Below are 72,089 nucleotides of genomic sequence, written 5' to 3'. Positions count from 1 at the left end.
TCTTGATGGAGAAGATTTAGATTGGGCAAGTATTAAGGAGCCATTAATCTTACTAAATGAGGAAGACGTTGATAATGTTGGTGTTGATGTTGATGATGGTGGTGATATTAATGAAAATATTTTTATTAACATGTCAAATCTTGATCCTTATTGTCTTTTTGATGAGGATGAGTGATTTTATTTTAATGGTTGGATTAAAAACTTATTTAGTTTGTAACTTAAAACTTAAGATTTGTATTGAGAAGTATTGAGTTTATGACTTATTTTGTTATTATTTTGGAATACAATAAATGCTTATATATATATATATATAGAATTTATTCAAGTATAAACTATTCTAAAATGGTACTAGTACCGAAATATTTTATTTAGTGCCTTGATCGGTACAGCATCCGGTACGGTATTCAAAACATTGATTGCTACTACCCGGTTCAATTTCCTATCATTTATCACAAAATCATGGTCATCAAACTCAAGAAAAAGTAGAGATTAAGTGGTTAAACAACTAACAGAAATATGGTCTTTCTTAATTTTTTGAACTACCAAAACATCATTCATATGTAGAGAACATTTTTTGGTTCCAAGAGTATCTTGCCCAATGTGTGTAATAGGCAACATGCATCCATTTCCAACATTATGCTCTTACTTCCAAATATGGTTGCAAAGAGTGAAGATGAGTTGGATTGCATATGATATGATCAGTAGCTCCTCTGAGGATCAACTAAGGTCATGGCTGCAAAGGCTTGTGGAATGTTATCAGCTATAAAGGAAAGTGACATAGCGAAGCTGATTATTTCAAAGGAAGAGCTATGTCTTCCTAGGATTAGAAAACTTGATAAAAGAAAAAAAAAGGATAATTCTCTTATTGATGATAGGTAGATGCCCTCTTCCCGTTACAATACCATCCCTTTGTATTAAAACTAAGTATTATAGGCTACGTAATAAACTCGTCTAAAATGGAGAGTCAATGACAAAAATAAGGAAACTCAATATTGCTAACTATGGAAGTTACGATGATCAAGGAAATCTTCAAAATCTTCTAGAGGAATCTCCCAATTGTCTTTCATCATTCTCCTTCACTTGAAACAAAAACCGTCCTTGAGTTATTGCCAAAGTAAAGTGGCTCATCTGGTGGATGATATTCGAATAAATTTGATACATTGAAAGTTGATGAAGTGGACATGTCTTGAAGGAGCTCCCGACTACATATGCGTTATCATTGACTTTCTTCATTATGCGAAATGGCCGTACTTCTTGTTCTTCAATATGTTTTAAGTTCCTGTTGGAAAGTGACCTTTGCACAGATGGGCCATCACTAAGTCACCTCTTGAAATTTTGTTGACCTTTGGTGCTTGTCTATAGTGTTATTATATTTATCATTGGCATGTTCCAAATTTTGGCAAACCTCCAAGTGTATTTGCTAAACTCTCTTAGCCATATTTTCTATTGTAACGCAACGCTTAGTCGAAGAATCTTTATGAGAGGAACTAAATCCAAGGCATGCTTGGGGGGCTTAGTATAGACAACTTCAAAGGGTGATTTTCTAGTAGAGGGATTACTTATGTTGTTAAATGCAAACTCTAGTTTCAAGAGGTTGATATCCCACTGCTTAGGCTTGTTGTTACGCCTAAACTTTGACTCAAATTAATGAACCAAAAATTTAGTGCAGTTTTACTTGGAAGTATACAGGTGTTGTAGTATCTTACAGGATCGAATCCACAGGGATTGACTTTTGTGATAAAGAAAATAAATTCAGATGATGAAACGAAATTACTAAAAGAAACGTGCAATCGAATATAAAGATGAAGATTGTAAAATAACTTAATCAAACTAAAATGATAAAATGAATTGATATGGAGAAAGACTAAGGTTTCGAGGATCCGTTTAATAATTTATGATATTATTTCCGATTGATTTACTTCAATTAAACTAGAATAATGATTCTATTTAATTGGAAGATTTAGCATTTAAGATCAAGAAAAATAGTCACTTATGATTGAGCATGAACGATTGATGATTAAAACATTTACAAATCTATTTGAATACCATAGGGATTCCTCAAGCATTCACTGTATTCAGAAATCACAATGAATCAAGATGAGTATATAGATAATCAAAATATCCAATAATAAAATCCTTCAATCGATCAAGCTCGCAGAATAAATTTTACGTGCATCCGAAAATAATATTTAAATCATTAAACTTCACCGCTAACCTTAGTATGAAAATTTAACCAAATAGATTTATTACAAATTCTATAGAAATCACATAAGTATTCTTCATTAGAAAACTAAAATAAAACATAAGAAATACTAAGAAATAACTATAGGCAATAACATCTAGAAAGCCGAAAACCAACTTCCCTAAACGTTTTATGTAAAAAAAAAGAACAAAAACAAAATGAAGTAACAATTTCCGTCTGGACGAAACTGCTTCAGGAAAATATTTCCAGACTTTTCTTCATTCTCAGCACTGACTCTCCTCTCTACTTCCCTCATTCCTTTCCACATACACTAATCCTAGCCAAGTAAATTCCTCCAGCTGATTCCCTTCAACCCCAGAAAATTCCAACCGACCTCTCTTAATTCTTTCTCTCACCGACTTCTCTCAATTCCAATACATACCTACTGCACCGACTTCTCTCAATTCCAGCTGACCGACCACACCTCAACTCTCCTACTCAACTCTAACGTCCCTGCCTCTCCATGTAACACCTTCCAGTCAATTCAAAGCAAACGTATTTAATGAAATCAGAACAACCCCCAACACCGACTTTCACCTATACCTCTGTCTAATCTCACTCCGTTTTCATCTCTTCACGTCTTCCCTCTGTTTCCTTCACTCTACTCGCCATTTATTTTATAGAAAAAAAAGAATATATCATTAAATAACTGAAGGGACCTCAAATGTGAAGACTCCATCGAAAATATCCTCCAATTTCGTCCACTTTAGCTGCACCAACCGACACCAAATATTTGATTGATCTGCTTACCACGTTTTCAGCATCGAAAGGAAAGCTGCTTTCAGTCTTCACCTCTTATCAATGTAAAAGTCAAGCTAAATAACAAATTGTTGCCACCTCTCACACTCCACCGAAAATTCAACAGCTTTTTTTTTTTTTCCCCTTTCACTTTTGCCGTATACATCCATACCACCCACTTCTATGTCAGCCTCTTTTTTAGACTTAAGACTTTGCATGTATTTGTCCACCGCAAACCATTTTCTTCATGCATGTGTTTATGAACAATCAAGGTAAGAAAGTCGCCACACCGAAAAGTCATCTTCATTTTGTGTCTTTTCTTTCAGCTGCCAAGTACTTCCTTCTTTCTCTTCATTCCTCTAAATTAATATACAATTTTGGTCAAAAGTTCCAACTGGATTCTATTTGAATTTTATTTAAGCTGAAAATAAGAAGAAAGAAATAACACTCAAAAATAAATTAAAAGAAAAATAGATTATAAAAAATAGACTATATATGTGAGGAAATATTGTCTCATTAAATCATAGTTATAAAATTAAGCATAAACATGATATTAATCAATTAAAAATCACAACTCGTATTTATGCTTATTAACTATTTTTCCATCTAAAACCAATAATAGTGTCACGAAGAATTTAAAATACATTGGTTTTAAATAGCTAAAACATGCAATATTTCAACTCAATCACTTGTCACTAGAAATACACTTTATCATATTGCCGAGTGTGTGATTTACTCCCTCCATTCGGCTGTCAGCTTGTGGGTGACATGTGCTTATGTACTTTAGTGAAGTGTGAAACTTCTTCCACAAAGTAATAGAAATGGCTAAGGAACCTAACATCGTGAACATAAGTTATTGATTTGGGTACACCATGTAAGGGGACAATTTCTTTGAAGAACAAATGAGCCATATTCAAAGCATCAGTTGTCTTCCTACATGGTATGAAATGTGCCATGTTTTAAAACCTATTGACAAGAACGAAAGCAGAATCCATACCTCACTAGGTTCATGGTAGCCCTTGCACGAAGTCCATGCTTAAGTCTTCCCATATATTTTCTAGTATGAGTTAAGGGGTATACAACCCAGTTTTTTGAGCTTGTCCTTTCCCTATTTGGAAAACAGGGCATTTCTGCAAAAATCTACCCACATCACATTTCAATTGAGGACAGTAATATCGTTCAGTTAGGAGTGACATGGTCTTGTCCCGACCCACGTAACCACCCAGCCCACCGTCATGTAAATTCCAAAGAAAATGCTCACAGAGGAAGGTGTGAGGGATACAAAGCTGATTTCCACAAAATAGGTACCCATCCTTAAAGTGAAAATCTGAGGCAGGTTATTTGGATAAATACTTGCTCCGTATTTCTTAAAAATCTTCATCTTTGGTGTACAAGTCTTTTAATTGTTCGAAGCCCACAATCTTGACCTATAGTCATAAGTAATGCCACCTGTTTGTTGAGCGCATTAGCCACCTTATTTTTCTACATATCTATGTTTAAGCACAAGAGTGAACTTTTGTAGGAATGTTGTCCACCTGGCATGCATCTGGTTGAGGGTGTTTTATGTGTTAATGAACTTTCATGCTTGGTGGTTGCTGTACAGCGTAGAATCCCAGCTCTTAGGTGGTCCACTTCCACCTTACTTTATTCAACTTTTCACTAAAAAATCCAACAAATTGTCCCTCTTGGGATAATATAGCACCAATGCCCAACAAAGAGGCATCACACTTTAGTCTCCAAACTAGGTAAAGCAAAACTGGTGCTGTAGTTAATTTTTTTTTAATCACTGCAAAGCTAATATCTTGCTTCTCTTCCCAATGGATTCACCCGTTCTTTATGCACTTAGTGATTGGCACGACAATGGTGATAAAAAATTTAAATAATTGTTGGTAGAAAATGGCTAACCCATGAAATCTCCAAACATGGTTAATGGTAGTTGGCGTGGGCTAATAACAAATCATACGAAACATTTCTTCATCTATGTGAATCCCTTTCAGCATTAAACCACAAAACTAAGGATTAATAATTTTTTGGTGCAGAAGGTGCATTTTTACAAAGTTGATGTACTAGTTATTCACCCGCAAAATTCATTAGGACCTCTCACAATTTTTCCATGTGCACATGTTCATCCTGGCTGTAAATTAGAATATTGTCAAAATGGACAACAACAAACGTCTTAATAAAGGTTTAAGAATCTAGTGCATAACACACATAAAAGTGTTGGGTGCATTGGAAAGGCCAAATGTTATCACTAGCCCTTCATTGGTTTTGAATGCAATCTTCCACTCATCTCTAGGTTTAATCCTAATTTGGTGGTATACACTACGAAAATCAGTTTTTTGTGAGGTCTTGGAGCTTGCAAGAATGTTTAGCATATCGTTTAATCTTGGAATGGGGAAACGATATTTTACCATTATTTGTTAATGGCATGACTGTGTACACACATCCTCCAGTTCCCATCTTTCTAAGGTGTCGGTAATGCAAGTATGGCACAAGGACTCATACCTTATCGAATTTGTCCTTTGCGGATCAAATCTTCCACTTGGCTCTGCAAAATTCTGCACTCATTTGGCCTCATGTGATAATGGGGAAGGTTTGGAAGGCTTTCTCCCGGAACCAAGTCAATGTGGTGTTGAATGTCTTGCATTGGTGGCAAACCATTTGGAAATTCTTGTGGCGTGAGATTTGGAAACTCGGTTAGCAACTATTGTACTAGAACTAGGTTCTCAAAAATTTGGTTGTTCTCTACCCCTTTGACTACTAGCATCATTAGCCCACCAGCCTCTTTCATGTCTCCTATGAAATGTACTTCAAGCCTTGTAAAAAAGGAACTCTTAAAGTCTATGATGGTGTCATGAGGTTCATCTTGACTAGTGGCATTAGTACCATCTTGCGGCCATGCCACCAAAACATATACACATTATCACATCCTTTGTACGTCGCGTCTACATCATACTGTCATGGTCTTCCTAGTAGAATGTGACAGGTATCTATCTCTACCACATTGCAGATTACTTCATCTTTATTAAACTTGCCAATGGAAAATGAGACAAGACAAAAAGTAGTGATCCGTGTTTTCGCTTCCTTCTTGATCCAACTAATCTTATAAGGATGCAAATGCTTCTCAAACTTTAATTGTAAAGTTGCCACGAGGGCCTTTGAAACAATATTCTCACAAGTTTCGCTTTCTATTATCAAGTTACACACCTTTCGATTAATGGTGAAACAAGTCTTGAATATGTTGTGCCCTTATGTCTTATCCTCTTGCTTTGGTGTTAGTAGTAGCTTTTGGATAACATAGTTGATGAGTTCTCCTTTGTCTCCTTCCACAAACTTACCCTCTTGCTCCTCATCAACTAAATCTTCACCCAAGGGCTCTACCCTTTTGTTTGCCATATCCACCATATTGACCGTTCTGCAGTTGGGGCATTCATTAGACTGGTGTCCTGGTTTTCACTTCCTTGTCATTGGTTTGGTGTTAGGATTGTATTACATCCCCTATTTTGATTTGTGGAGGGTGTTGATTGTGGTCCTTGGTTTCTGCCACTTGTTCTTGGCACTTGACTAGTGGAAGGTTTTTTATACTGGTTTGGTGGAGTTGGTTCATTAGTTGTTTTGGTTGCTTGTCAGATTGTCTGTGTTCATGATGGTGGACGTGATAACTGCATCTAAATATTTATATCCAAATTAATAGCTTCACCTAGAGTCTATTCAGTGTGCAACATAACTTGGTCTTGAATAGTAACTAACTCTAAGGCCCCCAATAAACCTTACAACCTGCTGCCCTTCTATCTTTGATAAGTTGTTCAATGAGTTCAAGCAATAAAATGCCTTCATGTAGTCTCCAACTGTCTAGGTTCCTTGTTGACAATTTTGATATTGTTGATAGAAGATTTGTTCATAGTCTAGTGGGAGGAACCTAACCCTCATCAATTGCTTCATTTTCAGCCATGTTCGAACTGGTTGTTTACCTTGTCATCTACGATTGTTTTGCATTTGTTCCCACCAAGCCAAGGCACACCCTTGTAGTTTATAAGTTACTAGCTTGACTTGTTGTGCCTCTGGTATTTGCATGTAGTCAATGAATGTCTCTACCTCTAGGAGCCAATCGAGGAAACTCTCAACGTGAAGATGACCATTAAAAGAAGACAAGTCAATTTTCATTTTGTAGTTGTTGGTGTTGTTTGGAGCCCTCCTATTGTCATTGTCATTCCTTATCGGCCCTTAAAATTCTTCATCACTAGATGAGTCATCTTGCATTCGATATCCTTGTCATGGGATAAACCCAAATTCTCAATATCCTCTATCCTCTTCATAGTTTCAGATGCCATTAACACTTATGCCCAAATTGTTTTGTTGTATTTCCTGCAACATGCTGTATACCTTTGACGATTTTGCTGGCTTTGCATTTGAACAACTATCCAAAGGGCTTGTACTCTCCACACATTCTTCACCATCAGAGTGGAACCTTCGTTCACATCTCTTGCCATTGTGCCGGGCGAAACCCTGCTCTGATGCCGACTAACTTAGTGAAAGCTGATTATTTCAAAGGGAAAGATGTGTCTTCTTGGGATTAGAAAACTTGATTAACAAAAATAATAATTCTCTTATTGATGATAGGTAGATGCTCCCTTCCCATTACAATACCATCCCTTTATATTACAACTAAGGATTATAGGGTATGTAATAAAATCATCTAAAATGGAAAGCCAATGACAAAAATATAATGCCCTAGTCATGGAGGTCTGAAGAGTTAGCTCATGTTGCCTAAAATCATCTCCAATAACACAACTATATATATTCCAAAGACTCTATAAAAATAAATTTATTTATTCAAACCAAATATATATGTTCTTCCACTAGGACACCATAAAATTAAATACCTCAATAAAATAAATTCAAATCTCCATAGACTCGGACATATCCATAACTCAAAACACCAAAATAACATAAAACAATAAATCTACTAACTAAGACTTTCCAATAAATACTTGTACCATTTGACACTTATTCCTCCATGATCATTAACCTTGTTAACACTTTCTACTCTTGACTTCTAGCTGAGACATCAAAATTATCTAAAAAATATTGTGGAGATAAGAGGTGAGTTATCAACAACTCAATAAGTAGAGAACATATATAAGTATATAAACATGAGCAATTACAGAACTCAGAATATAGAACAAAATTTTTTTTAATTAGAATGCATAATCAGAACATGTTATCAAAAATATCAAAGTGAAAGTTCAGAAATAAGGTTACCCAATATTTAGTGTCAAACATAAAATCTGGACTAGGAAGGTGCTATTTATGGAAGCTACAATGATCAAGAAAATCTTCAAAATCTTCTAGAGGAATGTCTCAGTCGTCTTGCATCAGAAAGGCTGAATCTATTAAGGCATTTCAAGTTCGTGTGGTTCCTCTTATTGTAGAATTGGCAAACAAGTTAGAGGAATTACTAGATTGAGGTTGAGAGGAAGAGCTCGAGTTTTTGGAATTTTGGGAACTAGTGGAGTACCTTTTATTGAAACCACAACCCTTTGAATTGAAGGTGTCTAGGTACCATTTTGTTTTTATTTTTATTAGTGCGATGTCTGGTGTGTAAATAGACCGCTTATTGCGTGATCAATTATAGTTATAAAATAAAATAAAAAACTAAAACTACTGCTATTGTAATTAGAAAACAAGTACCTTTAAACTTATATGCCCTTGGGTCATGATGGGTGGTGGAATGTAATTGCTACACCATTTAGGTACCACAATTCTTCATAATTCAAATAATTATTAGGATTGGTTGTAAAATTAAAATACAAGTTTTATACCCTTCACTTCTTGTCCACCACCTCAACATTTTTTATTTTTTGATAGGAAATAAACTTCATTAAATCAAACCAAAGACATTACAAAGAGTGTTTATCAAGTAAATAGCTTGAGAAATATGAGTAGGAACACCCTCTAACCACATCTCGATGTCTTCAACATTCCTAGCATCTCTAGCTAGTCTATAAGCAACCTCATTCCCAAGCCTGTCGACATGATGAGTTGTACAAGTCGGAAACATCTGCATTAGTCTTCTAGTCTCCTGAATTGGAACACGTTGAGAAACAAAAGCAGTAGAACAGTGTTGCACCTCAAATACCATATGCAAACAGTCATTTTCCAGAATAATGTTTTGTATTCCCATATTTGCACATAGTTGTAGCCCTCTAAACATGGTAAGGATTTCAAAAGTTGGTGGATCTACTACGTCATCTTCCATCTTGCTAGCTGCCAGCACCACATCTCCGTCAAAATCTCCAAGAATAATCTCAACTGCAGCCTTCTTTTGATCATAGAACATGGCCCCATCAACATTTAGTTAATAGAAGCATGCAGGTCGTGGAATCCATCTATAGCTTGGTTGTTGCATAGGGGAAATGATGTCTTCTACCATAACCTTAAGTGAAAATACATAATGAATAACCTGTCTAGGATCCATGCATTGTTTTTCATGGAGCATGTTGTTTCTTCTAAACCAAAAGCCCCATGACATTAGAGAGTCCCTCTTTTTCTCTCTGAAAAAGGAGTGGAGTATGAGTAGTGCTTGAGGCATGTGAGGTGGTTATAACAGAAGGAAGGGAATCTGGAAATGGTTTTGGCCAATTTAGGAAGCTTTCTGGTAGCAACCTGCTGTCAAGTGGCAGAGAGGTACCTTAGGCCACTGTGGAAAGTGTGGAATCATTCTACAAACATCAGTGAATCTGACAGAGTGATGGAAGATTTAGAGGAAAAGTGAAAGGAATTGTGGTTGCTAGAGGAGGGAAGAATGGCAATTGAGATTGATGACAATGTACCAGGAGAATTGATGATGAAAGAATAGAGGTCTCTACTTGGGAAATTCTGCTTAAAGAGGTTGATCAGTTAGAAGGTGGTGGAAAACACATTGGCAAAAATATGGAGGATCAGTAATAAAGCATAGTTCACTAAGGTGAGTTCGAACATTTTTGTCATTGTCTTTGATAACATTGCTAATAAACAGAGGGTTTGATCAGGTCAACCATGGTTGTTTGACAATCAGTTACTGGTTTTGAAGGAATTCGATGGTTTTATGCCATTGAAACAAGTTGAATTTGATTCGGAGAGTTTTTGGGTGATGTTTCACAACTTTCCATTATTCTGTATGAAGGAAATACGAGGAGAACATATTGGGTGTAGAGTGGGAAGAGTGAAGAAGGTGGATGAGCAGGAAGATGGGAGTGGATGGGGGAAATATTTGAGAGTACAGATCCATATGGATTTAACTCAATCTCTGGCAAGAGGTTGAACTTTGATGGTCAAAGGAAAGGATATCTGGATTCCTTTTAGTTATGAAAAAATGCCTAGAATTTGTTTCTCGTTTGGATGTATTGATCATGGGAACAATGAGTGTAAAGAAGGGGGAAGTCATGTAGGAGAAGAGAATCAGTATGGGCAATGATTGAGGGCTATTTAGTCTCCCACAAATAATTTCTTTAGTAATGTTTCAGAAAGAAATGTGGAGGGTAACTGGTGGTGGAAGGAAAAGGAGAACATGTTTCAATCTGGAGGAAGCAGAGGTGGTAATGAAGAGGAGGTCAGTAGATATAGGGAAGAAAACGAAGAAGGAAATGGGGAGATTGAAAAAAGATAGGAAAGTGTAAATGAGGTTAATGAAAAAAATAAATGAAGTTGGGGAAGATAGGGTCATGGATACAAGAAGTGTGGTTGAGGGAGAAGAGGAAAGAGGTGCAGCAGCTTTGGTGATTTCACAAGCTAGTCCAATTGAAAAGGTGGATTACCTACTGCAAGAAGCTACAGTTCAATTTGACATCACGGGAAAGGATGAGTGTAGTGTGCCCTTAAGTGAGGAAGAAGGCAGGAAAAAAAGGTGTATGGAAGAGGAGGACTCGTGCAAACCACAAAATAGAAGGAATAGCTATAAAGGAAAAAACACAAAAGAAGATGGGTGTGGTTGAGGTGGAAGTTGCTGGTGTAAACAAGAGAGGGAAATGGAGTGGTACTTTTGAGGTCCCTATTGTAGTGGCAGAGGATGAGATTCGCCAATCATAATGAAACTATTAAGTTGGAACTGCATGGGTTGGGGAATCCTTGGACAATTCAAGATCTCTGCTCTATGGCAGAGAAGAATAAACCCAACATACTTTTCATCATAGAAACTAAGCTTAGAAATAAAAAAATCTGAGAGAATAAAAAGAAGATTGGGGTGTGAAGGATGTTTTGTAGTTGAGGCAGTGAGAAAAGGGGGTGGTTTGGTCTTACTTTGGGACTCAAGGATGCAATTGGAAATTGTCAACTTCTCACAAAGACACCTTAATGCCTAGGTGATAGAGGAAAGGGAAAGTAGATGGCTGCTTACATGTTTTTATGGGCCACCTGAAACAACTAAAAGAAAAGATACATGGTTTATGCTTAAAAGTATGAAACCAAGGGGTGATGAGGGATGGTTGATAGTGCGGCATGTCAATGAAATCCTAACAAATGATGAGAAGTGGGGAGGGAAGGCTAGACCCAAGGGCCAAATGGAGTTTTTTAGGAAGGTGATGAGTGATGGGAATTTGCATGACTTGGGTTGGAGGGGAGATAAGTACACATGGTGTAACTCACATGCTGATACAACCTTTACTAAACAAAGGTTGGATAGAGCAGTGGAAAACCCCAAATGGATGGATATCTACACCGAGGCTTGGGTGGAAGTGATGGTGGCTAGAATTTATGATCATAAGCCATTGTTAGTCCACTTAATTAGGCAATGTGAAGAGGCAAATGCACAGCTCAGTCAGAAGAGAAGAGGCTTTAAATATGAGGCAAGCTGGGCCTTAGAGGAGGATTGTGAAGTGGTATTAAGAGAAGCTTGGGGAAGGAATGGATCTCAGGATCATAATATCATTGGCTTGTTGAATAATAGTAGAAAGGCTTTTAAGAAATGGAGTAAGAATAAGAGATAGAGGAATGGGAAGGAAGTAGAAGAGAAAACACAGCTCCTACAAAGACTACACGTCGAGAAATGCAGTAATATCATGGTGACTTAGGCATTGCTACGCTCAATTAGACATGTCTAAGGCTTATGATCGACTGGAATGGGAGTTTTTGGAGGCTGTCTTGTATAAACTTGGGTTTTGTACTCGATGGGTGGATTTAGTGATGAAATGTGTTAAAACAACTTCCTATTATGTGTTAATCAATGGGACTCAATGGGTGGATTTAGTGATGAAATGTGTTAAAACAGCTTCCTATTCTGTGTGAATCAATGGGGTTCCTAACTCTAAATTTTGGCCTTCAAGAGAGTTGCGACAAGTGGACCCTTTGTCACCCTATTTATTCATTGTATGTGCTAAGGGTTTAAACAGTTTGTTAGACTATTATGAGAAGAGACAGTTCATAAAAGGGGTGCAAGTGGCTCGAGGGGGGACTAGCATCAATCATCTGCTCTTTGTAGATGATTGTATCTTATTTGGTAGAGCAAAAATTGAGGAGTGGAGGAGGATTCAAGAAGTGTTGCAAGTATATGAAAAGACCTCGGGCCAATTCCTTAACAAGGAAAAAATTGTTGTTTTCTTTAGTAGTAACACTCAACCTACTGTCAAACAGGCTATAAAGGAAGCTGACCAATCTTTTGTTTGTAGTACATATGAAAATATCTTGGTCTCCCCACTATGGTAGGGAGATCTAAGTTCAATACATTTAGAAGTCTTAAAGAGAGGATTTGGAAGAAAATGGTCAATTGGGAAAATAAATTTATGTCCCAAGCTGGGAAATAAGTCTTAATCAAGGCTGTTTTGCAGTCTATTCCAACATATACCATGGGTGTGTTTAAACTTCCTAACAGATTGTGCAAGGAGATTAATGGGTTGTTTTCTAAATTTTGGTGGGGGAAACAACAGAAAGGAAGAGGGATGATATGGAGAAAGTCGGAGAGGATGAGTGTGCATAAAGGAAAATGGGGAATGGACTTTAGAGATTTGGAGAGTTTTAACACTACCCTTCTTGCAAAACAAGGGTGGAGACTTCTCAAATATCCCTTTAAATTGGCAGTAGTGATTTTTAGAGAAAAGTATTTTAGAAAGGAGAGCTTTATGGAGGCAAAGCTGAGATCACAACCGTCTCTAATATGGAGAAGCATATGGTCTGCTAGGGATTTACTAAAATAAGGATTAAGGTGGAGAGTAGGAGATGGGAAGGAGATTAAAATCTAGTGCTCGAAATGGCTACAAGCCCCATCTCTTATGCTGTCTAATCCCCACTGAACCTGCTGCAGGAATATTCCAAAGTTGAGGATTTAATTGACACACAAAGAGGTGAGTGGGATGAAACAAAGATCAGAGCAATTTTTATAAATGAAGAAGCTGAAAAAATACTCAGCCTGCCCTTGAGTAGAAGAGGAACAAAAGACAAGTTGATTTGGGGACCATCTTAGAAAGGCCTATTCTCAGTTCGAAGTGCTTACTTCCTACATTTGGAGTTAAGGGAGAGAAGCAAAGGTGAAAGCTCATCAGAGAGGAAGGTAGATGATAGATGGAATAGAATATGGGACCTTGAGGTACCAGGATTGGCAAAATTGTTCATCTGGAAAGCTGCAAATAACTTGTTGCCCACTAAGGAAAATCTCTTTAAGAGGAAGGTGATAGAGGAAAAAAGTTGTCCTATGTGTGATGCGGAGGAAGAATCACTTGTGCATGTGCTGTGGGAATACCTAGCAGCAATGATGCAAGTTGTGTCAACAAATGGGCCAGATCAGAGATGACTTTTATGACTTTATGGGAGAAGTTTATGAACAGACTTACCAAGAGCCAGTTGGAGGAGATGACAGTGTTGCTTAGGAAGGTGTAGCTTAGGAGAAACGATTGGGTTTTTGAAAAGAGAATGGTCTATCCTAAGAACTCTTTCTTGCTACAAAGGCAGCCTTACATGAGTTTCAAGAAGTTTAGTTGGCTCTTACTCAGAATGGTGGAGTACAGAATTGCAATACAGAGAGCTTGAAGTGGGATAAACCTGAGAGGGGATTTGTCAAGGTTAATTGTGATGCATCTATGGACTTAAAGAGGAAGAGAATATGAGTAGGGATTATGATAAGAGATGAACAAGGAGAGGCTATGGTAATGGTGTGTGATCAAAAGCCTAATGTGGTGGATGCAGCAGTAGCAGAAAGCTTTGCTTTAAGGAAAGCAGTGGAGGTGTGTTCTAATCTTAATATTAAAAGGGCCATATTTGAGAGGGATGCAAAGGTAGTGATTCTTGCTGTGCATAGTGACAATGAAGCTTCATTTTCTTTCAATCCTGTTGTGGAAGCTATCAGATTTTACTTTAGCAACAAACCAAATTATTCTTTACAGTTAGTAGCTAGAAAAAGGAATATAGTAGCACATACTTTAGCAAAAAAAGCTTTAGCTATGGAGGAAGAGCAAGTATAGATAGAGGAGATCCTAGCTTTTATTGTGGGATATTCTATTAGTGATAAAGTTGTATTACATGAAGATTAATGAAATGAAATTGAGGTTATATTAAAAAAAGCAAATAAAAAAAAACAATCACATTAGAACAAAATTATTAAGCTCCTCAATTGTTCCATTATTCTTTATAATCAGTGCTACATCTCTTAAAGACAGATTGATACACCTTCTGAAGCATAGGCAAGTGTCTCGACCAGTGAGGTTAATGTTAGTACAATGAATCAAAGCATGTTGTAGGTCCTCCATATGATCTTGACAAAAACTGCAATTTACCTCAAGCTCAGCTTTCTCTTCTTCAAATTCTCCTTAGTTGGCAAACCATCTCTGCATGCTCTCCATACAAACACTTTTACCTTGTTTGGGATCTTTAGCTTCCATAAAGCAGACCATAATGAATTGTAGTAATTGGCATTCGATGGTCCTCCAAGACTTTCCACATCTTTGGTCTTAAAAAATCTATATGCACTCTTAACACTAAATCTGCCACTCTTCTCTTTGTCCCAAATCCATCTATCTTCTTCACCCCTCTAACTAGGAACCAATTTTAAAATTGCAGTTGCTAGATTTGGATTGAATAAAGCTCTTATTTTTGTCAAATCCCACCATTTTTTATTTTTATCAATAAGTTCCACCAACTTTGCATCAATATGATCAGCCATTGTAGAAACAATATCCCTTTGTAAAACTTGGTATCCTGTGACCTACCAATCCTTCCAAGTTCTTACAAACTCTCTATTACCAATACTCCATTTTCCACCTTTAAAGAAGTCGCTTTGCCTCCCAAATCCCTCTCCAAGCATAAGAGGGATCAGTACCCAGAGTGGCATAAAAAACCTCTACTTTCGGGAATTATTTGGGCTTATAAATCTTGTGCAATAAGCTGTCTTTTTCTTGGAAAATTCTTCACCCTTGCTTTGCAAGTAAAGCCACGTTAAAAACTCGTAGATCTTAAAATTCTATGCCACCTCTATACTTAGACTCACATATATTTGACCAACTAATCCAATGTATCTTTTTTTTCTTCTTTTCTCTGCCCCCACTAGAAGCTTGCCATCATGGATTCTAGTTGAGCACATTAGCTTGCAAGTAGTTTAAAATAGCTCATGGCATAAATTAGTATGGACAAAGCCACTGCTTTAAGCAAAACCTCCCTCCCTCCTTGAGAAAGAGCTTTTCTTTCCAACCTTGTAGCTTCAACCATACCATATGCTTAATATTTGAAAAGGCAACAGACTTTGATTTCCCAATTATTGGAGGTAGACCAAGTTACTTTTTATACTATTGTGCTTGATTTACACCCTACAAGAACAGGGTCTTGCTTATTAGCCTAAGATACATTATTGTTGAAAACCATAGCCATTTTATCCTTTTTAATCTATTGGCCAAACCTTTCATATTGTTGCAACAAATCCTGTAATCTTCTATTTGTAGCAAAGTCAGCTTTATAGAAAATAATGCTATCATCTGCAAATAGCAAGTGGTTCAATCTTGGGGCCCCACTACAGACTTGAATCCCTGGAATGGATCTGGTTCTATCAGTTGTCTTCAACAAACCAATAAGGCATCAATGCAAAGCAAGAACAAATAAGGTGATAAGGGGTCACCTTGCCTCAACCCACAAGTTGGATCAATATGGCCCTTTGGTTCTCCATTTATTAGAATTGAGAAGGATGCAGACTTGAGGCACATCATGATCAACTGAATCCATCTTGTTTCAAAACCCAATTTGTCCGTAATAGCCTCAATGAAATCTCATTTCACCCTGTCATATGTCTTACTCATGTCTAATTTTAATGACATAAATTATTTCCCTTCCTCTTATTTCTTAGGTAATGAATTAACTCATAAGAGATCAAAACATTATCAGTGATTAGCCTACCAGGTACAAAAGCACATTGTGATTCAAACATAACATGTGGTAAAACCTGTAACGCCCCGTTCCTGGAGGTTCGAAGAGTTAGCTCTTATTACTTAATATCAACTTCAATATCACAACTATAAAATCCAGATAACTCCATAAAATATTAATTTATTCACTCAACCTAAATATCCATGTTCCTTCCTAGAAACAACAAAGAAATTCTCAATAACATAAACTAAAAACTCCCCAAAAACTCAAAAATATCCTTAACTCTTCGAATCAAAATATCCAAAAAATAAATCAATTTACTAACTATGACTCTTAAATAAGCACTTGAACCCTTAGACACTTATTCCACTTCAATCATCACACCTTACTAAAACACCCTACGCTTGTTCTCCAGTTGAACCATCAAAATTATTTGAAAATAAGGGGTGAGTTATCAACAACTTAATGAGTAGAGAACATATACTAGTATGCAAACATGAGCATTTACAGAGTTCAGAATGTAGAGCAAAAATACTTTTACTTTTAGAATGCAGAATCAGAACATGTTATCAAAAATATCAGAGCGAAAGTTTTAGAAAATATTCTTATTCAAAGTTCATTTGGCACAGCATAACTGAAATATCACATCAAAATAGAATTCCATGTTTAAGCCCCATGGTAGGGTTGTGCAAACCCCGGCGGCCAACCGAGCAGAAATAGAAAGTGAATCTTCTACTTATTATTTTTGGAGTCCCGAGTGTGCACACATAAAAGACCATACAGAAAACCACTTTGCTTCCAAAGTGAGTGTATTGGAAATAGAAAAATTGATACCAACCCAAACAGAGGCCACAGTTTACACCCGCGGTAAAATCAGAACAGAATAGAAATAGAATGTGCTGGTAGAGGTTTCTAGAAATCACATCATATCATATCAGAGTACAAAATGTTTTCATAACATAACAGAATCAGATAACGAAAATATGATTTATGCACAAAGTTTCATATTTGCTCTCTTTTGCATATTACAGAAACAAAATGCCAAAATATCTCATGTTTACACTAGTCATGCCAAAAACTACTTTATTCTTATACAAAATTTCATAAGTAATACAAAACAAATAACTGAGGCATTTTAAAATTATTTTCATAACAAAACATTCATACTTTTCCGAAATCAACCTCAGTTCATTTCATTTATGCAAAGTCTAGCATAAGAACCCCGTTTATCTGAATTTCTTAACTTTTCAAAAATTTTCTCAACAATGCCGAACAAATATTAATCGTCAACTATAAAATAGTCACGTAATTCTCGTAAATTTACAAACAATCACTTATCTCAATATTTAAGCCTAAGATGCCCTAAATAACCTATTTTAATTCCTCAAGAACCTAAATTCTTAAATACTATCATTTTTCAAAATGATTAGTTATACACTTAATATACTTAATCTAATTCCAACTCAAACATCAGTCTATTTAAGAAATCAAAACCCAACCCATTTAAAAAAAAAGGTTGCTGAAATAAAAATATTACCGAATCCAAAATAATTTAGAATCCAAACTCAACCCGAAAACATTTTACTTTAAAATAACTTAACATAACATACCAAAAAAAATATAAAAGAAACCAAGTAGAAATAAGCCTTCTGAAATAAATCTAATGATTTTCTACCAAAAAGACTTAGGCTCAATGTAAAAATCAATCCAATGAAATATAACTTTAAAAATTTAATACTAAATAATATATTTATAACAAAAATTTATTAAAGTAACCAACAACTTTTATTTAATATATATATATATAAATACTTAACTAGTTTCTTTTTAAAGGGGTTTAGGAAAAAAAGAATTTTGTACATACCATTCCGTTCCAAAATTTATACTTTAGCAAAATATATATTATTACTAATATTATAGTTCAATTCTTTGTCTATTTTCTTTATAACTTAAAAATATAAAAAGAAATCCTCGCACAACAAAAGTAGATTTAACACTCATCTAAAGGCAAAGTGTTTTAAAAACAACATAAAGTGCAATGGACTATGGGAAGACACGAGAACAACAAAAACTTAACACAATTTAAGCTTCCCAATCTAACCACACAGTAGGGACATGCTCACCATGCGGAAAGGAGTTGTGCAAAGAGCTATGAAGTGGAAGGTGGATACGTCAGCAAGCTGGGTAGCTGAGCACAGAGAGAGAGATGAGAAAGAGACCAACTGATGAAAGGTAGAGAGATTACGGAAGGAAACAAAAAATGCAAAGCGACTATGCTTGGGGAGGATCGGCGTGAGCTTACTGGGAGGCAGTCACGGCGAACCTGGGGCGGCACGACCTGCTTTTTCTGGGGATCCACTAATCGATGCTGCTATATCTCCTTGCCGTGATTGGTGGCACCAAAAAGGGGTTGAGGACAAGGCTGTCGTTGCTCTATTTCAAGAGGCTAAAACAAAGGCTTCCACGACAGCAACTTGTGGTAGTGTTGCGGTGCGTGTGGCTAGTTGCGATTGATGAAAGGGACAAGGTGGTTGTTAGATTTCACATGGGATTGGGCAGCTACGTGGAGGAGGTGCTTCACTGAAGCATTACGGCTTGGAGTGGTGCATGAAGAGGGAGCAACAAGCATGGAAGGGAAGGCTTCAAAGGAGGTTTGCGGCTTGGAGTTTTCTTTTCATACAAGAGGGATAAACGTAACTATATATATAGAGAGAGAGAGGATTGGAAACAAAACCCTAGAAATGAGAGAAAGAGGCATGCATGCGGTGGGAACGAAAGTGATGGAGTCGTGCATGCAGTGAGTAAACGGATGTGAACGTGCAGAACGTGGAGTCTTAAATTATTTTCATGGGCTAGGGGTCTAAAACCTGAAAGAGAAATAATATTTGCAATCGTGGTTATGCAAGCGGCGTGCAGTCGCTTTGAAAAAAATGAATTAATATGGGACCCACATGAAAAAAAAACTAACTTTTTAATCCTGGACTCCACTCTTTTTCAAAGCGATTACGCGGCGTTTGCAATTCCACGACTGTATGTAGCATTGCTCAACCTGAAAATATTTGGGCCACGTCTTGGATCTTATATGGGGTTGATGCATGGGCTTTTTGGCTCAGTTTTGGACCTTCACTCAACCTAAAAACAATTATACTCTCCCATAAATTTTTCGTGTGAAGATTCACTTGGTCTATTAAAAGATTTTAAACCTAATTATCAAATTTATTGAAAAATTATATTCTGCCAAAAAAAATATCTTAAGCCTGTACTCTTTTCCAAAAATTTTACTAACGCAAATGGGATTTTCATACCTATAAATCCAAAAATATTTAGAAAGCGGGTCTAGTGCTAGACCCGAGTGTTACATCCGTCCCCCTTAAAAAAATTTTGTCCTCGAAATTTGTTACATCAGAAGTCAAGCCTAATATAGTAATCCCTCTTACCTCTAAAATCTTAACTTTCCCAAAATCTCTAGCTCCAAAACTCTCCCAAAATCCAAATATCGATTTCCACCCGCGACCTCAACCTCAACTATGGATTTACAAGCCTAAAGAAAATTTATTTATTTATTTTTCTCACTTACGTATAAAAGGGAACCCCCAAAGTACTCTCCTAACCTCCAAAAGTAGTACAATCAAATGCTACTCCAAAATTAAGTCCTAGGTAGATTCAATTCACAAATTCCTGAATCCTCAGAAAATCTATTTTCAACCATAAATTTTTCCTAAATTTACACTTCCATCATACATATTAACCAACCAAAACACCTACGGCTAAAATCTCCAAGATGTTAATTATAGGATCTAAAATCTTCCAAAACCTATTTGCACTATTTGTGCATGCTCGTAACTTTAGACTATGCACCCATGTGCATTCCTATGCGACCAATGTCCTTCATTGGAAGAATCATACACATTCACTTCAATCCAAACTTCAATATTCTAAGCTATAAAACTTAGATTAAGATCCATTAAAATAAAAACATGTTTAGGTCCCACTCAACTTAGAATAAAGCTATCAAGAAGGAAAACAGTAGAGTACCTGTGATTGCGTGATTGTTGTCCTCAACATCTTCGGATGTCAGTGAAAACACTCGAGCCGGTCCTCCCATTCTACTCTGATTGCTTCCCCAATTTGTTTGTTGGGGACCAGAAGGTGGATTAGGCTTCTTGTTGTCCAATAGAAGCAAAGGGCAATCCTTGATAAGATGTCTGGTCTTACTTCCCTCCTACACACACTAGTGTGAGCACGATTACAAAACATACAGGTGGTCACTTGATTGGTTTACTTGCATTTGCAATTGCCCAAAGTTATTGTCTTCATTCCTCCTTTTCCACGAGCCCTCATTGCAATTTGAGAGTGGCCTAGTCCTCTTCCTAGGTTCTAGCAATTCAGCTCTTCTCTTTAGGCAATGCTCAATAATCGTGGCCTTATCTACTAATTCTGAAAAATTCAGAATCTAAAAGCATACCACTCATTCTTATATCCTAATGTTCAGCCCCTCTTCAAACTTTCAAGTCTTTCTCTCCTCGTCAGGAATTAGATATGAAGCAAAGCGTGACAGTTCAATGAATATGGCAGCGTACTGGTGTACTGTCATGGTGCCCTAAATCAAGTTAGCAAACTCCCTGTCCCTATCATCTCTTATTGATCTTGGAAAGAAACGGTCAAAGAAGATCTACTTGAAATGGGGCCAACTAAAAACTCCCCTCCCATCTGCTTCCCTAATGATTCTCTCCAAAATCCACCATCGTTTTGCCTCACCAGTCAAGTTAAAGTTGGCATACGATACTTTTTTTTCATTTGTGCAGTTTAAGACCCGAAGTATCTCCTCGATATCCTAAATCCAATCCTTAGCTAGGGTTGGCTCGCCTCTCCCATTGAAAGAAGGAGGGCACATCTGGTTAAACTGTTCCACTTAACAGCCTCTTTCATTCCTATCGTGATTATGACCCGGAGGTTTTGTGTGAGTTCTTCAATTAACTATTGCACTGTAGCTTGAAGTACTTCAGCAGCACTCGAATTTTCTTCTTCTCCATTATTAGTCCCATTAAGCTTCGAAATGTTTCGTATCTAATGACTAGGTGGCATCTTGAAAGCTTGGATCTTTAATACTCATTTCAAGAATAAAGAGTTCATACAAAAAAATAAGCAAATGGTGATAACCGTAAAACAATCATAAATGTATAAAAATGTGTACGAGCAACAGTAGTAATGATAAAACTTCAAAATCTAAATCTTCGATCATATCCAAGCATTATATAAAGTCCATGAAATAAAGACACACCTCAATCAACATGAAACTAGCTTATAAATCTGTAAAATCCCAGACCTCAAATTTCATAACACATCTTGCCTACAACCTGAAGATTCTAAAACTTTGAATATTAATAAAAATTATTCCTTGCAGTTTGCACAATTCTAAACCTCAAATCTGACAATTATTTCCTAGGGCCTCAAACCTAAAATATCCACATGGTCGTCTCTTGGTCTTAAAATTTCTATACCTCAAATTTGAAATTACTTCCTAAATCCACATATATCCAAACCCCATGTGTTATACTCTGCAAAACCTCTAACCCAGCTTTCAGTCTAACTTATGTCAACTTCAAAATCTAAACCTCCAAGTCATGTCCTACAACCTATAGAATAAGCCAACTAAATCTAAAACCTCAATCCATAAAGTCTGCAGAACCTCAAATTTAGTTTTTAATCAATCTTATTTACACCTATAAAAACTAAACCTTAAATCTTATCAAAATCATTTTCTATAGCCCATCAAATAAACCTACTAGATCTAAAACCTTACATGTCATGAAAATCGGTTCTTAAAATTCACAAAAGTCCAAAACCTCAAATTTCCCAGAACATATTCCCAAAAGCCTGTCAAATTCTAAAATCTTAAACACAAATATGATTGTCTCTTACAGTCCACAAATGTCTACACCTCAGATCTGAAGATTATTTCCTAAAGTCCACACATATCTAAACCTCAAATATTATAGTCTGTAGAACCTCAAACCTAGCCCTGATACTAATTGTAACGCCCCGTTCCCAAAGGTTTGGAGAGTTAGCTCTTATTACTTAATATCAACTTTAATATCACAACTATAAAATTCAAATAATTCCATAAAATATTGATTTATTCACTCGACCCAAATATCCATGTTTCTTCCTATGAACAACAACGAAATACTCAATAACATAAATTAAAAACTCCCCAAAAACTTGAAAATATCCTTAACTCATCAAATGAAAATATCTAAAAATAAATCAATTTACTAACTATGACTCTTAAATAAGCACTTTACCCTCAGGCACTTCCTTTCTTTTCTTTTCTTTTTTTTTAATGAAGAGTTAGGGCCACATGTCCAAGAGTGACCCCTTCCCAAATTTATTAAGAAAAATCCTCACTTCCGGCGGAGGAATACCAAAAATACATAAAAACCAAACAAGAAAGCCAAAACAATACATGCCTAAAATAAATCTCCCAACCAACAAAGACACACCTATAAACAATAAAACAACTTAAAGACCTCTAAACAACATAACTCCCTCTAACATAAGGCAAGGACAATTTATCCATACGAATCAAACCTTTAAGAAATTTTGGTACATGTAACAAAGACCGCCAAACCAAGGTCTAGCCTTGAGCTCCCATTTTAGCTAAAAAATCAGCCGGTGCATTTCTTTCTCTATAAACATGGTGAATAGCAAAATCCCCAACTTCATACAGTCTCATAGCCTCCTCCCAATAATCTTCCAAATACCAAACTCCACAATGCTTCTTCTGAACCCAAGATACACAAATCAAAGAATCAGTCTCAATGACCACCTGATGTAGACCCAATGCTCGACAATATTTCAACCCTATTAACAATGCTTTCAATTCAGCATGGTTATTAGAACCCACCCCAAGATAGCACGAAAAGGACAGCACCATATTGCCATGCAAATCCCGAATAATACCCCCCACACTTGAACTTCCTAGATTACCAAGATTGCACCCATCTATATTCAATTTAAATCTTCCATTTTTTGGCTTTTCTCAACAAACCAATTTAGCCTGCACCTTTTTAATAGGTAAAACCGGTATGTTCAAGTCCCTCAACCTCTCCTCATCAGCAATACCAATCTTTGTAATTTTTGTTAAGGAATTTTGCACTTTTCTTAGCCACACACAAATAGACCTCCAAATCTCTTCTATCGATATGGTTTTACCTTCCATCCGTGCCTTGCACTTGCATTGCCACAATTTCCAAATAATAATAGAAGGAATAAGGCCCAAAATATTACCCACCTGGGACTTGCTAGTCGCCCGTTTAAACCACATTAACACCAATTCAAACAATCGTCTATTTGGATCATAAGGAATTCCCAAGATAAGAGAAAACCTCTTCCAAATCTCAAAAGCCACATCACCTGCAGCAAGAACATGATTTAAATTTTCATAGCCTCCTCGGTCACAACAATTACACTTGGAAGTAATGGGTATACCCACTCTCCTCAATCTATCATCAACACTTAAACTGTTATGGAAAGCCTTCCACATTAAAACAGAGATTTTTTTTGGTAAAGCTTCATGCCATACCCACTTAGCCCAAGGCACCCTTGGTGCACTAACCCGAGGACATTGCCATGCACTTTTTGTGATGCCCCCCAAATCCCCACGCACGGACACGGGGAAATCGAGACGTCCGGATGGTGATAACCCGGGTCACCACCCTAACGACGAGTGCCAAGTGTGTGCAAAAGTAACAAATGTCCAAAGGAAACGCAGCGGATAACGAAAGTCATATAACTAAGTACCAGAATTTTTCTTAATATAATACAAGCTGTTCAAAACATACATAAATAAAATATTACATAACGCAAATATAGTTTTAAACCAAATATAAAGCATAACATCAGCAACCCGGCGGAGCCGCATCCTCGGGCTCAGCCTCCTCCTCCTCATCCTCAAAACCTGCACCAAAAGTTACGAAACCAAAAATGGTACCGCAGGTAAGTAAAACCCAAACACCACCAGATAAAAACAATTTACTCAAACAATATGCATGAAGCATGCTCAATGCACAAAACCCATAAAACATAATTTTCCACACACGCCAAAAATCTCATTTGGCCCAAAAACACATATATTCCAAATACCACGCCAAAAGTCACGTTTGGCCTCTATAACCGTCTCAAACCAAAATCCATTTTATCCGTATGCACCATGACCTCCCCTAGGGGTCATCCGCACACCCTGGCTCCAGTGCCACACTGCAGAGTACCACCACGCATGTGACACCTAACGAGCGATGCCCAGTTCCACGCCCCGCGTGTTCATAGCCAAGCATCCTCTAGCCCTCACCAGCGAAGGGCCACGGAGTCGGTGCGTAGGGCGATGCCCGGTTCTGCACCCGGCGCGTTCGTAGCCAAGCAACCCCTAGCCCCCGCTCCCGTCGTCGCCCAGCGACAACCCAGGGGACATCACTCAGTTTATTCTGCTCCCGAGTGACCAGAGGAGCTCCACCGGAATAATACCCCATCCCGGCTTGGGGTCGTGATACACACGCACCCGTAATTCCAGTTACGCCAATAAACAGGTTTTTCACACTTAAACAAAAACACACGTGCATGCACCATGTAAATGCCATATCAATGCACAAAAATAATCAATCAACATAAATAAAATAAACAAGCAACTCCGTCCTCCATCCATCCGACCCCCGAACTCCTCGGACTCAGTCCGGAATCAGCCAACCAACAGATAAAAATAATTGAATGAGCAATATATATTTAAATCTGAAAATAGGGTTTGGAAAATACTTATAGCGCTATACGGTAATTTTAGAAAACACTCGGCGTTGCAAACGGCGGAGAAAAAGCAACGTTACAGTGAAAATTCACTGTGGCCGTGGGTTGTAAAATACCCACTTTTGAACGGGGACAAACCAGGGCTTGGGATTGATAGGGAATGGTCTAGGGATGATTGTGAAACTATTGGAAGTGGTGGTTGGCCGTGGGTGGCGGCAGAAATGGAGGTTGATGGCCAGATTTTCCAAAAAGGAAAGCTAGCTCGTGAGAGCTGTTCCGGTGACCGTTGGAGGCCGAAAATAGGTGGGTTAGGACGGCAAGGGTCCGGTGATGATGTGGTGAAGAAATAGTGGCCGGAGGTAGAGCGACGGCGGCCGATCGAGCCAAAAACCGTGTAGGCTTTAAGGGAGTTTTCCGGCTAAACGGCCGGCCGGATGGGGCTGGGAATTGGTGGTGAGGTGCGCCGGAGGGAGAGGTGTCGACCGGTATGGGCGGTGTGCCGCACGGCAGCCGAACGGCTGCAGGTCGAGGGCAGGAAGGAGCTCCGGCGTGAGAGAGGAGGAGAGAGAGAGGGACGGGGTCGACGCGGGAGGAAGGAGAAGAAAAAAGAAAAGAAAGAAAAAAGAGAAAAAGAAAGAAAAAGAAAGAAGAAAAAGAGAAAAAGGAAATGAAAAAGAAAAAAGGGAAAAGAGGTGTAGGAAAAGAAGATGAGGTCAAATCCTCATTCCGGGAAAACAAAACTAAACCGCCGAAACGAGATTAAAACCCATAAACGACTAAAAGAAATAAAACACATCATCAAATAAATTAAAAATCAAATTTTAAATCGCAATAAATTAAAATAAATAAACTAATATTAATTAAAATAAAAACAACCTTTCAGCGAAAATACACGCGAAAGCGGGTCATCACATCCTCCCCTCCTTAAAAACAAATTTCGTCCTCGAAATTTGCAAGATCAACCACCAACTTAAAGAAGCCACATAAAACACACAAACCATCGGTGACCAAGATTAAGATACATACCTTCATCCTTCAAACAAGTACGGGTACTGCTTCCTCATGTCCGCTACTCGCTCCCAAGAGAAGTCTTGAGCTAACGGATCTCCCCAAGCCACCTTAACCAAAGGTATTGTCTTGGACCTCAACTGTTGCTCCTTCCAATCCATGATCTGCGACGGAACAACTTCATAAGTGAGATCCGGTTGCAACTGAATACCCGCTAGGTCGACGAAGCATGGCTCTTGCTGACCAAAGCTCTTCTTCAGGGATGATACATGGAAGACATCATGAATATCCCCAAAATATCCTGGCAAAGCAACTCTATAGGCGACGGACCCTACCTTCTCTAGAATCTGAAAAGGTCCGACATACCTCAGATCCAACTTCCTCTTCTTACCAAAACGCTTAACACCTCTCATGGGAAAGACTTTGAGATAAACCCAATCACCAACTTCAAAAGATAACTCTCTCCTCCTGGTATCAGCGTAACTTTTCTGGCGACTCTGAGCTGCCGCCATTTTATCTCTGATGATCCGGACTTGGCTTTGCATCTCTTGAATTATTTCGGGTCCAATTATCCTACTCTCCCCGACTTCATCCCAACACAAGGGCGACCTGCACTTCCTCCCATAAAGAGCTTCACAGGGAGTCATCTGAATGGTCGCATGGAAGCTATTATTATATGCAAACTCGATGAGTGGCAAATGGTTTTCCCAACTCCCTTGAAATTCCATGACACATGCTCACAACATGTCTTCAAGGGTCTGTATTGTGCGCTCTAACTGGCCATCTGTCTGCGGGTGATATGCAGTACTGAACTTCAACTTAGTACCCAAAGCTGCCTGCAAACTCTTCCAGAACTGCGACGTAAACCTTGGGTCTCGATCCGATACTATACTCTTTGGTATGCCGTGCAGCCGCACTATCTCCTTGACATACAAGCGGGTCAACTTATCCAAAGAGTCGGTGTTATTAACAGGCAGGAAATGAGCACTTTTCATTAACCGGTCAACAATCACCCAAACAGAATTTTTCCCACTAGGCGTTCTCGGCAAACCCACTACAAAATCCATCGTGATGTCATCCCATTTCCACTCAGGAATAGGGAGGGGTTGGAGCATACCAGCAGGTCTCTGATGCTCGGCCTTCACTTGACGGCATGTGTGGCATTTCTCAACATATAAGGTAATATCCTTTTTCATTCCATCCCACCAGTAATTTTTCTTCAAGTCCCGATACATGGTTGTATTGCCGGGATGAACTAAATAAGGGGCCACATGAGCTTCCGCCATGATCCGCTCCTTGAATTCTGAATCTTTAGGGACCACTCTGCGATCTCGAAACCGAAGTATCCCATCGTTATCCATGCTATAATGCAACGGCCCTCGAGATTTTCTGACTCTTTTCCTGATATTCAGCAGCTTCGGATCCTTCCTTTGAAGAGTCTTCAATTCTTCAAAATCGGTTACCCGAATATCCAGAACTGAAGATAAAATCTCTTCTTGCTACGAACTCTCAATAAGGAGCCTTCTCATCCCACAAAGCAGCGAATCCAATTCTGAAGGCTCGACTTCATCTTCCAGGTGCGACTTCCGGCTCAAAGCATCAGCAACTATATTAGCCTTCCCCGGATGGTACTTGATCTCACACTGATAGTCACTGATTAGCTCTAGCCATCGCCTCTGCCTCATATTCAGATTTTTCTGGGAAAACAAATGCTTCAAGCTCTTGTGATCAGTAAATACCTCGCAAGCTTCCCCATACAAGAAGTGCCGCCAGATCTTGAGAGCAAAAACAACACAGCCAATTCTAGATCGTGCGTCAGATAATTCTTCTCATGGTCCTTTAGCTGACGAGATGCATAGGCTACAACCCGTCCTTCCTGCATAAGAACACAACCCAAACCAAACTTAGACGCATCACTGAAGACTACAAAAGGCTTATGCGGTTCTGGGAGCGCTAACACTGGTGCCGTCGTCAACCTGTTCTTTAATTCTTGGAAGCTTCTCTCACACTTATCTGACCAAACAAATTCTGTATTCTTCTGAGTCAAAGCTATGAGAGGTCTGGATAGGCGAGCAAATCCCTCTACAAATCTTCAGTAGTATCCGGCGAGTCCCAAGAAACTCCGGATCTCACGCACTGTAGTCGGGCGCTGCCATGACAAAATGGCTTCTACCTTACTCGGATCAATAGCCACTCCGTCTCAGGAAATTACATGCCCAAGAAATTTAACTTCTTCCAACCAGAATTCACACTTGCTGAGCTTGGCGTACAATTGGTGTTCTCTCAATTTCCCAAGTACCAGACAAAGATGATACACATGCTCTTCAACATCTCGAGAATAAATCAGAATATCATCGATGAATACTACCACAAATGAATCCAGATAAGGTCGAAATACTCGATTCATTAAATCCATGAAAGCAGCAGGGGCATTAGCTAACCCAAACGGCATCACCTTAAATTCATAATGCCCATACCTCGACCTGAAGGCAGTTTTAGGCACATCCTTGTCTCTGATCCTCAGCTGGTAGTATCCCGACCTCAGATCAATTTTAGAGAACACGGCTGCTCCTTGAAGCTGATCAAATAAATCATCTATCCGCGGGAGAGGATATTTATTTTTTATGGTCACCTTATTCAATTCCCGATAATCTATGCACATACGGAGGGTTCCATCTTTCTTTTTAACAAACAAAACTGGTGCACCCCACGGTGAAGTACTAGGCTGAATAAATCCCTTCTCTACCAGCTCTTGCAACTGAGTCTTCAACTCTTTTAATTCAGCCGGTGCCATGCGGTAAGGAGATTTATGTACAGGAGCCGCTCCAGGTTCCAAGTCTATAACAAACTCCATTTCCCGAACAGAGGGTAGTCCGGGCAAGTCGTCCACAAACACATCGGGGAATTCTTCCACAACTGGAATGTCGGTCAAAGACTTCTCCTCGGACGTCGTGGACACCATCTGAACCAAGAATGCATCCGCTCCCCATGCAATCTCCCTTCTTGCTTGAATCGCCGATATAATTATCGGCTTTTCTTTTAACTTACTCCCCGCAAATTCCAGACAATCACCATTTGGAAGCTGAAAGGTAATTACCCGACTTCTGCAATTAATACTCGCAGAATATCAGTATAGCCAATCCATCCCGAGGATGATATCAAAACCCAACAGCTTGAACACCACCAAATCAGCATCCAAGAACCTTCCCTCAAAATTCAACGGGCATCCCAAAGCAACCTTGGAACACCACACCATTTCACCATCGGGTAAAGCCACTACCATAGACTTCGGCAACGGTTCCGTGACCAAATTACACACCCGCACAAACGTGGAAGATACAAATGACTGCGACGCACCGAAATCAAACAAAGTGCAAGCATAAAACTCATACAAACGGACTCTAACTGAACCAACACATCAACCCATGAAATCCAAAAACAAAAGAGAAACCAAATACACCAAAATTAAATCCAACTTAAAATTAAATTAATTCATACCTGTAATTACTCCAGCATCATGGGTCGCTGGCGCCTCATCATCCACCTCTCCGGGTGTGACAGCATAAACCCGGGCTTGCACTGCTTGTCTCGGGTTGGTTCTTCCACCGTGTCTACCTCCACGGCTTCCTTGAACTCTGACGGGGCAATCCCGAGCAATATGTCCCACTTGGCCGCACTAGTAACACTGAGGTCCACTACTCACCCGACACTCGCCCTCATGAGCTCTATTACATGCTCCACAAATTGGTACCCGTCCTCCCATACAAACACCTGAGGACGTTTGAGGTCGAGTTCCAGTCCGCTGAACAAATTTCTGGGGCGAACCCGAGCTGCTTCCATCACCAGAAAAACTTTGTCTCTTATGTCCTGGAGGGGAGCCCATACTCAGATTGTTTTCTCGCTCCACAAGGGTGGCCACATCCACTAATTCCTGAAAAGTGGATATCCGATGACTGACCACCATACGGCGTATGTCATGGCGTAGTCCCTCCTGAAAACGATCAGCTCGCATCTCCTCGGTGGCGATAAGGTGAGGAGCAAATCGCCCAAGTTCTATGAATCTCTGGGCGTATTGTTCCACTGTTGCGCCCCCTTAGACCAAATTTGAGAACTCTCTTGCCTTTTGCTTCCTTACCGCTGCGGGAAAGAAGCGGTCATTAAACTCCTTCTTGAAGCGCAGCCAGGTCACAGCAGCGAAAGACCCCAATTCTGATTCCAGCATCACCCTCTTGGTATCCCACCAATCAGATGCGGTACCTTGCAAGAGATAGCTGGCATAGAGTACTTGCTGTGCCTCGGTGCATCTACACACCTCAAATGTTCTTTCCAGATCTTTGATCCATTTTTCAGCTTGAAGTGGATCCTCTTCTCCAGTGAAGTATGGAGTCCTATGCGCCAGGAAGCGCTCATAGGTGCATCTGGCTTGCACCATGCTACTGGACCCTCCTGGGTACATCCAAGGCCCTCCCTGATGTGGCCAAGGACCCACTGGCTGTGGCCAAAACCCTCCTTGCTGTGGACAAGGCCCTCCTTGTTGTGGCCAGGGACCCCCTTGTGGTGGCCAAGGTCCTTCTTGTTGTGGCCAAGGCCCTGTCTGTTGTGGCCTAATATTCTGCTGCATGAACTCCGTCATCTGCCGTATTGCTTCGGCTATGGAGTCATCCCTTGAGGTATTGTCCCGTGGCTCCTGAGTAGATTTCCTTGGTCTCCCCATTTTTTCCTGTCACCACAACCTTTGACCCCCTTTCAGAAAACAAAAACAAATAAAACCAACAACAAACAAAAACAGAACCACAGACCAACACCACATCACAGAAAACAAAAGAAACCAACTTCCAAAAACATAACCAACTAAATAAAAACAAACAAACAAGCTCAAACAAAAAAAACAAGCAAAACAAAATAAAACAAATTAAATAACTTTACTTAACATAATTTTTAAAACACGACTTAAAAAAAATATTCTGGTACTACCTACGAGACTTGTGGTTTTACCCAGAGCTAAACCGCTCTGATACCACCTGTGACGCCCCCCAAATCCCCACGCACAGACACGGGAAAATCGAGACGTCCGGATGGTGACAACCCGGGTCACCACCCTAACGACAAGTGCCAAGTGTGTGCAAAAGCAACAAATGTGCAAAGGAAACGCAGCGGATAACGAAAGTCATATAACTAAGTACCAGAATTTTTCTTAATATAATACAAGCTGTTCAAAACATACATAAATAAAATATTACATAACGCAAATATAGTTTTAAACTAAATATAAAGCATAACATCAGCAACCCGGCGGAGCCGCATCCTCGGGCTCAGCCTCCTCCTCCTCATCATCAAAACCTGCACCAAAAGCTACAGAACCAAAAATGGTACCGCAGGTAAGTAAAACCCAAACACCACCAGATAAAAACACATAGAACTCAAACAATATGCATGAAGCATGCCCAATGCATAAAACCCATAAAACATAATTTTCCACACACGCCAAAAATCACATTTGGCCCAAAAACACATATATTCCAAAAACCACGCCAAAAGTCACATTTGGCCTCTATAACCATCTCAAACCAAAATCCATTTTATCCGTATGCGTCATGACCACCCCTAGGGGTCATCCGCACACCCTGGCTCCAGTGCCACACCGTAGAGTACCACCACGCATGTGACACCTAACGAGAGATGCCCAGTTCCACGCCCCGCGTGTTCATAGCCAAGCATCCTCTAGCCCTCACCAGCGAAGGGCCACGGAGTCGGTGCATAGGGCGATGCCCGGTTCCGCGCCCGGCGCGTTTGTAGCCAAGCAACCCCTAGCCCCTGCTCCCGTCGTCGCCCAGCGATAACCCAGGGGACATCACTCAGTTTATTCCGCTCCCTAGTGACCAGAGGAGCTCCACCGGGATAATACCCCATCCCGGCTTGGGGTCGTGATACACACGCACCTGTAAGTCCACTTATGCCAATAAACAGGCTTTTCACACTTAAACAAAAACACACGTGCATGCATCATGTAAATGTCATATCAATGCACAAAAATAATCAATCAACATAAATCAAATAAACAAGCAACTCCGTCCTCCATCCATCCGACCCCCGAACTCCTCGGACTCAGTCCGGAATCAGCCAACCAACAGATAAAAATAATTGAATGAGTAATATATATTTAAATCTGAAAATAGTGTTTGGAAAATACTTACAGCGCTATACGGTAATTTTAGAAAACACTCGGCATTGCAAATGGTAGAGAAAAAGTAACGTTACAGTGAAAATTCACTTTGACCGTGGGTTGTAAAATACCCACTTTTGAACGGGGACAAACCAGGGCTTGGGATTGATAGGGAATGGTCTAGGGATGATTGTGAAGCTATTGGAAGTGGTGGTTGGCCGTGGGTGGCGGCAGAAATGGAGGTTGATGGCCGGATTTCCCAAAAAGGAAAGCTAGCTCGTGGGAGCTGTTCCGGTGACCGTTGGAGGCCGAAAATAGGTGGGTTAGGACGGCAAGGGACCGGTGATGATGTGGTGAAGAAATGGTGACCGGAGGTGGAGCGACGGCGGCGGATCGAGCCAAAAACCGTGTAGGCTTTAAGGGGGTTTTCCGGCGAAACGGCCGGCCGGATGGGGCTGGGAATTGGTGGTGAGGTGCGCCGGAGGGAGAGGTGTCGACCGGTATGGGCGGTGTGCCGCACGGCGGCCGGACGGCGGCGGGTCGAGGGCAGGAAGGAGCTCCGGCGTGAGAGAGGAGGAGAGAGAGAGGGACGGGGTCGACGCGGGAGGAAGGAGAAGAAAAAAGAAAAGAAAGAAAAAAGAGAAAAAGAAAGAAAAAGAAAAAAGAAAAAGAAAAAAGAAAAAGAAGAAAAAGAGAAAAAGGAAAAGAAAAAAGAAAAAGGGAAAAGAGGTGTAGGAAAAGAAGATGAGGTCTAATCCTCATTCCGGGAAAATAAAACTAAACCGCCGAAACGAAATTAAAACTCGTAAACGACTAAAAGAAATAAAACACATCATCAAATAAATTAAAAATCAAATTTTAAATCGCAATAAATTAAAATAAATAAACTAATATTAATTAAAATGAAAACAACCTTTCAGCGAAAATACACGCGAAAGTGGGTCATCACACTTTTAGTAGTAAAACATCCATCCTTATTATGAATCCAAACAAGTAAATCCTGTCCATCTTTGTGAGCACCCAAAAAACTACAAATCTCCTCTGTTTTTTGTGTTCCCACTAACCTTTCCAAAACTTCAATATCCTAACCATTTTCAACTCTAACATCAGCCAACATCATATTTGGCTCATCAATCACTGGATAAGAATTAGCAAGAGGACCTTCATTTAACCAGTTATCCCACCGAAAAGAAATATTCCCATCGCGGACTCTCCATTTCGAATTATCTAACACCGCTAGAATACATTTAACCACCATTTTCCAAAATCTTGACCCCTTCTTAGGGTCCATTAAGGAGACATGGTTATCCCCAACACATTTAGCACGAAAAAATTGTGACCAAAGATCACTCTCAGTCATAATTTTCCATGCAAATTTCATGTGTAGAGAATGTTGTACGTCATCAAAATCACGCAGTCTTATTCCACTTCGATCATCACACCTTGTGAAAACTCCCTACTCTTGTTCTCCAGCTGAACCATCAAAATTATCTAAAAAATATTTGGAGATAAGGGGTGAATTATCAACAACTCAGTAAGCAGAGAACATATACTAGTGTGCAAACATGAGCATTTAAAGAGTTTAGAATACAGAACAAAAATACTTTTACTTTCAAAACATAGAATCAGAACATGTTATTAAAAATATCAGAGCGAAACTTTTAGAAAATATTCTTATTCAAAGTTCATTTGGCACATCATAAATGAAACATCACATCATAATAGAATTTCATGTTTAACCCCCATGGTAGGGTTGTACAAACCCTAGCGACCAACTGAGCAGAAAAAAGAAAGTGAATCTTCTCCTAATTATTTTCAGTGCCCCGAGTGTGCACACAGGAAAGACCACGCAGAAAACCACTTTGCTTCCAAAATGGGTGCATCGGAAACAGAAACGTTGGTACCAACACAAACAGAGGCCACAGTTTTACACCCATGTTAAGGTCAAAACATAATAGAAACAGAAATAGAATATCATGCTAGAGGTTTTTAGAAATCATATCATATCATGTTAGAGTACAAAATATTTTCAGAACATAACAGAATCTGATCAAAAAAATATGATTTATGTACCAAATTTGATATTCGCTCTCTTTTGCATAATACAGAAACAAAATGCCAAAATATCTCATGTCTACACTAGTCATGCTAGAAATTACTTTATTCTTATACAAAATTTCATGAATAATGCAAAACAAATACTTAGGTGTTTCAAAATTATTTTCATAACAAAACATTCATATTTTTCGAAAATCAACCTCAGTTCATTTCTTTTATGCAAAGTCTAACATAGAAACCTCGCGTACCTAAACTTCTTAGCTTTTCTAAAGTTTTCTTAACAATGCCGAACAAATATTAATTGTCACCTATAAAATAGTCACGTAATTCCCATAAATTTACAATCGATCACTTATTTCAATATTTAAGCCTAAGATGCCTAAATAACCTATATTAATTCCTCAAGAACCTAAATTCCTTAAATACTATCCTTTTCGAAAACGATCAGTTATACACTTAATATAGTTAACCTAATTCCAACTCAAACATCAGTCTATTTAAGAAATCAAAACCCAACCCATTTTAAAGAAAAAGGTCGCTGAAATAAAAATACTACCCAACCCAAAATATTTTAGAACCCAGACTCAACTCAAAAATATTTTACTTTAAAATTACTAAACATAACATACTAAAAAAATATATATATAAGAAACCAAGTAGAAATAAGCCCTCTGAAATAAATATAATGATTTTCTACCGAAAAGACTTAGACTCAATGCAAAAGTCAACCCACTCAAATATAACTTTAAAAATTTAATATTAAATAATATATTTACAACAAAAATCTATTAAAGTAACCAACAAATTTTATTTAATATATATATACATACTTAATTAGTTTCTTTTTAAAGGGGTTTAAAAAAAAAAAAAATTTGTACATACCATTCCCTTCTGAAATTTATACTTTAACAAAATATATATTATTACTAATATTATAATTCAATTCTTTGTCTATTTTCTTTATAACTTATAAATATAAAAAGAAGTCCTCGCACAACAAAAGTAGATTTAACACTCATCTAAAGGCAAAGTGTTTTAAAAACAACATAAAGTGCAACAGACTGTGGGAAGACACGGGAACAACAAAAACTTAAGGCAGTTTAAGTTTCCCGATCTAACCACAGAGTAGGGGCATGCTTCCCGTGCGAAAAGGAGTTGTGCGAAGAGCTGGGAAGTGGGTGGTGGATACGTCGGCGAGCTGGACGGCTGAGCACAAAGAGAGAGAGAGAGAGAGATGAGAGAGAGACCAACTGATGAGAGGTAGAGAGATTACAGAAGGAAACAGAAAATGCAGAGGGGCAATGCATGGGGAGGATCGGCATGAGCGTACCTGGAGGTGGTCACGACGTACCTGGGGTGGCACAACCTGCATTTTCTGGGGCTCCACTGATCGACGCTGTTGTCATTCCTTGCCGTGACTGGTGGCACCGAAAAGGGGTTGAGGACAAGGCTGTCGTTGCTCTGTTTCTGGAGGCTAAAACAGAGGCTTCCACGGCAGCGACTTGTGGTGGTGTTGCGGTGCGTGTGGCTGGTTGCGGTTGATGAAAGGGACAAGGTGGTTGTCATATTTCACGTGGGATTGGGCAGCTACGTGGAGGAGGTGCTTCCCTGAAGCATTACGGCTTGGAGTGGTGCATGAAGAGGGGAGCAGCGAGCATGGAAGGGAAGGCTTCAAAGGAGGTTTGCGGCTTGGAGTTTTCTTTTCATATAGGAGGGATAAACGTAACTATATATATATAGAGGATTTGAAACAGAACCCTAGAGATGAGAGAAAGAGGCGTGCATGCGGTGGGAACGGAAGTGATGAAGGCGTGCATGCGGTGAGTAAACGGACGTGAACGTGCAGAACGTGGAGTTTGAAATTATTTTCACGGTACAGGGCTATAAAACCTGAAAATATTTGGCCCACGACTTGGACCTTCACTCAATTATACTCTCCCATAAATTTTTCGAGTGAAGATCCACTTGGTCTATTAAAAGATTTTAAACTTAATAATCAAACTTATTAGAAAATTATATTCCGCCAAAAAAATTTCTTAGACCTATACTCTCTTTCAAAACTTTTACTTACAGTCCCAAATAGGCTTTTCATACCTATAAATCCAAAAATATTTAGAAAGAGAGTCTCGTACTAGACCCGAGTGTTACAAAACCACTTTCAATCTATTGGCTATCACTTTCAAATTGTGTTTATAAATTACATTGCAGAAGTTGATTAGTCTGTAATCATTCACTTTCAGGGGTGTTTTTTTCTTTGGCACTAAAGTAATAAACGTATGGTTGATAGATTGAGGGAGCACACCTGTATTGAGAACTTTCACAACTGTAGCAAACACTAATTTGCCAATGGTATGCCAAAATTTCTTGAAAAAGATTGGTAGCATGCCATCTGGACCAAGAGTTTTGGTAGGGTGCTTCTGCTTGAAGGCCATTTATACCTTTTCCTTAGTATACTCTTAAGTTAGATCTTCATTCATGCTTTGAGTCACCTTCCTTTCCATATTTTCAACAATCTGCATAGAGCCCCTTTGATCAGCTGTAGAAAAGAGAGATTTAAAATAACTAATTGTGATGACCCGCTTTTACGTGTATTTTCACTGAATAGTTGTTTTTAATTTAATTAATATATTAGTTTATTTATTTTAAATTAATGTATTTTAATTAGTTTTTATTTATTTGATGTTGTGTTTAATTTATTTTAGTCGTTTTACAGTTTTTAATATCATTTTCGGCGGATCTGTTTTGATTTCCGAAGTGAGGACTGGACCTCATTTCTTTTTCCTTATCTTTTCTTTTCTTTTCTTTTCTTTCTTTTTCTTTTTTTCTTTTTCTTTCTTTTTCCTTCTTTTTCTTCCTTTTCTTTTTCTTTCTTCTTCCTCCTCTCCCGCGTATGCAGCAGCCCCTTTTTCTCCTTCTGTCGCTGCTTGTTTGTCAGCCTAGTTCTCCGTCGTCTGGCCATCGTTTAGTACACCGCCACCACCATTCTCTTCCCCTTCCACCAGAGATCATCCCCACCAATTTTTAGAGCTATCAGACCAGCCGTTAGCCTTCGAGAGCCGCCGAAAGTCGCTGCACCTGCTCTGTTTTTGCCCCTGTCTCCAGTTGCTTTCGCAGCCCAGAACTGCCGCTCTCCGGTGGCGTGGCCTACACCACCCACCCAATTTTCTTCCCCTCTCACCGGTGACCATCCCCACCAAGTTTCACCTCCATTCGAGCCACCGTTAGCCGCCACGAGCTCCTCCAAGCCATATGGTTTTTCACCGTTTTCGGCGCCGTCGCACCACCTCCGGCCACCATCTTTTCACAGCTTCTTCCCCTACATCTTGCCGACCTAAACCACCCATTTTCGGCCTCGATCCGTTGCCGGAGCAGCTCCCAAGAGCTCAACTCCGTTCAGCCCCTTTTTGGCCTTCGACCGCCATTTCCACCACCACCCACGGCCAAAACTCATATCCCTTAGCTTCATAAATATCTCAAGGCCATTCTCTATCAATCTCGAGCCTTGGTTTGTCCCCGTTCAAAAGTGGGTATTTTACAACCCACGGCCACAGTGAAATTTCACTGTTACGTTACTTTCCTTCCGCCGTTTGCAACGCCGCAAACTTTCTAAAAATACCATATAGCATTGTAAGTATTTTTCAAACTCTACTTTTAGATTTAAATATATTTTTCTCATTCAATAAATATTTATCTGTTGGTTGGCTGATTCCGGACTAAGTCCGAGGAGTTCGGAGGTCGGATGGGTTGTGGACGGAGTACTTGGTTTTGTTGATTTATGGATGGTTGATTATTTTGTGCATTAATATCGCATTTACATGGTGCATGCACATGCATTTTTATTTAATTGAGAAAAGCCTGTTTTATTGGCGTACGTGGATTTTCGGGTGCGTGTGTATCACGACCCCAAACCGGGATGGGGTATTATCTCGGTGGAGCTCCTCTGGTCACTCAGGAGCGGAATAAACTGAGTGACGTCCCTTGAGTTGTCGCTGGGCGACGACGGGAGCGGGGGCTAGGGGATGCTTGGCTACGAACGCGCCGGGCGCGGAACCGGGCATCGCTCTACGCACCGACTCCGTGGCCCTTTGCTGGCGAGGGTTAGAAGATGCTTGGCTACGAACGCGCGGGGCGCGGAACTGAGCATCGCTCGTTAGGTGTCACATGCGTGGTCGTAAGCTGCGGTGTGGCACTGGAGCCAGGGTGTGCGGATGACCCCTAGGGGAGGTCATGGTGCATACGGATTAATTGGATAATGGTTTGAGATGGATATGGGCCAAATGTGACTTTTGGCGTGATATTTGGAAAGGATATGTTTTTGGGCCAAATGGGATTTTTGGCGTGCGTGGTAAAAATATGATTTTATGGGTTTTACGCATTTGCATCACTTCATGCATATTGTTTGAGTTCTATATGTTTTTATCCGGTGGTGTTTGGATTTTACTTACCTGCGGCACCATTTTTGGCTCCGTAGATTTTGGTGCAGAGATCGAGGATGAGGAGGAGGAGGCTGAGCCCGAGGAAGCGGCTCAGCCGGGGTGCTGAAGTTTATGCTTTGTATTTAGTTTAAAATTATGTTTGTGTCCTGTAATATTTATTTATGTATGTTTTGAATAGTTTTGTATTAAACAAGAAAAATTCTGGTACTTAGTTATTGACTTGCTTTTCGCTGCGTATTTCTCGTGCACATTCGTCGCTTTTTCACACACTTGGCACACGTCGATAGGATGATGACCCGTGATGTCATCATCCGGACGTCTCGATTTTCCCGTGATCGTGCGTGGGGATTTGGGGGCGTCACACTAATAATGAGTTTGTCCAGATCCTCTCCTTGCCAAATAACATCATCATTTTGTAACTTTTGGATGTTGTTCTTCTTTCTCCTTTGTGTTGCTTTTGCATGAAAGAACCTGTGTTTTGGTCCCCTTCCACCAACCACAAAGCTCTACACCTTTGCTTCCACTTAATCTCCTCCCACTCCAACCAGAGTTGAACTTCTTCCCTTGCCTTGCTAGCAACTTTCTTTGTCAATCCCTCGTGGATCCCTTTCTTGTAGCAGTTAGAGATTTTGTTGTGCCTTCTGAAGCTGTCTATGCAGATTACCAAAGTTATGTTTGTTCCAGAGCTCTAACTATTGACTGCATCCTTTTATCATAATAGCAACTTCCCCCATTGAACTCTGTGAAGTACCAACCCTCCAAGTCTCCTTTACAACCTGCTTACACCTTTTCTCATCAAGCCACATAGTCTCAAATCTAAAAGATTTTTTTTTTCTTGTTTTAACTCTACATAAACCTTCTAGCTCTACCCAAATAGGCAATGGTCAAAGTAGGTAATTGAATCATGAGTGACAGTAGAATGTGGATAGAACTGACACCAGTGTATATTTGTAATAAATCTATCGAGCTTCTCACAAACAGAAGCTGAGCCACCTCTATTATTGCACCAAGTAAACCTAGGGCCAGTGAACCCTAAGTCTCTAAGTTCACAATCAAATAACACCCTTCTAAATTCAGTCAACTGTTGTTCAAGCCTATTTCTTCCACCCCATTTCTCACTTTGAGCTAATATTTCATTAAAGTCCCCAAATATTAACCAAGGTTGATCTTCCCATCTCTTCAGATTTCAAATAAGAGCCCATCCCACCTTTTAGCAACATTAGATTGGTCATATATGCCTGTCATGAACCATTCTTTTTGAGGGACAGAATCATCAATATAAGTTTGGTAATGTGGGACTTTGAATAGTTCAACACAGTTAAGCTAATCTCTTGTTTCCAATGTAAAGCCAGCCCCCCACTATGTCCAACACAATTCACTAATAAGCAATTTACAAAACCTAACTTTAACTTACATTTTTCCATAGCATGTGCAGCAAGTCTTGTTTATTGAAGAAACAAGACATCAAGATTTTCCTTCTTAATCAACGCTTGAAGGGTTCTAATACCACGTGGGTTCCCAAGCCCATGGGTATTCTAGCTTAGAATTTTGATGGTTCCCGGCAGGGCTAGGAACCTGCCTTTATCGATGTAAGTTGTTGCTTATTTGATCCAACATTAACCTTCCTTTGCTGGGCCTTCAGACGCTTTGAAGTTCTTCTAGTTTCCTCATCCCCTACTAACTTATGTTTTCCCAAGATTTTCAAGTCAAAACCAAGGTCGTTTTGATAGTCACTCAGCAAAACTTTCCTCTTCCATCTTCGTGATCCCTCTGTGTGCTTTGGCAATCAGATACTTGTAACATCCAGGGCTAGTGCCAATCTTTTTTTAAAAAAATTTAGATTTTTATGTGCAGAAAGCCCATTTAAGTTTTTAAATAAATTTTTAAGTAGACTATGGGCCTAAAATCTTTGTTTTGGTGGATTATGATTTTTATTTGAGTTTGAAATTTAGGTTAAAAAATCTTTTTATGGGCCGAGATCATTTTTTTTTTTAACAAGTTGGATTAGTTTTTTGAGATTGAGTCAAGGTCCAAAATTCAAAGAAAATCCCTTTTATAAATTGCTTACGCTACCCAAAATGTGGGCCCAAATATTTAAAATGGGCCCTACCTGATCACCCAAAAGCCCAAGCCCATGAGATCAAGCAAACTCCATGTCGTGCAAGTTCCTTTGCATGCATGACTCCATCACTTCTGTTTCCTCCGCATTCACATTTCCCCCTCCTTTTGTTTTCCTCTAGGGTTTTTCCAATCACCTCTATAAATACATTCATGTCTTCTAGCTTGCATGTAGAAGTTGCCGCAGCCTTTAGTTTCCATAAATCCCTCCCTCACGTAACTGTCGCCTCCTTCCACCCTCAACCTCCAGCTAGCCTGTAACCCAAACTCATTCCCGTAAGCCACCATCAAAGATGTCTAGCCATAGTTTTTCTCAACTGCAATCACCCACACATGGCTTCATGCCGCCAGCCCCTCATCCATAATCTTCCACCTAGTGGACCATCACAACCACTTTGTCAGGCTCCTTGTTTTTACTGCAGCTCTATTTTTAGGCAAGAAAAATAGAGCACGGTTGTGCTCTCAAACTGTTTCTCGGTGCAGGTCTAGCATTGTCATCGCATCTCCACATTGTCTCTGTCGTGTCCCTTTCACTCAGGATCATGCCCAGCATCTATCTGTCTGAGCGTTTCCAACTCACTATCACACTTTTTCCTCTCATTTTTTCGTTGTCCAGCCAAACCTCCTAGCTCAACCTTGTGTTCCTCTCACTTGATGCTATAGCCAACTTCCAGTAGTCGTGTCTCTTTCTCTTGGTTTCTCGTCGACCAGCCACTCTGTCATTGAGTTGCATCACACATAGCCTCTCTCCACTAGATCCACCGTGTCGATGTTGAGTATTTTAGATGAGATTACAAATTACGTGTTCAATTGAAAATTTACTCAAGTTACATGAATTTTTATAGGTGATGATTGTTATTCGTTTGGCACTACAGTGAGGAAATTTTGAAAAGCTAAGAAATTTAGGTAAGCTGGGTTCCTATGGTAGACTTTGTATAAAAATAAAATGGACTAAGGTCAATTTTGAAAAATATGCATGTTTTGTTGTGAAAAGAAATTTGAAACAACCTCAGTTATTTGTTTTGCATTACTCATGAAATGTTGTATAAGAATAAAGTATTTTCTGGCATGATTAGTGTAGACATGCGCTATTTTGGCATTTTGTTTCTGAATTGTGCAAAAGAGAGCGAATATGAAATTTTGTGCATAAATTATATTTTTGTGATCTGATTCTATTATATTCTATACTCTGATATGATATGATGTGATTTCTAAATACCTCTAGCATTCTATTTCTATTTTTGTACCATTTTGACCTTACCACAGGTGTAAAATTGTGTCCTCTATTTGATTTGGTACCAACTTTTTTGTTTCCAATACACTCACTTTGTAAGCAAAGTGGTTTTTTGCATAGTTTTTCCTGTGTGCATACTTAAAACTTACCCACACAGGTTTTGGCAAGCCAAGATTGATCTTCTTACCCTGTAGTAAAGGCTTTGTCACATTCACATGCACTCTGACCCCCATAAACTCCCCACACGCCATCTCACCCTCCTCCAGATCAACTTCCTCAACTCTTCCTAAAGAATTTTGAATAAGATTTCCCATGTACTCATTCCTTGCCATTAATGGAAGCTTATGTAACCTAACCTAGAAAAGGGCATCTTCCAACTTGATCTCATGTATATGTTTGAAACCATCCACTTCACTCACCAAAACCAAGTGTTTAATGGTGGTACAATGAGCAAAAATTCTTTTAAAGAAAAAATCTAAAACTCTAAAATAGAAGTCCTAAATTTGTAAATACCTAAATGCTAATTATTTTTAATACACTTTTCAAACCATCCAATTGTGAAATGATCTATTGGAAAAATCTCTAGCCTCTGTGTGGTCACATCGATCCACCCTGGCATTGAATATAGTGGATCCAAGGTGTGTGCTAGAAAGACACTAGATTCAGTCATATTTTGCTAGGTCGGTGGCACTGCCTTTGGATCACCCACTTTTTCTTTTTCCTTTTTTGTAATTATAATTATAATTTTGTTGTAAATACATACATTTGGTGGATGACCATGCTGTAAATATTATTATCAATGTGAATTGGTTCATGTTGTGCACATGAATTGGTTTATGTTGTGTATGTGAATTGGTTGGCATAACAAACCGCCATAAAAGTTGCCTATAAAAGGGGGTCTTGATGATCATTCGTAACACACATAAAAGAGAAGAGTAGTGAATGATATTGAGTTCTTGAAAAGTCAAGTATTTTACAATCTCCTAATCTCCATTCTTCTCCTTTGCAATCTTTAATCCATTGGCTATTCTCTTTAATTTCATAATATGTTATTAACACAAGGCTCTGCCGATTCTGAAACTAGTGGTCTTCTATTTCAAGTAACTTTTTCAATATATTATACATATGGTCAGTTATACCACCTTATTATTATTATATGTGGTGAATTGATATTTCCATACTTTACATTTCAGTTATATATATATATATGTGGTGAATTAATATTCCCATATTTACATACAAGTTATATCTATTTATACTTGTTATGAATTATTGTTGATAAGGTTCATCTTGGAATAGAAATGGAGTATCCCTGAAGGCTCGCCCTAATTCAATAATTTTATTGAGTACCTCACAATAAAAAATCTATTGATTTTGTGTGATAGTTTAAATGAGTGATACGTGTCCCAGAAGACCATGATCTTCCCAAAAGCTCGTTATGATTGATGCACTTGAAATTATATAATTGAAATTGTGTAAAGAAAAATCACTAAAAAATATATGTTTGAAATGAAATACATAGCATATTGATATCTCGAACGTTCTCATGTAGTAACAATATCCAGTGTAAAAGTTTATAAGATATTTTAAATTGATATCTTGTATATTAGTGGCTGAACAAAATATTGAGCTTTTAATGAAAACTCAATAATCTCATCCAACCGATTCTATCTTATTCCTTGAAGTCAATGGAACCTCTCTTTATGATAAGAAAGAAAATTAGTTATGGAAGAAGACTTGGTAAAAGGAATTATTGTGATAAAAAGGAATGTACTTGTGGTACATCTAAACATTTAGTGGATTTAAGCATTTGCAAATGAAATGGGTTGAAATAAATTTTGCCAACAACAATGATCCAGAAAATCATCTAAATTATAATTGAGTTATTATCTTTTAATATTGTTTTAAGTCTCTCTTTTGCATTAATGATATTTTTGCGTAAATGCTTTATTTTAAATATTGTTGATAAATTTTGGATATTTATTTGAAGATATTCATCATAATGGTTATCATATTGAAACCATTATAGAAGGCAGTGATGGATATCCAAAAATTTGGGTCAGAAACTCATATTGGAAAAATTTCAAGTTTTCTCTTCGGGATTATATTATACAATTATTGAATCAAATATTATGATATTTTTATGCTTTTTCATAATTAACTTGATCATTTGGAAACAATTATGATAAGTAGAATAATTTTTATACGAATGTCCATTAAAGAACTAGAAGATTCTTTTACTATAAATTCGTCCCACCATGAATGGGAGAAAATTTGCTTGAAGCAACAAAATAAATAAGAAAAAATAATTCGACATTATCTTGATTATCATATATATTTATGTGAACTGAAAATTTAGATAATCATTCATTGTTACAATGATTGACGGACCAAGAAGATAAAAATATCTCATATTCTAGCTGCTAATATCCTAATGAGGATTGAAGTCCTTGAATGAAAATTAAGAAATGTAACAGTAAGATGAATATAAGAATATGCCTAAAAGCATGGGAGACCTATTGATACAAATGATAAAGTATCCCGAAAGAGAAAAGCACAAAGAAAAGAAATCGGTGCTGCTGAAGAGACCATACCCACAAAACAGGTAATAAGAACTATAAGATCCATCCAAACTTTTTGTACAAAATTCTCCTAAAGTAAAATCTCCTTAAGAGCAAACCTCCTGAAGTGGTATTTCATGAAATGTCTTCCCTTGAAGAGGGACATATATCTAAAAATAACGAAATCTCGATACATTTCATAAGCAATAGAGAATAATTTGATAGAAATAAACATTATTTTCGATAACATATTTCATATAAGATGACTCTTGATATTACAAGAAGTAATGAAGAAAGTGAGCCAAATATTGTCAAAGAATGTCGACGTAGAAGTAATTGGCCAAAATATAAAGCAGCTATTGAAGCTGAATTAAACTCGCTAGCAAAGCAAGAGGTTTTTTGACCATTCACACAAACACCAAATAATGTAATGCCTGTTGGATATTAATGGATATTTCTACAAAGGAAATGAAAATGTAATATATAAATTACGACCCGATTTCTCACAGAAACCATATATTGATATGCCCTGGAAGTGAAAGAAATTACATTGAGATTTTTAGCTTGATAGTTATAAAGAGTTTGGATATGCATGATTAACTACATATTATATGGATCACTAGATATGAAATGTGTGACGCCCCCAAATCCCCACGCACGAACACGGAGAAATCGATACGTCCGGATGATGACATCAAGGGTCACCACCCTATCGGCGTGTGCCAAGTGTGTGTATAAGCAACGAATGTGCACGAGAAACACATAGCGAAAAGCAAAGTCAATAACTAAGTACCAGAATTTTTCTTAATTTAATACAAAGCTGTTTAAAACATATATGATAAAATATTACAAAACACAAATATATTTTTAAATCAACAACAAAACTTAAACTTTAACTCAGAACTCCGGCGGAGCCGCATCCTCGGGCTCAGTCTCCTCCTCTTCCTAGAACCCTGCACCAAAATCTACGGAACCAAAAAAATGGTGCCGCAGGTAAGTAAAATCCAAACACCACTAGATAAAAACATATAAAATTCAAACAATATGCATGAAAGAAAAACTAATGTACATGTCCCATAAAACCATTTTTTCCACGCGCGCCAAAAACCCATTTGGCCCAAAAACATATCGCTTAAAACCAAGCCTCGCCATTATCCCAGATAATGGCCCAAACCACCATTTTCCCATAAAATGGATCAAAAGCCTCAACACATCCTCGCCATTTTCCCAGAAAATGGCCCGTATCCGAAAACCATAAAAATGATCCAATTATGCATGCACCATGATCTCCCCTAGGGATCATCCGCACATCTTGGCTCTGTGTCACACTGCAGGTAACGACTATGCATGTGAAACCTAAACGAGCGATGCCCAGACTCGTGCCTAGCGTGTACCTGGCCAAGCCATCCTCTAGTCCCACCACTCTAGGGACCACGGCGTTACCGTATCGTGCGATTCAGTCGTCTCCCTGCGACAACCCAGGAGATGTCACTCAGTATTATCCACTCCCGAGTGACCAAAGGAGCTCCACCGAGATAATAACCCATCCCGGCTTGGGCTTGTGAGACACACGCACCCAAAAACCATTTACGCCAACAAAACATGATTTTCTCACTTAAAATAAAATGCACATGTATGTAATATGTAACGCACGCCTCATGGCTCAAATAATCAAGCAGTCACAAACAACCAAAACCAAGCACTCCGTCCTCAAACCATCCGACCCCCAAACTCTTCGGACTCAGTCCGGAATTAGCCAACCAACAGCAAATATTTATTGTATGAACAAAATATATTTAAATCTAAAAGTAGAGTTTGAAAAATACTTACAGCGCTATACGGTATTTTTCAAAAGCTCGCAGCATTGCAAACGGCGGAAGAAAAGCAACGTGACAGTGTAATTTACACTGCGGCCATGGGTAATAAATTACCCACTTTCAAACAGGGACAAAGCAAGGCAAGAAATTGATAGGGAATAGTCTAGGGATGATTATGAAGCTAAATGAAACGAGTTTTGGATGTGGGTGGTGGTGGAAATGGCGGTCGACAGCCAAAAAGGGGCTGAACGGAGTTGAGCTCGTGAGAGCTGCTCCGGCAACGGATCAAGGCCGAAAATGGGTGGTTTGGGTTGGCAAGAGGTAGGGGAAGAAGCTGTGAAGAGATGGTGGCCGGAGGTGGTGTGACGGCGCCGGAATCGGTGAAAAACTGTGTGGCTTGGAGGAGCTTGTGGTGACTAACGGTGGCTCGGATGGAGGTGAAACTTGGTGGGGATGTTCACCGATGAGAGAGGAAGAAAACTGGGTGGGTGGTGTAGGTCACACCTCCGGCGATCGGCGGTTCTAGGCTACGAAAGCAACCGGCGACAAGGGAGAAAAACAGGCAGGTGTCGTGACTTCCAGGGGCTCGTGGCGGCTAACGGCTGGTCCGATGGCTCTGAAAATTGGTGGGGATGATCTCAGCTAGGAGGGGAAGAGAATGGTGGGGCTGGTGCACTACACAAGGGCCAGACGGCGGTGCACCGGGCAGTCAAACAGGCGGAGACGGGAAGGGGAAAAGAGAGCTGTGCACACGGGGAGAGAGAAACCGGGAAGGAAAGAAGAAGAAAAAGGAAATAAAGGAAAGAAAAGAAGAAAAAAAAAAGGAAAAAGGAAAAAAGAAAAAGAGAAAAGAAAAGAAATGAGGTCCAATCCTCACTCCGGAAACCAAAACAGGTCCGCCGAAAACGATATTAAAATCCGTAAAATGACTAAATAAATAAAACACAACATCAAATAAATTAAAAACAAATTAAAATACAATAATTTAAAATAAATAAACCAATATATTAATTAAATTAAGAACAACCCTTCAGTGAAAATACACGTAAAAGCGGGTCATCACATCCTCCCCCCTTTAAAAACAAATTTCGTCCTTGAAATTTGCAAGATCAAACACCAACTTGAAACAAGCTACATAATATCGCATAAACCACCTGTAACCAATATTAAGAAACGTATCGTCATTACTCAAACAAGTATGGGTACTGCTCCCTCATGTCCGCTACTCGCTCCCAATAGAAATCTTGAGTTAACGGATCTCCTCATGCCACCTTAACCAAAGGTATCATCTTGGACCTCAGCTGTTGCTCCTTCCAATACATGATCTGCGACGGAACAACCTCATAAATAAGGTCCGGTTGCAACTAAATACTCTCTGGGTCAACAAAGCGTGGCTCTTGTTGTCCAAAGCTCTTCTTCAAAGATGATATGTGGAAGACATCATGAATATCCTCAAAATATTATGGCAAAGCAACTCTATAGGCGACAAACCCTACCTTCTCCAAGATCTGAAAAGGGCCGACATACCTCGGATCCAGGTTCCTCTTTTTACCAAAACGCTTAACTCCTCTCATAGGAGAGACTTTGAGATAAACCCAATCACCTTCTTCAAAAGATAACTCTCTCCTCCTGGTATCAGCGTAGCTTTTCTGGCGACTCTGTGCTGCTGTTATTTTATCCCTGATGATTCGAACTTAGCTTTGCATCTCTTGAATTATTTCGGATCCAATTATCTTACTCTCCCTGACTTCATCCCAACACAAGGGCAATCTGTACTTCCTCCCATAAAGAGTTTCATAAGGAGCCATCTGAATGGTCGCATAGAAGCTGTTATTATATGCAAACTCTATGAGCGGCAAATGGTTTTCCCAACTCCCTTGAAATTCCATGACACATGCTCGTAACATGTCTTCAAGGGTCTGAATGGTGCGCTCTGATTGACCGTCTGTCTACGGGTGATATGCAGTACTGAACTTCAACTTAGTACCCAATTCTGCCTGCAAACTCTTCCAGAACTAAGACGTGAACCTTGGGTCTCGATCCGACACTATACTCTTCAGTATACCATGCAACCGCACTATCTCCTTGATGTACAAGCGGGTCAACTTACCCAAGGAATCAGTGTTATTAACAGGCAAGAAATGAGTACTCTTCGTTAACCGGTCAACAATCACTCAAACAGAATTTTTTCCACTAGGCGTCCTCTGCAAGCCCACTACAAAGTCCATCGTGATGTCATCCCACTTCCACTCAGGAATAGGGAGGGGTTGGAGCATACCTGTGGGGTTTTGGTGCTCGGCCTTAACTTGACGGCATGTGTGGCATTTCTCAACATACAAGGCAATATCCCTCTTCATTCCATCCCACCAATAATTTTTCTTCAAGTCTCGGTACATCTTTGTACTACCGGGATGAATTGAATAAGGGGCCGCATGAGCTTCTGCTATGATCCTCTCCTTGAATTCTGCATCTTTGGGGACTACCCTACGATCTCAGAACCGAAAAATTCCATCTTTATCCATACTATAGTGCAACGGCCCTCGAGATTTTCTGACTTTTTTTCTGATATCCAGCAGCTTTGGATCCTTCTTTTGAAGAGTCTTAAATTCCTCAAAATCAGTTACCCGAATATCAAGAACTGAAGATAAAATCTCTTCTTGCTGTGAACTTTCAATAAGGAGCCTTCTCATCCCACAAAGCAAAGAATCCAATTCTGACGGCTCGGCTTCATCTTCCAAGTGCGATTTTTAGCTCAAAGCATCAACAACTATATTTGCCTTCCCCGGATGATACTTGATCTCGCACTGGTAGTTACTAATTAACTCCAGCCATCGTCTCTGCCTCATGTTCAGATTCTTTTAGGAAAACAAGTGCTTCAAGCTCTTGTGATCAGTGTATACCTCGCAAGCTTCCCCATACAAAAAGTACCTCCAGATCTTAAGAGCAAAAACAATCACAGCCAATTCCAAATCGTGCGTTGGATAATTCTTCTCATGGTCCTTTAGCTGACGAGATGCATAAGCAACAACCCGTCCTTCCTGCAAAAGGACACAACCCAATCCGAATTTAGACGCATCGCTGAAGACTACGAATAGCTTATGCGGTTCTGGGAGCGCTAACACTGGTGCTGTCGTCAACCTGGTCTTTAATTCTTGGAAGCTTCTCTCACACTTATCTGACCAAACAAATTCTGCATTCTTTCTGGTCAATGCTGTGAGAGGTCCGGATAGGCGAGCAAATCCCTCCACAAATCTTCGGTAATATCCGGCAAGTCCTAAAAAACTCCGGATCTCGCGCACTGTAGTCAGACGTTGCCATGACAAAATGGCTTCCACCTTACTAGGATCAACAGCCACTCCGTCTCGGGAAATCACATGCCCAAGAAATCTGACTTCCTCCAACCAGAATTCACACTTGCTGAGCTTGGCATACAACTGGTGTTCTCTCAATTTTCCAAGAACTAGACGAAGATGATACACATGCTCTTCAACATCTCGGGAATAAATCAGAATATCATCAATGAATACTACCACAAAGGAATCTAGATAAGGTCGAAATACTCAATTCATTAAATCCATGAAAGCAGCAGGGGCATTGGCTAATTCAAACGGCATCACCTTAAATTCATAATGCCCATATCTCGACCTGAAAGCAGTTTTGGGCACATCCTTGTCTCTGATCCTCAACTGGTAGTATCCCGACCTCAAATCTATCTTCGAGAACACAACTGCTCCTTGAAGCTGATCAAACAAATTATCGATCTGTGGGGGAGGATATTTATTCTTAATGGTCACCTTATTTAATTCCCGATAATCAATACACATACGGAGGGTTCCATCTTTCTTTTTAACAAACAGAACTGGCGCACCCCACGGCGAAGTACTAGGCTGAACGAACCCTTTATCTACCAGCTCTTGCAATTGAGTCTTCAACTCTTTTAATTCAGCCGGTGCCATGCGGTAAGGAGATTTATGTACAGGAGCCGCTCCAGGTTCCAAGTCTATAACAAACTCCATTTCTTGAACAGGGGGTAGGCCAGGCAAGTCATCCACAAACACGTTCGAAAATTCTTCCACAACGGGAATGTCTACCAAAGACTTCTTTTCAAACGGCGTAGACACCATCTGAACTAAGAAGGCTTCCGCTCCCCATGCAATCTCTCTTTTTGCTTTAATTGCCGATACAATTACCTGCTTTTCTTTTAGCTTACTTCCCGTAAATTCTAGACAATCACCATTTGGAAGCTGAAAGCTAATTATCCGACTTCTGCAATTAATACTCACAGAATATCGGTATAGCCAATCCATCCCGAGGATGATATCAAAACCCAACAGCTTAAACACCACCAAATCAGCATCCAAGAACCTTCCATCAAAATTTAATGGGCATCCCAAAACAACCTTGGAACACCACACCATTTCACCATTGGGTAGAGCCACTACCAATGACTTCGGCAAAGGTTCCGTGACCAAATTACACATCTGTGCAAACGTGGAAGATACAAATGACTGTGAAGCACCCGAATCAAACAAGGTGTAAGCATAAAACTCATATAAACGGACTTTCCCTGAACCAAACACATAAACCCATGAAATCTAAATACACAAAGAAATCAAAGCACACCAAAAATCAAATCCAACATAAAATTAAATTAAACCCATACCTGTAATTACTCCAGCATCATGGGTCGCTGGTGCCTCATCATCCACATCTCCGGGTGTGACAGCATAAACCCGGGCGTGACAGCATAAACCCGGGCTTGCACTACTTGTCTTGGATTTGTTCTTCCACCGCATCTACCTCCACGGCTTCCTTGAACTGGTCTTGGACACTCACGGGCAAAGTGACCCTGCTGGCCACAATTATAGCATCGAGCCCCACCAAAAGGGCACTCACCCACATGGGCTCTATTACAAACTCCGCAAACTGGCACACGTCCTCCCATACGAACACCTGAGGATGCTTGCGGTCGAGTTCCAGTCTGCTGAACAAATTTTTGAGGCGAACCCGAGCTGCTTCCTTCACCAGAAAAATTCCGCCTCTTATGTCCAGGAGGGAAGCCCATACTTAGATTATTCTCTCGTTCCACAAGGGTGGCCACATCTACTAAGTCCTGAAAAGTGGATATCCGGTGACTGACCACCATACGGTGTATATCAGGGCGTAGTCCCTCCTGGAAATGCTCAGCTCACATTTCTTCTGTGGCGATGAGGTGGGGAGCAAATCGCCCAAGTTCTATAAATCTTCGGGCGTACTGTTCCACTGTCATGCTCCTTTGGACCAAACTTAAGAACTCTCTTGCCCTTTGCTTCCTTACAGAAGCGGGAAAGAAGCGATCATTAAACTCTTTCTTAAAGCGTTGCCAGGTCACAGCGGTGAAAAATCCAAATTCTGATTCCAGCATTACCCTCTTGGTATCCCACCAATCAGAAGCGGTGCCTTGCAACAGATAGCTGGCGTAGAGTACTTGTTGCGCCTCGGTGCAACCACACACCTCAAAAGTTCTTTCCAAGTCTTTGATCCACTTTCCAGCTTGAAGTGAATCCTCTTCTCTAGTGAAGTGTGGAGTTCTATGCGCCAGAAAGTGCTCATAAGTGCATCCAGCTTGCACCATGCCACTAGGCCCTCCTGGGTATAGCCAAGGCCCTCCCTGATGTAGCCAAGGACCTCCTGGTTGTGGCCAAAGCCCTCCTTGTTGTGGACAAGGCCCTCCTTGTTGTGGCTAGGGACCCCCTTATTGTGGCCAAGACCCTGCTTGCTGTGACCTAAAATTCTGCTGCATGAACTCCGTCATCTGCCGTATCGCTTGGGCTATGGAGTCATCTCTCGATGTATCGTCCCATGACTCCTGAGTAGATTTCTTAGGTCTCACCATTTTTCCTGCCACAACACAACCTTTGACCCCCTTTAAGAAAAACAGATAAAACCAACATAAAACTAAAAACCAAAATTAACACCACATAGCAAGAAACAAAAGAAACCAGCATGCAACAACATAACTAAATAAATAAAAATAAGCAAACAAGTTCAAACAAATAAAACAAATAAAACAAATCAAATAGCAACTTTACTTAACATAATTTTTAAAACACAACTCTAAAAATATTCTGGTACTACTTACAGGACATGTGGTATTTACCCAGAGCCAAACCGCTCTGATACCACCTGTGACGCCCCCAAATCCCCACGCACGGACACGGAAAAATCGAGACGTCCGGATGATGACATCATGGGTCACCACCCTATCGACGTGTGCCAAATGTGTGTATAAGCAATGAATGTGCACGAGAAACACGCAGCGAAAAGCAAAGTCAATAACTAAATACCAAAATTTTTCTTCATTTAATACAGAGCTGTTTAAAACATATATGATAAAATATTACAAAACACAAATATATTTTTAAATCAACAACAAAACTTAAACTTTAACTCAGAACTTCGGCGGAGCCGCATCCTCGGGCTCAATCTCCTTCTCTTCCTCGAACCCTGCACCAAAATCTACAGAACCAAAAAAATGGTGCTGCAAGTAAGTAAAATCCAAATACCACTAGATAAAAACATATAAAACTCAAACAATATGCATGAAAGAAAAACTAATGTACATGTCCCGTAAAACCATTTTTTCCACGCACGCCAAAAACCCATTTGGCCTAAAAACATATCGCTTAAAACCAAGCCTCGCCATTATCCCAGATAATGGCCCAAACCACCATTTTCCCAGAAAATAGATCAAAAGCCTCAACACATCCTTGCCATTTTCCCAGAAAATAGATCAAAAGCCTCAACACATCCTCGCCATTTTCCCAGAAAATGACCCGTATCTGAAAACCATAAAAATGATCCAATTATGCATGCACCATGATCTCCCCTAGGGATCATCTGCACATCTTGGCTCTGTGCCACACCGCAGGTAACGACTACGCATGTGACACCTAAACGAGCAATGCCCAGACTCGCGCCCAGCGCGTACCTGGCTAGGCCATCCTCTAGTCCCTGCCACTCTAGGGACCACGGAGTCGACACGACAGCGTTACCGTATCGTGCGATCCGGTCGTCGCCCTGCAACAACGCAGGAGATGTCACTCAGTATTATCCACTCCCGAATGACCAGAGGAGCTCCACCGAGATAATAACCCATCCCGGCTTGGGCTCGTGAGACACACTCACCCAAAAACCATTTACGCCAACAAACATGATTTTCTCACTTAAAATAAAATGCACATGTATGCAATATGTAACGCACACCTCATGGCTCAAATAATCAAGCAGTCACAAACAACCAAAACCAAGCACTCCATCCTTAAACCATCCGACCCCCGAACTCCTCGGACTTAGTCCGGAATCAGCCAACCAACAACAAATATTTATTGTATGAGCAAAATATATTTAAATCTAAAAGTAGAGTTTGGAAAATACTTACAGCACTATACGGTATTTTTCGAAAGCTCGCGGCATTGTAAACGGTGGAAGAAAAGCAACGTGACAGTGTAATTTACACTGCAGCCGTGGATAATAAATTATCCACTTTTGAATGGGGACAAAGAAGGGCATGAAATTGATAGGGAATAGTCTAGGGATGATTATGAAACTAAAGGAAACGAGTTTTGGCCGTGGGTGGTGGTAGAAATGGCGGTCGAAGGCCAAAAAGGGGCTGAACGGAGTTGAGCTCGTGGGAGCTACTCCGGCAACGGATCGAGACCGGAAATGGGTGGTTTAGGTTGGCAAGAGGTAAGGGAAGAAGCTGTGAAGAGATGGTGGCCGGAGGTGGTGCAACGGCGCCGGAATCAGTTAAAAACCGTGTGGCTTGGAGGAGCTCGTGGTGGCTAACGGTAGCTCGGATGGAGGTGAAACTTGGTGGGGATGTTCACCGGTGTGAGGGGAAGAAAACTGGGTGGGTGGTGTAGGCCACGCCGCTAGCGAGCGGCGGTTCTGGGCTGCGAAAGCAACCGGCGACAGGGGAGAAAAACAGACAGGTGTCGTGACTTCCAGGGGCTTGTGGCGGCTAACGGCTGGTCCGATAGCTCTAAAAATTGGTGGGGATGATCTCTGGTGGGAGGGGAAGAGAATGGCGGGGCTGGTACACTTCACGGCGGTTGGACGGCGGCGCACCGGGCTGTCAAACAGGAGGAGATGGGAAGGGGAAAAGAGAGCTGTGCGCGCGGGGAGAGAGAAACCAGGAAGGAAAGAAGAAGAAAAGGGAAAAAAAGGAAAGAAAAGAAGAAAAAGAAAAGGAAAAAAGGAAAAAGAAAAAGAGAAAAGAAAATAAATGAGGTCCAATCCTCACTCCGGAAACCAAACAAATAAAACACAACATCAAATAAATTAAAAACTAATTAAAATACAATAATTTAAAATAAATAAACCAATATATTAATTAAATTAAAAACAACCCTTCAGTGAAAATACATGTAAAAGCGGGTCATCACAAAATGTATGAAGCATATATTCCTAAAATATTTATTCTATCAAGTTTCAAAAATCCTTGTATGATCTAAAGCAATCCAAACACATATGGAACGAACTGTTTGAGAATAATTCAATTTTGTTCATATATTTTCAGTATCTGGATTATCTTTTATTGTAGTATATATAGATGATTTAAATGTCATTTAGACTCCAGAAGAGCTCATGAAAATTGCACATATTTGAAATCTAAATTAGAAACCCTTTCAGCTTCAAGGGAGAGACGAATGAAATTATTAGTTTTAAAATATCATTTCTTAAATGCAATTAGTATTTCAGATTCATCTTATAGTTTTGTAAGAAATGTGTATGATTAAAAGAAAAATAGAATGGAGCATACAGAACATCTACCAAAAGATAGAAACACAATGTGAATAATTGTAAAATATTATTTTATTACATCAAAACAAAATTACAAAAATTGAGACTCTACGCCTCATTCTCTAAACGATCTTGCTCTTCATAAATTTGCATGACATCCATATCTAAAGGAGTGGACAATTAGAAGAAGAGTCAAGCAAGGATTTTAAATTGTTATTCTTTTACTTTATTACTCCTACTTTCATGTTGGACTCATAAAGAAGTCACTAAAGGATAGATGTTTTCTCGTTGAGTTTGTCAACCTCACGAGCTCTGAAATGTAATCATTGAGAAAATGTGACAATAGTTAATTAGTATTGAGTATCAAGACTCACAAGCTCGTAAATAGCATCATCATCTGACTTATTAGTCAGATCATTTTCATATTGTATTATAGCACCTATGACAGATGCAGAAACAACTGGTGACCAAGGTGAAGAATACCTCATATATTGATCACTAGAAAACTGTTGAGCCATTGCAAAAGAAATCGATAATAAAAATGCATAAAGAAATTAAAGAGTAAGAATGCAGACTGATTACAAAAAAATGAAGAAGATGGGATGTAAATGAAGATGAACTGAATACTCATTTTATAGTGAAAATCATGAAGGTAGGACAAAATTACATATCTTGATACAGGATACACTAATCGTAGATAGCCAACAGCTATTTCATAGGCCAGTGGAATTAAATGCAGCTTGCCCCTATGACATTGGATTTCTTCAAATATCCGCGACTAAATTAAATGCAACTTATCCTTATTCTCTAAGACATTAGACTTCTTCAGATATCAGCCACTACTAATCTTGTATTTGAGCCCCATCTCTTTCCAAATCCTCTATACGGCTGAAGATCACGGACATACTGTTTTAGTACTTTATTCTCCTCCTTCAGTTTCTTATTCTTATGGCTCTTCGCAAAGAATTTTTAACGCAACTCAGATATTTGATTATTGAGTTGGTTGATCTCATTTATTGTCAAAAATAACCTTCGTGACATGGTTGTAACAGAAGCAACATATTGAGCACTATGAAATCTTGATTCTGCAATAACATCAGAATCAGTCCTCGCAAAGAAATGAATTTGTGCTCTTATCATAAGATTAACATCCTCAGGAGAATAAATGGGAAACTGAGGCACAAATGGTTTCTGATTCAAATTTGGAACATTGGCGGAAGGAAACTGTCTAGCCATAATATTGTTATAGATAAACAAATACAAGATCAAGAAACAATGTGAAGATTTATTTTCTCGTGAATATCCTTCTCTGGTGAGTTTCTGATGAGAAAAGATGATCCTCTAAATAGAAATTCAGAGTTTTTCAAAAATCTTCACAACGTCTTTATTGACACAACTATGAATATCCCATGCTGCTTGTCTAGCCTAAACAGCTCCAGAAAGCAGTGATTATCCCATGATGCTTGTTTGGCTTAAATAGCTCCAAAAGAACAATGAATATCTTGCGATGCTTATTTGGCCTAAACAGCTTGAGAAGAACAATGAGTATTTTGCCAAAACTATCTTATACACAGGAACTCCAGAAAAGCACAACTCTAAAAGAGTAGTAAATTTAATGTTAAAAATATCTTGAATTAATATGGTGAATTTATTCATCAAAACATTACCAGCTACATCATTTAAAGAGTTGGTACACAATATTGAAATGCATCAACGCAAGGACCTATTGTCATACATTTTTCAAATGGGAGTAAATGTCTTGAAAACTTATACTGATTGTATTCTTTTTCCTTCGCTAAGGTTTCATCCCATTGGATTTTCTTTGATAAGATTTTAATGAGACAATCCTAAAACATTCAAAGATACGTTAGAATGTTGTATTCTTTTTCCTTCGCCATAAGTTTTGCCCCACTAAATTTTCTTTAAAAAGGTTTTAAAGATGTATATTATTTATGAATAGTTATTCAAAAGGAAGTGTTATAAATACATATATTTGGTAGATGACCATGTTATAAATATTATTGTACATATAAATTGGTTCATGTTATGCATGTGAATTGATTGGCACAACAAATCACTATAGAAGTTGCCTATAAAATAAAGTCTTGATGATCATTTGTAATACATATGAAAGAGAAGAGTGGTGAATGATATTGAGCACTTGAAAAATCAAGTATTTTATGATCTCGTAATCTCTCTTCTTCTCCTTTACAATTTTTGATTCATTTGCTATTCTCATTAAAAACAAATTTAATTTGTTAAAAGTACAAGATTTTAATATTAGGTGACAGTCTATTTTGCCATTGAAAAAAGAAGTTCGTGCGCAAATTTTCTATCGAAGGGTGTGAAAGGAAAGTGAGAAACTCGTGGGACGACAAATCTTCACTTCTGTTTCGAGACGGCAAATGCCGCAAATCTACGTTCAGAAATAACACATAATAAATTAATAATTGATACAAGGAAAATTCAAAACGTGGGAAAAAAAAAAAAAAAAAAAGGAAAAACAATCTGTGAAAGAGGGCCACAGTCAAATGTGAATATAGACTTGAGCGGCCCCTCATTGAAATGGGGAGAATACACGGTGTAATTCCTTGGTCGATGTAAGGACCTTAAAGGCTCGAACAAATAGCTACAAGTCAATTCTCGTGCTGGAAGGGCGTTTGTCACCAGGGATTACCTTCGGCCAATTGAGTATGGGAGAACCTGAAGCTCCGTTTTTCAACCGTTTTCCGTCTATTTTTGACATTTTCAGCTCTGCAAGTGTTCCCGTAAGACCCAGAGCCAAGTCGGGCACCATGATCTGCTACCTTTATTATTTCTTTAAGAAACTCCTCCAGTTTCCCACGAACGAAAATGGTTCTTTCTCCGTTTCTCATATTGTGGTACGTTTGGTTATCCTCAGTCTCGCCCCCTTCAACAGCAGCAACAGTTTCGGACCGCTTGACGCAGAACCAGGTGCTTGAAGATGGGCAAACATTGGTCTCCTCTGGACAGCGCTTTGAGCTCGGTTTCTTTAGCAGAGGCAATTCTAGCCACAGGTACTTGGGCATTTGGTACAAGAATATCACTCTCACTGTGGTCTGGGTCGCCAACAGAAACAAGTATATCAGTGGCCAATCAGGGTCACTGTCAATGGGTTCAAATGGATTCTCACTTTTGCTTAATAATTCGGAGAAACTTTGGTCTGTCAATACCACCAGGGTGTTAGAGAGCCCCATTTTGCAGCTCTTGGACAACGGCAATCTTGTTTTGAAAGAGGAAAACAATCCTGATCTGGAAGGGTATGTCTGGCAAAGTTTCGATGATATAACCGACACCTTGTTGCCAGGTATGAAGCTTGGTTGGAACCTTAAAACCGGCCTGTACCGGAATATGACATCATGGTTATCAGCTGATGACCCATCTGCCGGAGACTACACTTTTAGCCTAGACTCCCCTGAGACACCTCAGCTGGTGCTCATCAAAGGGACCCAGAAGAAATACAGGTGGGGTCCGTGGGATGGAGTCAGGTTCAGTGGCAGCAATGAGCTGAGGTCCAACCCTGTGTTTACACCCATGTTCAATTCAAGCCGTGAAGAAGTTTATTATACATTCGAGGTGATAGACCAGGAGTCACTTTTGTCAAGGTTTGTGGTGACTCAAGACGGCTGGATTCAGTACCTAACATGGAGTAAGAGTAGCAATGAGTGGGTTGCGATGGTGACTCTTCAGAGGGACAGTTGTGATAGGTATGAGACATGTGGGCCCTATGGGAATTGTTACAGTGATGGCCCGAAATGCAATTGTTTGAAAGGTTTTACGCCAAAGTCTCCGGAGGACTGGTCGAGGATTATTTGGTCAGGCGGGTGTGTGAGGAGGTGGGAGTTAGAATGTGAAAATGGAGATGGGTTCGTCAAGTATGGAGGAATGAAGTTGCCTGATTATTCGCATTTGGTAGAGAGTAGGAATTTGAGCCTTGAGATTTGTGAGGCTGAGTGTTTGAGGAATTGTTCGTGTATGGCATTTACTTTGATAGATATCCATGGAAGTGGGGGCGACTGTGTGATGTGGTTTGGTGATTTGGTTGATATGAAACATTTTCCCAGTGGTGGGGATGATCTCTATATACGAATGGCGAAAAAGGAACTAGGTATGTAACTTTAATAAACAATCTTTTGAGATAGATTCTTCTAGTCCAATAACTCACACACAGATAGTAACCTTCGAAGTGCCGGTTTTAGCCTTCAGTGATAAAATAGACGTTAATAAAACTTCGCACCCCACAAACTTCAACTGTTTCTGCCGGATATTGGGGTTTCGATGTTAATTTGCCTCCTCCATTCACAAAGGTGGGGCAGACTAACATTCGAACGTGGTCCTGAATCCTAATGGCTATTGACAATTTATCCTCCTGAAGCACTGTAAAATTGGCTTATTCGTACCTTTAATAATCTTGCTCTAACATTCTTTTCCCAAGAGGATCTGAAGGGCACATGGTAAAATGAGTTTTTGTTTTGATGAACTAGATTGGGGATACAAGCCACAGGTCCTTGAGACTCGATAGATGTGAAGGGTCTTTCAGGGTTTTTTTGCTCTTAATAGTTGCTTCCATTTGTGAGTGTATGGCTTTCAAATGGAAGGTCATATTAGTAAGGTCACAGAATTGAGCGATTTTATGCTGGTCTGTTATGCTACCTTAGGCTTTAACAATTAATTTCCAAGTGGGTCAAAATATAAAAGCAATTTCTATGCTACTGGCTATGTTTTGTCATTTTTGCAAAAAGATTCATTCTGTCAACTTCTTTGGTGTCCAGAGTCAATTGCTGATGCTAGGAGGAATAAACGAGTAAGGGTGATTGTCACCGTTGTCATTTGTGTGGCTACTGGGATGCTTCTATGTGGTGTTATTAGCTGGTGTACTATTCGAATAAGAAAAGCAAAGAGAAGAGGTAAAACACATACTGATATCGCATACCAAAGGAAATCTGCTGCTTTGACTTGATCTCAGCTAATAAAATGTCTTGGTATTTTCATTTTTGTAGAAACTATTGATGAAACCTCATAAATCTTTTGGACACTTATTAAATCACAAAGTTTTTAAGATATTGATTGAAGCTTTTTGGTTACTTATTTTTGTATCTATCTTAATAGATTGCCAATGACTTTAGCATATGATTAGTCTTTGGTTCAAAAGGAATTTGAGTGGGATACACTTAATAATATACAGAAGTGATCTTGCACTTGATGCCACTTGTTCCTAGCAAAATGGGTGTACAAAACCTTGACAATAGATTACTTCTTTTAAGGGAGCTATGTTGGAGGATATTGTTAGACCACAATCCATTTTATTAAACTTTTAGGCTTATATTAGTGTCCCAAGGTCTAACTGCAAAACCGCCAACGTGTTTCGCCACTAAAAGTTGTATTAAAGACAACAGATTGTCAGAATGCATTTCAGAAACAGTGACTTACATGATAGAGTCAGCTCCAATAGTTATGACCATTTGACTCCTGGTTTTATCTTATTACACTTGGTAAGGCTTCTCATTGATGAGAAACATGGTTGTTGTGGTGGAAGTTCACATGTGGGGAAGATAGTTAAATTTTCATGCAGCACCCTTGGTCAAGTAGTGGCAGCCAATTGAGTGGTTGGTATAACATTGTTAGTCCTTTACCAATCGGTATAAGCTTTGAGGTTAATGTCGTAATAAAATAAAAACTTACTTCGGTAAACATTCTCTATAATTTTTCACTCTCTAGTAAGTTATTGATAAAAGAATTAGTATCTTGTCAGTCAAATCATATTTTGGTCACCATAATTGTGAATAATGTAGTCCTTCTGTCTTTTCATAAATGCAAATTTAGCTGTCCTTAGAACTTAGCAGTACTACTCGTATACCTGAACTCTGCACAAGCATACTAAATTATTACATTTGAAAAATACCATATTTAAAATGGTATGTTCTTAAGCCACTCTACAGTATAGACTTTAAAAGTGTGTAAAGGTTAGCACCTTGATGCCCATAATTTAGTTCAGCATAATGATCTTCTTTCATCTTGCTTTTCTCTGTTTCTATTTTAGTAACTGGAAACCTCATAATTCAAAAATCTTTGCTTAAGCAGCAACGTTATTCCTTCTTGAGTGGTTAGAAGACAGAGCTGTTTATAGTGTTTAAGAGTATCTTCACTATAAAGAATTTTAACTTAATATTTTTTAACTTCCTCTAAAATCAATATCCTTTATTAGTATATCGGTTACAAAACTAGATAAGTATAAGTTGAAAACTAGAAAAGTAAGCGGCCAAAAAATTAAAAGATTACCACCTCTAAATGAAATTTACCAACTTAATTAGATATATCACTGTTCATTTGATAACTTTAACTTAAATATATATAATAGTTAATTTTTTTTAATAACATAATGGAGGAGGGAATGATGTGTCTGAACATGGGCAAAGCTCTCTGCTTCAAAAAATATATATTATAATCAATGAGTTTGGTGATAAGTGCCAGTATTTTCCAAGTAAGTTCTTGATAATCTGGTTTGTAGTTGTTGAATTTCCCTGTTTCTAACAGATATTTCACTGCACTTTACTGAAAGAGAATGCATATAAATATATATATATATATATTTCTTTATTAAATAAGGGACCATGCTTGCACCAATGATGCTTGTTTTCTGCAAAGCCAGGTGTCCGATTCCTGTCTGCTGCTATAAATCTTCTGTCAAAAGCTTAAAATCTCTGAGTTTGGGCTATTTATTGAAACTCTTGGGAGCTTTACGAGCTGACATTTTTTTAGCATATTTGTGTATTTATTTATTTATCTTGAGTTACCTTGCATATATTTATGCTTGTAGCATTTTGTGTATGCTAGAATCAAAAGTGCAATACCTTAATCTTTTCTTTCTGCGGATCAACTTGTTTGTAACAGCTGCATGCTTAAACCATCCCCATAGATATTTAATGGAAGAAACTCAGGAGGAAGACCTTGAGCTTGCTCTTTTTAATCTGAAGACTGTTTTGGCTGCTACTGACGAGTTCTCTTTTAGAAATAAGATTGGGCAGGGTGGCTTTGGTCCTGTCTACAAGGTATTTCATCATGAGACTACTGAAACTAAAACTGTGAGGAAAAACCATAAGCAAAAGTTAAATATATAAATTGGAGAAAATGAAACTGTGTACTTCCTTGTATCTGATTGGATTTGTTAAATTTTGATGACATTCTCATAGGGTGTATTACCGAGCAAACAAGAAATTGCAGTTAAGAGGCTCTCTCGGGACTCGGGGCAGGGTCTTAGAGAGTTTAAGAATGAAGTTATTTTGATTTCAAAGCTTCAACACCGTAATCTTGTAAAGCTTTTGGGATGCTGCGTTCATGGAGATGAAAGGATGCTAATCTATGAGTACCTTCCCAACAAAAGCTTGGACTACTTTCTCTTTGGTTTGAGCATCTAACACTTGATATGCTTCTTCCTGCTTCATTGAGTGTGTGTGTGTGTGTTTTTTTTTTTTTTTTTTTCGTTGCATAATTCTCAATAAATGACAGTTATTTTAACAAATAAAAGAGGCTTAACGTTCTTTAATATATGCTTCTTCCAGATCAGACTAGAAAGAAATTACTGGCTTGGAAGAAGCGCTTTGGCATTATTTTGGGGATAGCACGAGGACTCCTTTATCTCCATCAAGACTCCAGGCTAAGAATCATCCATAGGGATCTCAAAGCAAGCAACATCTTACTAGATAGTGAGATGAACCCCAAAATCTCTGATTTTGGACTTGCAAGAATTTTTGGAGCAGACCAGACACAAGAGATGACCAAGAGAGTAATGGGAACATAGTATGTGGTTTAAGAATATTCTCAAAATACATTCCTTCTGCTTTCAAATGCTGAATTTCTTGTGTTGACATGCAGTGGCTACATGTCACCAGAATATGCAATGAGTGGACACTTTTCAGTGAAATCAGATGTATTTAGCTTTGGTGTGTTAGTGTTGGAGGTGATAAGCGGAAAGAAAAACTGGGGATTTTGGCACCCTGACCATGACCTCAACTTGATTGGACATGTAAAAATACAAAGCTAAAAGAATTTCCAAGTTCTCTTGCTAAATAAGTTCAATTTCTTAATCATATGACTTCAGTTCTCTGCTCTGACGAATTTAGGAACATGCTTAAAATTTTTTCAGGCATGGAATTTGTGGATTAAAGGGAATCCATTGGAACTCGTGGAGGCACTGATGGACGACTCATATTCTGTGGATGAAGTTTTAAGATATATCCAAGTGGGTCTTTTGTGTGTACAGCAAAGGGTGGAAGACAGGCCAACTATGTCATCGGTGTTATTAATGTTGGCAAATGAGAATGCAATGGTGCCTCAACCCAAGGAACCTGGTTTTTATACTGAAGTTTCTTCTATCGGAATGGATACATTGTCGAGTGGGAAAAATCGTCATACTACTACGAATGAGGTATCTGTTACAATGTTTGATGGACGATAGACGTTTTGGTTTTGATATTTAAAAATCTTATAGAGTTTGTATAAATTGTACAGTTCTCCACACAGGAATTAAATTAAACTACAAAATAATTTCCAGAATTTATGAACGACCAGACAGAAAGTTCACAGGTATGAAAAATATGCATCACATCTCACTAGTTTTGGTTCCTCATCTATTGCTGGGAGAACCAGTGGACATTCAAAATTATAAGAAGTGTTTCTTTTAGTTTTCTTCTTTTTGCTTCGTATAAGAGCCTTAATTTTTTTTCATTGCTTATTGCCTAGCCTTTTTGTCAAATTCTCTGATGCTAATTATTGTTTGGGAGTTGTCGAGCAATACTGGGAAATAGGAAATAAGCCAAAAGCGTGTCAGGTTAATGCAATAAATGCCTGTGGTCTATGCAGAGCTTTGTTTTACTTCTCGCTCTATGAAGTAGTATCTTCTCCAATACTTGAATAGATAGTACCAATTTAGTTGGAAAAAAGTGATGGTTAACGAATCACTTTTAGAAATATCCCATTTTTACCTAAACTTGGACACTCTGTGAGGACCTCACCTATTTGAAAGAAAGAACTCCCCACAAGCGGGCCAATGCAACCGGGAAGAAGATATAAGGGTGATGCCTATGCGAGAAGCGAGCGGACTGCCTGGCAGGTGAACAAGAAATGCAAACCAAGCAAGCCAAAAAATGGACTATCAATCAGTGGGTGAGTAAAATGTCATGGCAAGCAAAGGCACAATATGAGCAACACAAAATGACAATGGTCGGAATGGATATGACATTCGGCTTTGCCAAAGAATTTCTCCATTGTAATGTGGAAAGCCTTTTCACATAGTTTGGGCATAGATGACCATATAAGGCGCCTTGGTACTCTTATGGTTTCCAAATGTGAATGTTGTGAAGAATGTACTTTTGAATATTTAAATCATGTTTTATATCAGGGTAGAATTGCTTCGAAACTATGGAGGACTTACTCTAATTTTTTGCGTATACCGTACGTGTCTAATCGATCTTGGTTTTAGAAGGTGGAAGCATGGTTTAGAAGAACAAAAAAAAATCCTCACGGGTCGATAATCTGGTTGGTTTGGTTCCGGTGATTTTAATTTGGAGTTTGTGGTCATGGAGGTACTCGGCTCAAATGGAAGGTTGTTGGGAGAATTTTGATGCTTTATGGAGGTTAGTTAAATATTGGTTGGGTTGGTAATAGATTGAGAGCTTCCAACTATTGGAATAAACAGGATATTTCTATTCTGCAAGAGTTGCAGTTGCTGATTACTCAAGCTCTTCCAAAATAGGTGCATGCAATTTCTTGGCATAAGCCAAATTGGGGATGGTTTAAATTAATTGTGGATGGTAGCAGTCTTAATAATCTAGGTGAATCTAGTGCAGGAGGTGTGTTACGTAATCATGAGGACATTACTTAGTTTGTGTTTGTTGCATATACTAGTGTTGGTTCTAATAATCGCATTGAATTGATGGCACTTCTTTTTAATTTGTGACGTTGTAAGTTATATGGTATTAATAATATTGTCCTTGAGTTGGATTCGCTCTTGATTGTTAACTAGCTAAAAGAAGGTTGGTGTAATGTTTGGTATTTGGAGGAATTCTAGGAAGAAATCAAATGTCTTCTTAGTGGGATGAATGTGTGGTATCAACATATTTTTATAGAAGGAAATTATGCAGCAAATTGGCTTGCGAGATTGGATAGTAGTGGAAGTTCTGAAGAGTTTACACAAAGAAATATTCCTCATATGCTTAAAGGAATTTTGCATATGGATCGGTGTGGATTGCCTAATTTGAGAGTTGTTTAGAGTTGGTCTTTGTCCGGCATGATTAGAGGTTTGTTTTTTTATTTCTGGTTTTTGTTTTTTCGGTTAGGTTGGTCTTTTTTTTATATTTATTTTTATTCATGCTGGGTTTTGGTTTTTTATGTAAACCCCCATATGCTTTAAATTTAATCACGGTATTCCTTCGATATAAGTGAGGGTCTATTAATAAAATTGGGAAGAGGTTACTATTAGACATATGACCCTAACTCTTTCTTAATTAAAAAAGAAAAAGAAAAAGATGAGCAACGCAAATGAACAAGTCAAATGTCACCTTGGGCAAGTAACGAACAAGGCTATTGAAGATATACGTGTTCTACATCGAGCGAGCAAGGGATGTGCAAGCAATTTGTCAGGTGAGTTATGAGTAGACTACAACATGGTTGAACAATGCATAGCCGAGAGCATTATGGGGCGAGTAAGGGACAACCCAATACGGGAACTGAAACATACAGAGAGATAGCACAGGAGTGCTCAGATGGTAGCAAGTGACTTACCAAGGCCTCTACCCCAACGGTGAAATCTCAACCCGAGCATGCATGGGAAAAGAGGAGTACGGATTCAAAGACCATGTGACTGATCACACAATTGAGCTTAATGCCACACAAACGATTTTCATAGGCAGCAGACTGAGCTTCGATTTTCGAGGGAAGCATTGGGGATATGCAAGAATTGTCCCATCAACCTATTCGGTTTTGCCATCCTTTAATATAGCGTACGTGTGGTGCAACAGCCCAGACTTAGGGCCCAAACCAAAGTGTCAAACCCAGCCCTAAACGAATGTGGATAGTGAAGAGATTTCACATGTTGATTTGGACTTGGTGTTCGGGAAATGAGATAATATATTATGAGATGATGTGGGCATTGGGTGCTCAATGATGTTTATTATATAAGATTTGACCACTAGGTGTTGGGTAATGTTTACGATAATTCATGATCACTTTGTTTTGCTCGTAGGATTGATTCCTCGGTATATATACTTTTGATAAATGTGATTTTCTCTTTTGTTTACTAAAACATGTTACATTCATATTCATTGTCATTTCATACATTAATAGTATTGTTTTGGATTTTAACTTACTGAAATTTTATTGAAATCTTACTATAGTAGTCCTACTACGATTTCATAAATTGAAACTATGGATTTTGATACAGATGTAGCTCTAGAGGGTTACTTGAGGAATAAGGACAGGTGCAACTTGAGGATTGGCAATGGAGACCTATTCCCATTAAGTTTATGATTTATTGTAAAATTTAGGATATTTAATCATTTTGGGATACCAACAATTTGTGGCTTATTTTATAAAGAGGAGATGAATAGATCTTGGTATTTAATATTTAAATGATGATGTGGTCGTGACTTATGGATAATGATATTGATGGGCGAGTAATGTATAAACATATGGTACTATTGCTATTAGTTTCGACTAATACCTTAATCTATTTTTAATGCATATATTAAATCCATCAAATTAGCTTTCATTTTCATTATTTTAAAATATAACTTATACATCAAAATACATCCAAAAAATAAAAAGCATCAATATACATAAGATTGAATAAAATTGACATATTCCTCAAATTACATGAAGAAAATAATGTAAAAAAGAAGAAAATAATATAAACAAAGGGATGGAAAAGTTATTGTATACAAAAAAAATTATTAAAGCACTATTTGCTCATATAGAAAATAATGATTTTAAATTAACTGCCTAGAGTTACATTGGTATACAAATATGGCAATCTATTGTAGAAAAGTCATTCTTTTGTTATTCTACCTATTCCAGTGTGGTGGGCAATAGGGGCCCACCCCCCGCTACATTAGTTAAAAATTGGCTAAAGACTAGGGGTGGGCAATAGGGGCCCACCCCCTGCTACCCTGCCCCTGTCCGCCCCGCCCTCGTATGGGCGGACGAGCTACCCTGCATCGCACATGCCGGGACGGAATCTCCTACCTCGCATGAAATACACCAAGCGGGGACGGGGGCGAGGGGCGGGCAAGGCTCAACCCCGCCCTGCCCGGCACTTAATTATATTTATAAATATATATATTTGTTTATATATTTATATTTTACAAATTGTATATATATAAATATATATTACAATTTGTTAAAGTTGTTCACAAGAGTCGCAAAAGAGTGAGACTTGTTCACAATATTGCATACAACATGGATACCCTAGGCCACCTTTATATAGATCTCTAAGGTCATACAAGAGTCTTACTTGAGCAATGTGGGACTTATGCAATCTTGTGAACAAGTCTCACTCTCTTGTGAACAAGTCTAACAAATTTAAAAATTAATAACATAACTTTTATGTTATTAGTTTTTAAATTATTATATATATAAAATTTAATTTATGATTTAATTATATAATAATTTGGGTTTAAAAAAAATATTTTTAGACTCAAAAATAATTTTTAAGCTCAATTAGGCATGGTGTCCTTGAAGTGGGCCTGGGGCACCGCCCCCGCCTCTCGAGAGCGGGGTGCAGGACGGAAATACCATCCCCGCATATACGGGCACGGGGTGCGGGGAAGGGGTGCCCTGCCCCCGCATATGTGGGTAGCACCCCTACTAAAGACTGAAGTGGGGATGTCTATACGGATGCCAATGCTCTTAATGGGCCTTTATCGTTCGGTCTGACCGTTCAATGATTGGAGTCGAGCTTCTGATGTCAAAAAATGGGTATCCAACAGGGAATCGTTAGGACCACTAGAGGTGGTCTCAAGAGTTCTAGGTGTAAAATATAATTATATATATATATAGTTTTTAAAATATTTTCTTTTAAAAAATCCATAAATTTATTAAGTGATCTTTATAATTTATAATTTATTTTTATAATAAAATATTTATAATTTAATTTATTCATAAAAACTATTAAGTGATCTTTTAGAATGTCATATTTTATCTTAATATATAAGCTAGTTTATTATGTTTTATGTAAAGTCTAGATATTTTCGTGTCACATTAAACATATAATATTATAATAAAGACTTTAAATAAAATTTTCCATACATAATAAAGTTTAGGTAATAAAACTTTTCAACTATTTTTCATATAAATTATCAACCTTAAATAACTTTTCTTGTATTAATTTCAATTTGGACACCATATATTTAAGGAGCCTATATATTATTGAATAACAAAAGACCTTGAGATTTATATTAATAATTTTTTATTTCTCTTAAACTTATTTTTAGTTTAATTTGGTGGGGTCACATATTTTTAGTTTACTTTTTTATTACTATTAACAGTGTATCTAAAATTATTTTACTAACTACAAGCAACCTAAATCTTTGCCTGTTCAAGATCATCGAGCATGTCTCATCATTTTCTGATTGTTTAAAATCGAAGAGACTATACTAGCAAAACGATGGGTTACTCTGTTTCGCTCATTCTGTCACGTCTTATTGTTCACAACATCACCTGCCTCCATTTCCAGAAAAAACTGAAGACACCGTACTTATAATACCCAAGCCCATTAACCCTAGCCTAGGTCTAGGCCCATTGAATTTTTATTTTCTTTTCTTCCCTCCCGTCTTTCCCCCAGCCCCGATAACTCCCTTCCCTTATTTCACGAAGCCTCGACTCAGCACCACTCTGCCCCACGGGCCACGACGCCACCCTGTGTCCTCATCTTTGTGAGCGAGAACCCCAACCCCCTCTTTATCTCATCGTGCCCAACTCTCTCTCAAATACAATCTTGCAGTTCACTCCCTCTCTATGCGATTTTGTGATGTGTTGTACGCCTCCATGTTCAGTTTCTAGTAGGGCTTGGTAACCAAGAAGTTCCACCACCCGAGCAACGTTGATATTCCCCTTGCAAAATCTTTCTCGTCGTCCTCTGTTTTAGATCGGAGCCCTCACCAATTTCTTGTTGAGCCCGTCATTGTCAGCGTCGTAGCACGTCCCTTCTCACGCCACTTTTGGTGATTTACGACGACTGCAAGTTGATCTTCTCATCTCTCTCTCATCCCGGAGCCCCAACGCTCATGAACTCTCTCTCTCTCTCTCTCTCACAATGCCATCTCTAACCCTCGGATCATCACTCATGCAGACACAATTTTCATTTTTTTTTTGTTCCTCTGTTGGTTTGAACTGTGACCAATCACCCACTGAGTAAACTTGGTTCTAAGAACACTGCCATGTACCACCAGGGATTGAAACCAGTTTTAGTCCGTCGAGGGCCCAAAAGTACTCCAGCAGCCCAACCATAAATTATGGTGATGGACATGGCCTAGACTAGGAGTTAAAAGCCCATGAAAGCCTCATATACCATTGTCTAATAAAGTAGATAGGCACTAATATGATGAGCAGTTGCTCCTATTATTTAGGAGTAAGATGAATGGATAAGCATCACGTTAAAGTAATCTAATCATGGTGCCGATTTAGTATTCTCCTACGCCTATATATATAGGTACCAGGTAACTCTAGAACACTTTTGAGTATACACTTGAGTTATTATACACTGCTCTTCACTGACTTGGGTATTAGAATGATTGCAGGTGTCCAGTGCCATCAACTTTTGTTTTGCAGATTAGCAGTTACATTCAATGGTGGAACACATTCTTTACAGTGGTATCATCTATGAGATTTCTATTTTCCTTTTCTCATTGGACACCAACATGATTCCCATATGCCAACTGTGACATGCTCTCTAGCAAACCACGAACCAAAAGCGTTACCTACTGCCATGGAAGCACAACCAGTGGGTGCCATTGACTCACTAAAAAAAGAGCAGCACAAAGGCTATCTCAAGTGCAGGAGAGTTTCGCGTAATAATTAGGAATAAAATTCCTAAATCATCTCTACAAGAAAAGTTTGCTTAAAATCAAACCAGTATAAATGGTGAAAACGTTCACAAAGAAAAAATAAAAATGGTGATATATACAATAAATAGAAAAGTGCAACGGAAATGAAAAGGTAATAGTCGTGAACTAGATTCATATTGTTAGATTTGATTGAGTGTAAAGAAAAAGTAAATGACATGAAATTAAATAAGCAGGAACATAAATGCAAGAAAATTAAATAACATAAAATTAAATAAGCAGAAATTTAATTGTAAGAAAAGTAAATGACATCAATTTAAATAAAATAAAAAGAAAAAGGCTACAGGTGGAGGAAGAAGAATGGGCAACAACAATTGGGCCAGGGGGCTCTACAACTATGCTACCATCTCTTTTTCACAAAATAAACTAGAGAAAAAATTACAAGCAGAGAAGGAAGGATGGGCGCCAGGGGGCTCTACAATTGCGCTGTCATCTCCCTCTCCCTAGCTGAGTTCTCTAAAAAATTAAAGGAAAGTTAAGAAAAAAAAAATCTACATTACTAGAAAAGACTACAGACAGAGGAGGAAGAATGGGTAGCAATAGTTGAGCCAATGGGCTTTACAACTATGCTGCCGTCTCCCTCTCTCCACATGAGTTCTCTAAAAGATTAAAGGAAAGCTAAGAAAAAAAAATCTATGTTACTAGAAAAGACTACAGGCAGAAGAGGAAGAATGGGTAGCAACAGTTAGGCCAATGGGCTCTACAACTGTGCTACCGTCTCTCTCTCCCCACCCGAGTTCTCTAAAAAACTAAAGAAAAGCTAAAAAAAAAAAAATCTACATTACTCTACTCAACCGAAAATAAAAATGAAGACCAAGACCCCCTCCAGTTCTCCTTCAATTCCTTTTAATATACGTGCTGCATAGTGAAATAAATGAAAAAATGTGTTATAGTATGCATCCGACAATTGATCCATAGAAAAGGTTGCTTCTTTTCATGCTCTCCGTAAAACCCCTAAAAGCTGAAGTCAAAATTCATCTTCTTTCTTTCCCCAAACTATCTTCCGCATGCCTTAGCTTCATATAAATTCTTGCGTGCCCATGCTTCCATGCTCAGACTGAAAAAAAGAAATGGATTTAATCCCATAACTTGCTGCTCATATGTGTCTTGCGTTCTGGTTAAAAACTGAATCTGTGCATAATTGCTGCTAGGTCCCATGAAACTGTGCCTTTGAATTTCCTTTCATCAAAATGCAACTCTATTGCTTTTCATCCAAAAAAAAAAGAAAAAACATGCTACTATAGTTTCCCGTTATGGTTCAGTGTCCTTCAAAGCTCCTACAGAGCTCTTGCAGAGTATGCTTTCCTCTGCTGCGCTGCTGACCTTCTCTTTCCAGCCCCAACACCTGTAGCATGTACAGCCCCTGCCGTTTGCTACCTACGCTGCTTTAAAGAGATTGCTACAGGATTTTGCAATGAAGAGATTGGAGTGCTGCTGCATGTAAAAACAAAAAAAACAAAAAACAAAAGCCATAGTCCATGTGCATGTGTCTTTAGTGGCGGTTCCCTTGCAAAACGCCAAAAATCAATTTCCTCCTGTGAACCAAGAGAAGTCAATTTGTTGATCATAAAAGAAAAGCAAAGAAGGGTCATGGGCGAATGACTTCTTTTCTTTTTTTAATGCATGGGGTCATGCATGATTTCAATTCTCTTGGTAATCTTCATCACTAAAGCCTACGACAATAGG

General features: G+C 38.9%; 2 protein-coding genes across 7 annotated transcripts; one reads left to right on the top strand and one right to left on the bottom strand.

Moving 5' to 3' along the window:
* Nucleotides 1-8,861: 8,861 nt before the first annotated feature.
* Nucleotides 8,862-9,320, bottom strand: LOC122276939. Its single transcript, XM_043086825.1, has one exon. It carries the CDS (start codon nt 9,318-9,320, stop codon nt 8,862-8,864), a length of 459 nt encoding a protein of 152 aa, XP_042942759.1.
* Nucleotides 9,321-57,820: 48,500 nt separating this feature from the next.
* On the top strand, nt 57,821-66,909 carry LOC122275734 (G-type lectin S-receptor-like serine/threonine-protein kinase At4g27290). Of its 6 annotated transcripts, XR_006228688.1 has the most exons (9): nt 57,824-59,398; nt 60,063-60,197; nt 62,182-62,339; nt 62,481-62,691; nt 62,850-63,087; nt 63,163-63,313; nt 63,434-63,715; nt 63,799-63,873; nt 66,728-66,909. XR_006228688.1 is itself a non-coding variant. In XM_043084942.1 (8 exons), the coding sequence occupies exons 1-8, from the start codon at nt 58,123-58,125 to the stop codon at nt 63,820-63,822; spliced, it is 2,475 nt and encodes an 824-aa protein (XP_042940876.1). In that variant the 5' UTR covers nt 57,824-58,122; the 3' UTR covers nt 63,823-63,976. The 6 variants fall into 6 exon arrangements, 3 of the variants coding, with proteins under 3 accessions (XP_042940877.1, XP_042940876.1, XP_042940875.1); XM_043084942.1 differs by lacking the exon at nt 66,728-66,909 and having other exon boundaries at nt 63,799-63,976; XR_006228687.1 differs by having other exon boundaries at nt 57,825-59,398; nt 63,434-63,873.
* Nucleotides 66,910-72,089: the final 5,180 nt, after the last annotated feature.

Source organism: Carya illinoinensis, chromosome 9 (assembly GCF_018687715.1).
Source record: "Carya illinoinensis cultivar Pawnee chromosome 9, C.illinoinensisPawnee_v1, whole genome shotgun sequence".
NCBI lineage: Eukaryota > Viridiplantae > Streptophyta > Magnoliopsida > Fagales > Juglandaceae > Carya > Carya illinoinensis.
The sequence above is the reverse complement of the archived record's forward strand: the minus strand, read 5'-3'. Positions and strand labels throughout refer to the sequence as shown.

What these genes read in the sequence shown, in the direction of transcription:
- LOC122276939 (XM_043086825.1), bottom strand. Translation starts at nt 9,320, where the DNA reads ATGTTCTATGATCAAAAGAAGGCTGCAGTTGAGATTATTCTTGGAGAT.
- LOC122275734 (XM_043084941.1), top strand. Translation starts at nt 58,123, where the DNA reads ATGGTTCTTTCTCCGTTTCTCATATTGTGGTACGTTTGGTTATCCTCA. An exon ending in GCTTTGGTCCTGTCTACAAG is followed by an intron (nt 62,340 to 62,480) that starts GTATTTCATCAT and finishes ACATTCTCATAG; the next exon opens with GGTGTATTACCGAGCAAACA. An exon ending in ACCTCAACTTGATTGGACAT is followed by an intron (nt 63,314 to 63,433) that starts GTAAAAATACAA and finishes AAATTTTTTCAG; the next exon opens with GCATGGAATTTGTGGATTAA.